Source organism: Schistocerca cancellata, chromosome 6 (genome assembly GCF_023864275.1).
Source record: "Schistocerca cancellata isolate TAMUIC-IGC-003103 chromosome 6, iqSchCanc2.1, whole genome shotgun sequence".
Lineage (NCBI taxonomy): Eukaryota > Metazoa > Arthropoda > Insecta > Orthoptera > Acrididae > Schistocerca > Schistocerca cancellata.
The window spans coordinates 11,727,479-11,799,567 of record NC_064631.1 but is presented as its reverse complement, the minus strand read 5'-3'; positions in this window follow the sequence as shown (position 1 = coordinate 11,799,567).

Sequence of the window (72,089 nt, the reverse complement as noted above, 5' to 3'; positions counted from 1 at the left end):
ATGTTGAGGGTATTAGATTAGGAAATGAACACTTAAAGTAGTAAAGGAGTTTTGCTATTTGGGGAGCAAAATAACTGATGATGGTAGAAGTAGAGAGGATATAAAATGTAGACTGGCAATGGCAAGGAAAGCGTTTTTGAAGAAGAGAAATTTGTAACATCGAGTATAGATTTAAGTGCCAGGAAGTTATTTCTGAAAGTATTTGTATGGAGTGTAGCCATGTATGGAAGTGAAACATGGACGGTAAATAGTTTGGACAAGAAGAGAATAGAAGCTTTCGAAATGTGGTGCTACAGAAGAATGCTGAAGATTAGATGGGTAGATCACATAACTAATGAGGAAGTATTGAATAGGATTGGGGAGAAGAGAAGTTTGTGGCACAACTTGACCAGAAGAATGGATCGGTTGGTAGGACATGTTCTGAGGCATCAAGCGATCACCAATTTAGTATTGGAGGGCAGCGTGGAGGGTAAAAATCGTAGGGGGAGACCAAGAGATGAATACACTAAGCAGATTCATAAGGATGTAGGCTGCAGTAGGTATTGGGAGATGAAGAAGCTTGCACAGAATAGAGTAGCATGGAGAGCTGCATCAAACCAGTCTCAGGACTGAAGACCACAACAACAACATATATATATATATATATATATATATATATATATATATATATATATATTTATTTATTTATTTATTTATTTATGTGTGTGTGTGCGCGCGCGCGCGTATAGAGCATTAATGATCTTATTTGGAATTAAGGCAGGTACCAAAAAATTTGCACCCCCCTGACCGAGATCCTGGATGCGGCCCTGCTGACCAACTGACATGCCACGCCTGTACAACGCAAAGCACGCACGTCTGCGCCCTTGCATTCTACATGTCGTTGGTTACACCGGTTATTAATGTAACAGCCTTTCATGTTTGCAGTGGCTTACCTCGCTCTTACACTAACCTATGATCTTGCAATGTTAATCACTGAAATGTGATACCTAGGCAAATGTATTCCCAAAATTACATTACTCTCGATGAATTATTTTTCAGCGGTGTGATTTTTTCCGTCAGTGTAATACAATCGAGAGTCACGGAGCTCAATAACCAGCAAAACTGATGAACTATTGCCTTTATATATTGTTTTAGGTTATCCCGGTTTATAATCCGAAACGGTCATTTGAGGCATTGGGTTATTGTGAGTCACGGCAAACGGACATGTCGGCAGTCCGGTACGGGAGAAGTGTGTTGTTTGTAGCGTTCATCGTTGTAAAGTTGCTCGAACTCACTCTGCTGGTCATTAACAGTAGTACAAAAGGAAGACGTTCAAAAAGAGAAAACGATATTGTAGTTGTTATGTTCGTGGAGTATAGTACGAAGAACACGTCATTCAATATGGTGAACACTAAAGCTGGTGCTGGGTTGTCGTGGTCTTGTCTTGACTGTAGGTATTTTAATTTGTGGTTCCTTTGGGCTGTGGCGATATCGTGGGGCAGACCTCGAATTAAATAGTATGCAGTTTTGCCAGAGTATACTAGCTCTGATTTTATTTTATTTGAATTACACGGCGTCGAAGCTTCAGTTCAGTTATTATACTCTGCTCACTTATAAGAACACAGGTTAAGAACCAACATCTCGTCTGAGGAAGGCACAGCCCGTTTAGATTTCAAGTTAAATAGTTTATTGTCACCGCATGCGATTCTAATGCAACGTTTGATACACACGTTACAGAACGGGCTGTGTAGCAATTATCTGACTTGTACTGTTGATTTTCATTTTTAATTCTAGGTTTGCAGCGCTTACTGCCTTCCGTATTTTTTTTTTTCTTTTTTTGTTCTTCAGATGGGCCAATAAATATTCATCAACAAGTGAGCAAACTTTCCAGCTAGCTCAAAGCTTACGTCCGACCACAAATTGTAACATTGTGCAGCACTGAAATTTTATACTAAAACTTGAATGGCATATCGTCATTGTTCACTTTTGTAAATTCAATTAATTACACCTTTTACTTTTCGCTTGATAATTTCATTTAACGTTAAATATCACAAATCTTGAGTTATAATCAGTAAAGAATCTATCATTCCCTCTCTTTCCATAAATTCAAGTTTATGAAACTATATCTTTGAGCGATGAAAATTATGCTGACTTGGGGCAAGTAGTAATTTTGTAGAATGATTGGTATACCTTTTAAAATAAGTTCGTATATTTTCAGTACTTCACTCTACACAACACGCGATAGTGGCAATCGCAAAACAGTAATAAAAGCAGTCGCAGGACAGGAATCAGAACAGGGGTCGGAATGGTAACCTAATAGTAATTGGAATAGTAATGAGCTAACAATGATGGTTTCGTGCATATATAAGCAAAACCAAACTGCGATATTACACCTTGGCTCTCTTATAACTATAACTATTTTAGTCATTTTACTTTCTTTTAATTAAAATTTTTATTTAATTATTTCAAATAATGCTACTTAAAAATTATTATGAAAGAAAGAATTACTGAAATACACTCCTGGAAATTGAAATAAGAAGACCGTGAATTCATTGTCCCAGGAAGGGGAAACATTATTGACACATTCCTGGGGTCAGATACATCACATGATCACACTGACAGAACCACAGGCACATAGACACAGGCAAAAGAGCATGCACAATGTCGGCACTAGTACAGTGTATATCCACCTTTCGCAGCAATGCAGGCTGCTATTCTCCCATGGAGACGATCGTAGAGATGCTGGATGTAGTCCTGTGGAACGGCTTGCCATGCCATTTCCACCTGGCGCGTTCGTGCTGGACGTGCAGACCGCGTGAGACGACGCTTCATCCAGTCCCAAACATGCTCAATGGGGGACAGATCCGGAGATCTTGCTGGCCAGGGTAGTTGACTTACACCTTCTAGAGCACGTTGGGTGGCACGGTATACATGCGGACGTACATTGTCCTGTTGGAACAGCAAGTTCCCTTGCCGGTCTAGGAATGGTAGAACGATGGGTTCGATGACGGTTTGGATGTACCGTGCACTATTCAGTGTCCCCTCGACGATCACCAGTGGTGTACGGCCAGTGTAGGAGATCGCTCCCCACACCATGATGCCGGGTGTTGGCCCTGTGTGCCTCGGTCGTATGCAGTCCTGATTGTGGCGCTCACCTGCACGGCGCCAAACACGCATACGACCATCATTGGCACCAAGGCAGAAGCGCCTCTCATCGCTGAAGACGACACGTCTCCATTCGTCCCTCCATTCACGCCTGTCGCGACACCACTGGAGGCGGGCTGGACGATGTTGGGGCGTGAGCGGAAGACGGCCTAACGGTGTGCGGGACCATAGCCCAGCTTCATGGAGACGGTTGCGAATGGTCCTCGCCGATACCCCAGGAGCAACAGTGTCCCTAATTTGCTGGGAAGTGGCGGTGCGGTCCCCTACGGCACTGCGTAGGATCCTACGGTCTTGGCGTGCATCCGTGCGTCGCTGTGGTCCGGTCCCAGGTCGACGGGCACGTGCACCTTCCGCCGACCACTGGCGACAACATCGATGTACTGTGGAGACCTCACGCCCCACGTGTTGAGCAATTCGGCGGTACGTCCACCCGGCCTCCCGCATGCCCACTATACGCCCTCGCTTAAAGTCCGTCAACTGCACATACGGTTCACGTCCACGCTGTCGCGGCATGCTACCAGTGTTAAAGACTGCGATGGAGCTCCGTATGCCACGGCAAACTGGCTGACACTGACGGCGGCGGTGCACAAATGCTGCGCAGCTAGCGCCATTCGACGGCCAACACCGCGGTTCCTGGTGTGTCCGCTGTGCCGTGCGTGTGATCATTGCTTGTACAGCCCTCTCGCAGTGTCCGGAGCAAGTATGGTGGGTCTGACACACCGGTGTCAATGTGTTCTTTTTTCCATTTCCAGGAGTGTATATCCCTAACACTGGTGGAAATGCGAGAGTGGTTACAACATGAGATGCGAAACAAAATACGCCTGGGTGTCACGTGTGGCAAAAATAGTGGCGGTAACCCTGCTGGGCACCTTGTTCCCCGGACATTGGCTCGCTCATTCCACGCTGCGTCAACATTATGCCAGAGATCGTGAATCTTAGTGGCTGACGTGTGGTTGGCGTGCCTGTCTGTCTGTCAGGAAATCACGATCACACGAATTCTGTGGGTAAGAGGCGTGGGTAGCTCGCTAGTCACCATAGAACCGAGCACCGTATGCACCGAGGTAGGTCAGGGGAGAAGGAGCAACATGCGGACCTACAGAATTTTGTTGAAAGAGAACGTCAAGCACATCTACTGTCCAAAATACAGGCTTTATGTACTAGAGGTGATCTTGCTGTACCCCGAAAGTCACTCCACACCTTCAAGATAGGTGCCTGTCTTACAAGGATGGCGGATTGCAGCCTGGCGACGGTCGTTATATCCGGAGAGTTCAGACTCGGTTACGTGCATCGTGATACTACAAACAGAAGCAGATCTCGTCCGAAAAGACGACGGGCTACCGTTCCTGCACCCACTGTCGCCGTCGTGCACTCGACAGTACTCGCCGGTCTCCCTCCTGCCCCATCACGCCGTGTTGACATCGCGTAGTGGGCCAGCTGTCGTCGCACCGCCTGTGTGATCACTTGTCTTGCTGACAGCGGGCCCATTCTGTCGCTCAAGGTGAGGTCCGAGGAAAGACAGGCCGTGGCACTACGTCACAGCACGTGACCCTGCAGGTAGGCGCAAATTGAGACGCGTATAGCGCGTAGTACCGTGGGAAACTTGAGGCGGGGAGCGGGAAAGTAGCCTGACCATGATCATATAGGAACGGCGTATATGAGTTGTGGTAGTATTGCCCATACGATAAATTTTGCTTTACTGTGTACTAAGTTTTAGTGTCTTTGGGTAGTGTTTCGTTTTTCCCCATTTAAACGTTCCAACTTTCTTCGTTACTACATTATACTTTTCTGTTATTTATATCTGCATAGTTTTGTTTTGTTTGTCTTCTGTCAAAAAAATGCATACTTCAGAAATTGATGGGCCATTGGCCGCTGGAACTGTACCATATGCCTCCGCGATGTTTTCAGATCGCAAGGAGGGACAGAGGGTAGTGAATACGGAAGCAAGGAATATTATAAAATCATGTGATTAAGAAGCAAGGTAGAAAAGTAAAACAAGGTTATCTCTTCGCAGACTAGTATGCTGGCGTATCTGTACGATCTGTTGCAAAAATTTAGAAAAGGATAATCTCCACAGGTGTGGTCCGTTTCTGCTCCTGCTAAAAAGCGTCCTAGATCTGAAATACAGAAGTCTCACTGCGATTACTTGGATATGGATGTAATAATATAATACGACACACTGTACTACATGCATGTGAACATCACATTTTTACTGCAAGCTAGAAACAGTCGAAAAGCAGTCACAAATAACAATGTTTTAATTGGTTCGCCGTGATGAGAAAAAGCATGCACATTATCAGCATTAATAAACTAATTATACAACAGGCTACACAAATGAAGAAAATGGTCGGTATTGTTACGAAAGTAGGTATATCCTAAAAGAGTGTTTTGATTAGATATATTCAGTTTGTTGAAATGTACTGCTGACAAAGGCAGACCTACTTTCATGACAATGTTTTTCGAACTTCAACTCACAAGGTACTTATCGCTAACTCGTGCATTCCTATCGCGCCCTTTATCCTCCGCTGCTGACAATACACTGACCATTGTGTTGTGCGACAGATCAATTGTTTATTTTTGTCAATAACAACTATTTTATTCGCGATCACAAATTGTCAGTTTGGCAAGCCGTAGGTGAGTGAACAGTATCTGGCATGTGCCTATCGTTCTGCCTGAAGGAACGCTCGTCATTATTTTAATACTGCTCAGATCAAGAGAAGCAATAAAATCCTTTGGTAAGTTTCCTTTCCCGTTGCTCAGTGTTAAAAATACGATGGGTTACGGGGATTCCACCAAAATTCCAACAGTGTTGGCAATCTATTATTGTGTGAGTTGTTAATCTTTTCTCATTCGAAGAAGCATCACCGTTTCTGACTAACGGCCACATTTCTCTTGGTGACTGGTGTAACTGTACTTTCTTTGTCACAGTGTAATTTGCCAAACTCATCTCACAGCAGCTATTGAGACAGAAATCCGGAACGGAGTACCTCATTAAACAAGTAATTGGCAATCACAGAGGTCAATAGCTTACGCAAAACCTAACAGTGTCGATCTGCAGTAACATAAAAGAAGAAATTTCATGTTTATTTTCATACTAGTAAGCTCTTGTTTCGCTAGCTGTCGATAACTCTTAAAAAATCACAGTCACTGGAGTGAAATAAATAAAAATGGAAGTATAAGTACTGATATATAGATAACTACTGATATATAGATAAGAAAGTTCCGTGTGTTTAAGAAGTGGCAAAGCACTCTCCTCCTTGTGTAACCAAACTTTCGTTTCGATGTCTCGAGCGTTTTAGGCGATATGAAAGATGTTGTGAGAGTTTCATTCCCGCGGGCGTGAGATCGGAAGTGAGCGCGCTACATGGGATCCATTTTCTCGAGATCGAGGGCAGACCTCCTCCCAAGTCTAAACAAAAATTCAACATGTTAGCTGAATTTCATACGCAGCAACATATGGTGTAATACGCACCAAACGCAAAATCATAGCAACCCCTAATTTTCGTTGCAAACTTTTTGAGTTTTGCGTAGTGTCTTACTAAAATGTGTACATCACAATAAGAATGGTCATTAGCGAGATGATGGGCACTTTGCCACAAAGCTGGCATATAACGCTACAAGTAAGGCAAAAATGAAATATTTTCAGTGAATAGTTTCTGTAAAATCGTTTGAGCAAGATAACAGGGTGCGCGCGCTTCGGTTCTGTCAGCGCAGAGCGTCGCCAGTCGTCGCGTGCGAAGTATGGAGTACGCGTCGCAATATTCGCGCTAGACCCGCGCGACTCGTACGGAAAGTGCGTGTCGCGCTGTACTGTCGTGTCACGTCACACGTGTTATACGCGTCTCAATTTTCGCCTTGCCTACGAGTGCCAGCACCCGTCTCCGTTGGAGAGCGAGTAACTATTTCAGACCAGTTTAGTAATTATTGACTGCTCGTTTAAATGCATGTAAGCATTCAACAGTACACTACAAAATTAAAACCTTTAGTGAATACCTTTTCAGTTAAATACTGGTTTCCCGGGTTCCTGCACGGAGCCGAGCGTTCGCTAGGTGTGGCGGACAAGCCGTCTAGTGTGACGTCACAAGTTCGTCGCAAGGCCAATGTATATCGTTGGCCCCGACTCAAAGTATGCGATGTCTACGATCCACCGCGACGGGGAAACAATGCTTCGCTCTTTGTACGCGTGCTGCTGTTGAGCCGGTCGGTGTGGCCGAGCGGTTCTAGGCACTTCAGTCTGCAGCCGCACGACCGCTACGGTCGCAGGTTCGAATCCTGCCTCGGGCATGGATGTGTGTGATGTCCTTAGGTTAGTTAGGTTTAAGTAGTTCTAAGTTCTAGGGGACTGATGACCTGAGCAGTTAAGTCCCATAGTGCTCCATATGCGCATTACAGTTGTGGACACACGACCAAAGCATTGCCCGCATCTCGTGGTCGTGCGGTAGCGTCTCGCTTCCCACGCCCGGGTTCCCGGGTTCGATTCCCGGCGGGGTCAGGGATTTTCTCTGCCTCGTGATGGCTGGGTGTTGTGTGCTGTCCTTAGGTTAGTTAGGTTTAAGTAGTTCTAAGTTCTAGGGGACTTATGACCACAGCAGTTGAGTCCCATAGTGCTCAGAGCCATTTTTGAACACGACCAAAGCAGCCGCGAATATGCGGAACAATACGACATAGCCTCAGTGGGCCACACTCAGAAGCTGTTGAAATACGACTGCGCTGGTGAGCATTTGTCCTTCTTACACCAGGCATAACACAATTTTCCACAAACAACTATCATCAAAATCCAATTGCTGAATAAGGAACTCCTTGCGCAACCATTCCTTACATAAACAATGGAGGAAGAATGGAGTGGCTTTTTACTCCGACCTACATTTTGCGGATACGCTGAAGTGCAAATCATTTGCAATTTTATTTGTAGTTGAGTAAAATTCTGGATGGAACATTGTTTCAGGTGGCCAACGTTTCAAGATTCTTACTTTTCTACTCAAGAGCAGTACAATGGCTTTGAAGAAGCCCAGCAACATTCGGAAGCCTATATTTTTGTCGACCGTGACCTTTCTCAATAATAGCAGTTGTATACAGCAACTTAATTTCACTCAGCTACCGTTACAAGCATGAAACCGATCATTGATGCTTATATCCAATTCACGAAAATTTTGCGGTCGCGCAATTTTAAACGCTGGCAAAATTCAATCGTTTTGGATAGGTATTCAACGATTTGTCACTTCTTTTCTTTTGGTCTATGCTATGACGAATAATGTTGTGGGTTGGCAGGAGAGCCAACACCGTGTTATTAGATGAAGCCGAAAGGCACGCGTTTTCGCTCACGCAGACTGGCGTGAGGTCTGGAACACGACAAGGAAATCAGAATTTAGAAAAACGGACGTAGCTGGTGGAATACTTAACTTTAATTCATTAATGATGAGCGTCGCTCTTGACTGTACATTATTCACAATATCAATCAATAGTAACTGAACATGGCGCCTTGCTAGGTCGTAGCAAATGACGTAGCTAACTATTGTCTCGGCATATGAGAGCGTATTTTATCAGTGAACCATCGCTAGCAAAATCGGTTGTACAACTGGGCGAGTGCTAGGAAGTCTCTCTAGACCTGCCGTGTGGCGGCGCTCGGTCTGCAATCACTGATAGTGGTGACACGCGGATCCGACGTATACTAACGGACCGCGGCCGATTTAAAGGCTACCACCTAGCAAGTGTGGTGTCTGGCGGTGACACCACAAAATAATACCTTGTCTTACCTGCACTCAGGCAGCTACAGCTATTGTTGTGATTTATATTCATTACATTTATTAAATAAATATTGAATCCATGTGTGTCTCTGAGTAAAAGACTGTAATATTAACAATTTCAGTAACCTTCAGGGAGTGGCAGACAGTATAGAGTGGCAGACTCAATACCAGGCTTCGAATCCAGCCATGCAATCCCTCAGAATTAATTTAGAAAAACATCGTTGTCGTGAACAACAACTAGCACTCTACTCACACGAATTATTGACTGCTATCGACAAGGGACTTCAAATTCATTTCGTATTTCTAGATTTCCAGAAGGCTTTTGATATTGCGTATCACAAGCGGCTTATAATCAAATTCCGTGTAATAGAATATCGTCTTATTTATGTAGGTGGATTCGTCGTTGCCTATCAGAGAGGTCACAGTTGATAGTGATTGACCGAAGGATATCGGCTGAAACAGAAATGCTTTGTGGCGATCCCCAAGATAGTGTAATTGGCCTTCTGCTGTTCCTCATCTATATTAACAGTTTACCTGTTGGGACTGTTTAAACGATTGAGAATGTAGGCAAAATTTAGGTGTACTAACAACATTTATTAAAAAAAAACACAGACATAAATTATGCTAAAAAAGGTATTGATTGAATGCCGTAAACGACTAATAATTGGTGTAAGAGTACAATGTAGAATGCTCCTGTGTGACAGAAGTGAGTCAATTACTCTGGCCCTGAAAACGTGGATAACGCAAACTGAATTGCTCCGACGCGGAAAACACTTTGATTGATCAAATTCGTTATTGTTTCACTGCACAGATGCAGCTGAGAGCAAGTGGCGATTGAGATGTGTACACCATGACAATGCTGAAGCGGCATTACGTTGCCCTGTTTGCTTTGTGCGGCGATGTAACTTGCAGCTGGCGAGACGGTTACGACGGAAGTGAGACGTGAGGCGGCACCTGTGAATCGATCGCGGCCACGAAAGAGATGCAAAAATGTTACGGTCTAGCGATCAGGCAGACAGATCGCAATTTACTCTCTGCCAGAACCCTCAAATCACGATAGGTTTCAGTGTGTGACACACACGTTCGCTGGTTGTACCGAGGACCAATTTGGCTCACTTACGCGACAGAGCGCACAAGGATACCAAACATCAAGACTTATAAACCGAAAACGAATAAGTGTGCTCTTGCCAAAGGAGTAGTCTAAGACGTTTGAAGTCACAAGGTCGTTACAGTAATAACTTCACCTCAGGCTCCCCAGTCTAAACTACTCGCAAATGAAGTCAGTCTCAGGACAGGTCCCAAGCACCAACCCCACGTGCCAGAGCATTGACCAGAAGTGCTCTTACCAGACCAAAGTCCAGTACTCGAGTGCTTCGCACCACTTCAGAAAAAAAAATCCGTTTTCCCGCAAAGTGCGCGACCGACACCGCCTTCACGCCGTCTTGAGCCAATCAGAGGGCTCTAGAGGCGCTAAATCTCTCCTCCCACACGACAGCGCAAACTCATGTCGATCCAGGGCAAGAGGAATCTCTGGGAAAAAAACTGAAAATTCCTGGCTGTTTTAAGTTTTCGCAGAGGGGGAAGATGATTTTCTCTGAAGTAGTGCCGCTACCCACTCCGACAACCAAACAGATACAATCTTAAAGATCTTTACCTAAATCGCCTGTGCCTTGCAGCTTGTTAGTCCTAGCTGTGAGGTGTAATAAAGAGTCTATCCCCAAATGATTTTTAGACAACAGAGTCTCTTATACAACCGAGGCGGCCAATGGAAGTGGTTCACAGGCCTATTTGCAGTATCAGTGAACATGAAAACTTGTGAATGTTTATTACATATAGCTCTGCACACAATGCGCAGTTTACAACTCCACTGTGTAGACATGTTCCTTCAGACTGTCGCCCCAGCCCAGCCTTCTGCTGGCACTGCTGCAGGTAGCTCACCATTGTTCTGCTGGACACCTGTCCCAAGGAAGGGCTGCACTGTCTGCCCTGCATGGCAGTGGGCCTGTCCAGCAAGATTTACTGAGGTATGGCCTCTCTGCCAATTGCTTTCAACTTCCGACACGCCATTTCTACGACCTAAGAACTATAAAAATACCTCATGCTTTTAGTGTCCTACCAGGCTCCATCAACATCTGCCCAGGCTTTAACTTTCTAGAGTTTCACTCAAGGTGCGTCAGGTTGTAATGAAATATTTAATAATTTTCCATAAGTGGAAAATAAGTGAGGGAGTAACTTGTCCTCTCCCACGGTTTAGGAAACAATCTGGACAGCCGTCTCAGGCTGTATGCAGGTAATGCTCCCCTTTATCGTCTAGTGACGTTATCGGAAGATCAAACCCAATTGCAAACAGACTTTGATAAGATACGTGGGTTGCCCAGAAAGTAATGCAGCGTATTTTTTTTCTTCAAAAATTGTTTATTGATTATAATGAGAGTCACACACATGAAAGAACGGTGTTTTATCTACACACTCTATTTATCCACTTAATCTCCATCCAATTCTATGGCCTTCCTCCAGTGCCAAACGAGGCGTGTGTGCCCTGTCGGTATCAGTCCTTGTCTTGGTGGAGGAGCCAGTGCTACACTGTGTGAATCACCTCCTCATCGTCCTGAAAATGTCTTCCATAAATGGCATCCTTGAATAGCCCACACAAGTGGAAGTCCGAGGGGGCTAGGTCAGGACTGTAGGGTGGATGGGGTAACACTGTCAAACCCTGTTTTGCGATGTTGTTCAGCAGTCTTCAGACCTGTGTGGGGCTGAGCGATGTTGTGTTGCAGCAAAACATCTCCTGAGTTGCTGTGGTGCCGAAGTCGCTGGAAGCGCATCTTGACTTCTGTTAATGTGTTGACATATGCTTCTGAATCAGTTGGCATCACATCAATGAGAATCACATCTTCACAGTCCCAGAACACGATGATCATGACCTTACCGGCAGAAGCAGTTGCTTTGAATTCTTTCTTCTATGGGGTGGGGGAATGGCGCCATTCCATCGACTGTCGTTTTGTTTCAGGCTCAAAATACTGAACTCAGATTTCATCTCCTGTCACAATATGGGACAAGAAGGCCCCCCCCCCCCCCCTCAGCTTCAAAACGTTGCAACAAATCAAGAAAAATGGTTTTTCTGTGGGATTTGTCATCCACCGTTAGACACCACGGGACCCATCTTACACACACCTTTGAATATCCAAGAGTACGGATAACTGCATCCACACTTCTTTACTGATTGACAGATGCAACGCCCGTTGCCGAGTCGTCATGCCTCTGTCCTCGCGAATGACATCAGCTCGTTTCAACATGTCAAGTGGATGGTCATGCAGCAAATCGTGGAGCTCCACCGAACCGCCTTCTGATGACCTCACTCTCTGGGTCCAGCGACTAACTGTACTTCTGTCGGCAGCAGGTGCTCCATAGACTATGTTCCCCACACTTTCTTTCTCTGCAGTGAGGAATTCAACGACGGCACGTTGCTTGTAAAGTAGGTACATCACCTACAGACGCAGTTTTGAAACTGTCCTGCAGCTACGCTGTCTGTCAAAAGTGACAGAAACTTTTGCGCGCTCACTCAGGAAAATAATACATACTCAACGTTTCTCATTGGTAGTACTTTTTTCAGCTGAGAAAAAAATGTGCTGCGTTACTTTCAGGGCAACCCTCGTATATGTATGGTGCGAAAATTGGCAATTGACCCTAAATAATGAGAAGTGTGAGGTCATCCACATGAGTGCTGAAAAGAATGCGCTCAATTCCGGTTACATGATAAATCAATCAAATTTAAAGGTCAGAAATGCACCTAAATATTTAAAAAATTACAAATACGAACAAATCAAATTGGAAAGAACGTACAGAAAATGTTGTGGGGAAGTGAACCAAAGACTACGTTATCTTGGTAGAATACATAGCTCTTAGAAGATGCAACAGAGTTGCTAAGGAGACTACCGACACAACGCTCGCTAGCCCGTCCTCTTTTGGAATACTGCTGCGCGGTGTAGCATCCATACCACATACTATTAATGGAGTACATCGACAAAGCTGAGAGACTGGAGCACGTTTCATATAATCGAGAAATAGGAGAGAGAGTTTCACTGACATGATAAAGGACTTGGAGTGGACTAAAACAAAGGCGTTTCTCGCCGCGGCGGGATCTTCTCACGAAATTTCAATCACCAGCTTTCACCTTTGATTGCGTATTACTTTGTTGATACCGACCAACATTGAAGGAAACGATCATCATAAAAAAAAAAAAAAAGGAAAATCAGAGATCGCGCAGAAAGATGTAGGTGTTTGTATTTTCGGCGAGCCTTGCGAGAGTGGAATAGTAGAGAGAATTACGGTGAATGTGGTTCCATAAATACTCTGCCAGGCACTTACGGGTGATTTGTAGAGAATCGGCGTAGATGTTGATGTAGAGAGACAGAGACCCAAACTGACCAAACATTGTGTCACCATCCGACTCAGACGTCGATTACTAAACTTGCATCTTACCAGGTTGATTGGTTGATTTGGAGGAGGGGATCAAACAGCAGCCGGCCGAAGTGGCCGAGCGTTTCTAGGCGCTACAGTCAGGAACCGCGCGGCCGCTACGGTCGCAGGTTCGAATTCTGCCTCGGGCATGGATGTGTGTGATGTCCTTAGGTTACTTAGGTTTAAGTAGTTCTAAGTTCTAGGGGACTGATGACCTCAGTAGTTGAGTCCCATAGTGCTCAGAGCCATTTGAATCATTTTTTAACCAAACAGCGAGTCCATCGGTACCATCGGATTAGGGAAGGATGGGGGAAGAAAGTCGGCCGTGCCCTTTCAAAGAAGCCTCCCCGGCACCTGCCTGAAGCGATTTAGGGAAATCACGGGGAACCGAAGTCAGGATGGCCGAACGCGGGTTTGAACAGTTGTCCTCCCGAACGCGAGTCCAGTGTGCTAACCACTGCGCCACCTGGCTCGCTCTTACCGAGTATAAACAGTAATTTCCGGCAGTAGAATTGTAAAGAGAGTAGATTTCTGTGGAACTGCGAAAGCGAATCACTCCTCTGGATGAACCTGGTAGCGCTCTCCATTGATACAGGATGACAATTACGGAACTAAACGGAAAAGAAACGTAAATTAGTTACAAACAACGCTGTGCACATACTTTACTCAACATGTAAACGTCATTGCACATATTCGGATTCATGTTACGACATGTTCGATATGACTGCCATTACTGGCGATAATGTGGTGCAGACGAATTGCGAAATTCTGCATGACCTGCTGAAGGGGCGGAATATCAACGGTCGATGAGATACTGAATAGCTGTTTTTAGCTCAGCAATGGTTTTGAGGATATTTCTGTATACCTTGTCTTTAATAGAGCCCCACAAAAATGAGTCGCATGTGTTTAGATCGCGAGAATATGGCGCCCAATCGAGGCCCATGCCAGTGTCCTCTGGGTACACCAAAACGAGAATGCTGTCCCCAAAGTGCTCCTCCAGGACATCAAGCAGTCTCCTGCTTCGATGGATCAAACTCCGGCTTGCGTTAACCACATCTTGTCGAAATCGGGATTACTTTGGATAATGAGGATGAAATCATTTTCCAAAGCCTTCACGTACCGTTTGCTAGTTACCGTGTCATCAAGAAATGCCGCACCAATTATTCAGTGTCTGAACACTGCACACTACACAGTCACCCAGTGAGGGTGCAGAGACTTCTCGATCGCGAAATGCAGATTCTCTTTCCCCCAAATGCGCCAATTTTGCTTATTGACGAACCCATCCAAATGAAAGTGGGCTTCGTCGCCAAATCAAATCGTAACACGCATACTGATTCCCATCATACCCTGCGACCAACCGTGCGGTTTCAACGTCCTAGCGCAAACCGCTCAGAGGTTACGACGATTTTATTTCATGTAGTTCAATAATTTGCACCATGTAGTTTGCAGCACAGAGGGGTCTTGTGTGGCTCGATGTCCTGGGAACTGCGGACACGTGGCTTTCCACGAAATGCCCTGGCTGCAGCAAGACGTTCTCGCAACTCCTCAGGCAGCGCTCTCCTACTATCAGTTTCTTATATTTCTATGTAATTCCCAAAACTGTTTTATTTGTAAGCACTCTGGTTCGTGTCGCTCTTGCGAGACGGCTGCCTTGAACTCCTCTCTGTCGCTGTTCCCACTCTGCCATCTTCGTGGTGCACTCTAATTCATCCGCGGAAACCATATTTTGATGTCGCCAAGGAACCCCTGTCCACCCTCCCCACCACACAACCGTGAAGCTGCCGTCTGCACCCCTCCCCCTCCCCTCCTCAACAACGTAACGCTCAACCGGGAAGCCGCCGTCCGACCTCACTGCGGGGGCCGCAATGAAACACAAACAAACACACACACACACACACACACACACACACATACACTACTTGCTGCAACAAATACTCTTATGCGATCGCCTAAGGAAATCATCTCTTGCAACTTCTGAAATGCAACCGTTGGGCAGCGTCTGTCAGACGGAGTTACGGGACATATAAAACTGGATACTGTTCGTCACTCAGCAGATCTCTTACGAACTCAGGTTTAAATGTGTTAATCTTACACTCTGAAAATATTATTTCGCAAACGTAACGTTTCAGGCAATGCAACATTAGAGTAAATTTAGCGATGAGTGATCTATCTGACTACAGACTCGATAACATACATTGCTTGAACAAATACGATGCAGAATGGAACTTAGTTTTGGATTCCAACACAGGAAAACAAATTTAGCAAAGTGTTACTCAGCCGTATCTTGTGGAATAGGACCTATATTAATGACTTTATTACAAAATTTTGAAATTATTTACCACACATAATAACTTTAAGGCTTAAGTACAAACTAAAGGGCAGTGGCAACAGTCTTGAAATGGCCTATCAAAAAGCAAGAGCGACTGCAGCTCTTTCATTTCCGTTGGCAAAGTTACGAGTAGCCTGTACCTCACTTGACTACTCTCCGCCTGCAGTTTGTCACAGGCGCCGAATACGTGTAGTAAGGTGATAAAAATGAGAGCATTTATTTTTTGTTAGATTTTGTTTCACAACTATACAGCTGATTTCTCAGTTTTTTCGTATATATTTTTCTAAAGAAACTTGTTAATTGGAGAGTAAGTCTATGAATTTCAGACGTGTGAACAGTAACGTTAATATTAGGCAACAGATACTTTAAACTATATCTTGGACGTATAGTAAACCTGTTATTTAATTTATTAATGCAAACTGTTATTACTTTGATGCTGAACACCAACAAAATCGATGACACAGTTAACGACATGCAAAAATTTTGCTTGTCTATTGGAACTGTCGCTTTGCTTATCTTTCTCGTTTATTTACTAACAAAATTGCTAAAGGTTGCAAATTCTCATATTTGTCATTGAATAATATCAGTAATGATGTTTGCTCGATTTATTATTTACCTACATACTTCATAATTCCCCCTTTTAATGGGTAAGAGTAACAATAAGAAGAGAGTTCACAATTTCGGTCTTTCAGAACGGGGAACATTTTAGCGAGCAAGAAGTTTTCAGATGGAGAACTGACATGGTAAAACATTTTCCAATACATGGTAGGGATGGTACAGCAACCAGTAACATACAATGAAGAGGGGAACAGCCAATATCGGTTAAAGGGATGTATTTATTATTTGTTCACCAATGATGCATTTCGCATGATTGACACATCTTCAGAATGGCCTACACAAAAAAATATTCATTTCGGTAGAAGTGCAAAATTGGAGTTACTAGCAAGTAACTGTGACACGGTTTATTAAATATTAGATCGTGTTATGTATATGGGATACCAACAGTCCGAACCGACCAGAAAATTATTTACCTTGTCAAATATATGGGAGCATTGCGTGGTGTCCTCTATATCAACAGAACTGAATACAGCCGAAACAGTCACACCCATTGACGATAGATATTCCGCACAGCACGAAACAGGAGAAGAAGGTGAGTTTGGTTTGTAGGGCACTCAACTGCGTGGTCGTCAGCGCCCGTACAGAGTCACAATTTTTACACAGTCCAATTTTTACACAATTCAGTCCAGCCACAGTCAAGAATGATGATGATGAAGAAATGATGACGACAACACAAACACCCAGTGCACAGGCAGATAATATTCCCAATCCTGCCGGGAATCGAACCCGGGACCCCGTGATCCAGAGGTAGCAATGCCAGCCACTAGAAGAAGAAAAACGAGAGAACAGATTATCCTGCAGAAGCATGCGACCTAGTCCAGTGAATGCAAAACACCATCAGACCTATTTAGATCTGTCACCATGAGAGGTGGCATGAGCCCCCTCTCATATTTCTATCTTACGATTCTCCTCTCTAATTGCATGCGGTGGAAAGTTGCTATTCCTTCACACGCGGACTTCCCACGCAGCGTCTCTCGTCACCCGGGTGGTCCGGTGACAGGCGGGCTCTGCTGATCTGGAAAGCTTTAAGCCGACCGGTGTGAGGAAGTCGAGTGAATGCTTTGCAGACACCGACATTGTCAAGAGGCACGCCCGCAGAGCCTGAAGTAGCAGCTGGGCTAGAGGTTCCGTTACTTCGCAGAAACTTAGCGAAAACACTTTCTGGCGGGCTACCAGCGAGGCGTGGGAATGACTTGTGTACCCAGGCAGCTGTGGCGGGAAAATTCCCGCACTTTCTGCAAAATAGTAACTGTGATTGGCTTGCTCAGGGCATAGCTCCGTAACGTAGCAAGATCGGCGCAGAAATTGGCGCCAAGAATCTCCATTGGTGGAATGGTAGCGTTCCGGCAATGGAATGGAATTTTCCGCCGGTTTTCGAGTTGCTGATTGGAACGTTTAACCACGGCCACTGTCGTGGGGGCGGGAATGTTCTGTGTTCGGTTTTTGTACGGGTGCTCTTAGAGGTAGTCGGCTCTCGCCTTTCGGTCGAGGACGTCGAAGCAACCAGCCAACGGCTCCGGTACGGCAGATCGTGTTCTGGGAGTCAAGAAGTCGGTTTGGTAATGTATGTCCGCAGCACCGGCAGATAGGGATTTTCCTAGGTGACAATCAGAGCACAACAGAGCGCGCCTATTCGTCTTTTTTTCTAAGTTTGTTCTTTCTTGGGTAGCAGCAATTAATGTTGGGTTGGCTATCTGTTTTCTCTAAGAATTGAGTTGCTAGGAATTGCCTGCACATATCACTTTGTCATAATCCTCACAATCTAGTTTAGGGACAACTTCACATTCACAGCGTTTGTTTAAGTATCCAATTAGAGCCAATTTGATGTATTGTTAATGTTTCATGTGTTGTTGTTTATTATTTTGTGTTTAGTCTTAATAAATCATATCGTTATTTTGGACAGAACTTTCATTCTGTTAATAGGTAGAGCAACCCCATCATTCCTCACTATGTTAATGAAACCTTCGTTTAATTAACTTATTTATCAAATTAAATTATTGCAAGTGCCAAACTCTCTTCTACTCCACTGGCAGGGTTGATTAGAGTCAGTTCACGTATTTTTTTTATCCTTGTGCAACAGAAAAAGTTGGAGTTAGAATAGGGGGGGGCGTAGAGCATCATATACATATGTAAATTCTCTAAGAATTGAGTGTTAAAAACACTGCTAGCCCCGGCACCTCGCATAAAATGGCGACCCTTAGCCTCGGATCTTTCCTGGGATCTTCTGATAAGCAAGTATTATTAGTAGTAGGGACACTCAGAATTATTTTTTTCTTAATTTTTTTTATTGATTATTACCCAAGTTTTTTCTGGTAGTTCCGCGTTTAGTTTTAAGTAGCGACGCATGATAACAGTTTTTGTTTTCAGTGTATATATTTTTTTTTGTTCATTGTTTTTGTGTTCCTTTGATAGTGTGCCCGTATCACATCACACTTTGTTGGGTTTGTGTGCGGTTTCTGTACCACAACAAATCGTGCGTATAATTACAGCGTTGAAGCGGCGTTGTTGAAACTTTATGTCTATGTGTAAAAAATATATGGAGTAGATTAATTTTATTGTGCATTTTAGATAAATTTGTTTTTCATGAATGATAACGAGAAGTAAGGCACGACTATTATCGTGCGACGCTAAAACAAAAGGGGATAGCATAATGGATAAGGGGCAGTTTACCGACGGGAATAGGTTCGGAGATGAGATGGGCACATTTTTAGCAGGACAGGACGCCAGGGTCATTGATGAGGAAGGTGATTTGGACGCGATCTTAGAGCAGCGTTGCGGCCGTGATTACGATAGTGAGGTAGAGGATGAAACAGAGACAGGCACACAGGTCGAGACGGTAGCAGAAGTTTATAATCAAACGAACGAGAGCAGACAGGGGCCAGCTCGGCCACGTCAGAGCTCTAGCGCCCAGGTGTCCAGAGTTACATCACCCATGGGTGACGAGGATCAAAATGATGACATTAACCCAATACTGAGCTTCCTACGATCAATGAAAGAAGGAGCTGACGAACAGCGTAAGAAGGACACTCAGGCAATAATTTCGCATATAGGAGAAATTCGAGGGGAATTACTAACAATAAAGAAAGAATGTGGAGAAGTAAAACAAATGTCAATGGCTGCACAAAAAGTAGCAGGCCTGGCCAAAACGGCGGCAATAGGGGCAATGAAAGTCGCGGAAGCAACTTCTAAACTCGCAGGGCGCTTGCGACGTACAACACAATCCCACTCAAAATCCCTAGCGTTCTTAAAAACTCAGGGTAATATCGCGGTTGCGAACAACACGAAACGAATGGAAGAAGTAGAGAGTCGGATAGCAAAACTAGAGCAAAACGGGCACACGAGCACTGCGCGTTCGGATACCAATGATGGAGTACACAGAATTGTGTCTCCGAGGAAAAGCCCGCCGTGCTCTAGCCCAATGACCGAGTGCGGAACTAACAATGCACACGCAGAAACAGCGAGTAATAGCTCCAATAATTGTAGCCCACTTGTGAATTCTGAGTGCCACTTCCACTGTGATACAGAGGTAGCACATCACAGTTATCACCAAGATAGAACAGGACACTCAGCAGACGTGCAAGTATCGGAAACGAGTGACAACACCAGTGCAAGGATCAGACAGGATTTTGATCAGAATCATTTCCTGTCGATACTAAAATTCCAGAAGTTCAAAGAAAATGGAGGGTCGATGCATCCGAAGAGCTGGGTGATGCAGTTTACCAATTCATTACCGGCATCATGGCCAACCCAGGCAAAATTAGAATTCATGTGTGGACACATCGGAGGCCAAGCCGCGGAAAAGATGCGGGGTGTAGCAGTGACGTGTCGGACTTATCAGGAATTTGTTGGTGCATTCCTGCGGACCTACTGGTCAAAGGAAACGCAGGACAGGATTAAAGAGGAAATAATATTTTGTCCTGAACTGGAAGTGTCCGGGTATAGGAGCGCAACCAAATTTCTTGATGAGTTACTCAAGAAGAATCAATTTTTAGATAGTCCATATAGCAACGGAGAAATCATTAAATTTTGCTTTTCCAAATTGCCAGTTAGGTACCAACAGACACTTGTCGGCAAGTGTGGATCTGACATAGAAGCATTCAAGAGTCTATTGCGCGAACTCGAAGTAGTCTTTGATAAACAAGACGCAAAGGACAGGAAGAAGGGGCAAAGTAACAAATACCACGGGCCAGGAAGGGAAGACGACAACAGATCGCATAATCGCACTGGTCAGTTAGGAAACCAGGGTTACGGAAGTCAAGGTTACGCTATTCAAGGTTATGGAAACCAAAGACACGGAAACCAGAACGTCAGGGAGCAGGGTCAATCTAGACAAGGAATCTGGGATAGGAGGAATAACGAACGGCAAAGCGACCGTAATTGGAGAGAGCGAAACCAAGGACAACAGTGGAACCAGGAGTTTGAAACTAGACCCGCAAATCCTAATGCACGTCAGAGGAGGGGGAGCTTAACAAGGGATTGACGCCAGACTAGTGCGAACACAGGCCGCCGGAATTTCGCACGTAATCTCGGACCTGGCCAACTACGGATGATACATTACGAAGATTTATCAGAAATCCTGCTCGAGGAACATAAAGCAACTCCTCGACAAGATCGGCAGCCTCTTATCACAGTAGCAATAGCTGAAAAGAGTATGAATGCGATAATAGATAGTGGAAGCTACATAACAGCAATATCTGAGGCAGCATACAAGAGGTGCACTCAGGAGATGGACTGGCCTGTCCTATCGGTTAAGAAAACCAAAATAAAAGGGGCATTAGCGGGTAAATGTACGGAGGTCACCCAACAAACAAGACTGGAATTCTCCTGCCAAGGACACAAAATAGAGTCTAACTTCTGGATCGTGCCAAATCTGGCGATCGACATGATAATAGGAACGGACTTCCTAAATGAACATGAAGCGATAGTTGATCTAGGACGAGGTGAAGTGGTTTTGAGGAAAGGGAATCCCGTCCACATTAAGTTCGACGACCAGCTTATCCCAGCTCAACTACCGTCTAACTGTGTACGGATAAACTATGCGTGTCTGAAAGACAGAAAGGAAGAACAGGTCGACGTTGCGGGTAGGGGAGAGGACACGGATGAGAATGGAGTCGGAATAATGGGAGAAATAAAGGAGAAAATAGGAGAAAAACCGGAAGCAATAAAGAATATAAGGTGCGACCACCGCAAAGAACTTCATAAATTACTAGTAGAACATGCGGAGGTCTTCCTTCCCAAGACAGGATCAATAAAGAACTTCCAATATGAATTTCGTGTACGTCCGCACAACCAGTTTCGTGTGCCACCCTATCCAATCCCCTTGGCATATCGACAGAAAGTAGCAGCTGAAATTGCGCGAATGCTGAGTGAAGGAATAATAGAACCTACGGCTTCAGCCTATAATAACCCGTTAAGAGTAGTCGAGAAGGCAGATGGTAGTATTCGTTTAGTCTTGGACTTGCGACAAATTAATACCATAATAGAACCCGAAACAGACAGACCGGAACGATTGGAGGGGCTCTTACAAAATTTCCATGGAATATCAATCTTCTCATCAGTTGATCTAAAATCGAGTTTCTGGCAGATCGAGCTCCATCCAAATTGCAGACAGTACACAGCCTTTTTAGCATTTGGAAGATGTTACCGGTTTCGTTGTCTCCCATTTGGTTTGAACATTTCGTCTGCCGCATTCATTCGGGGACTGGACGGCATACTATGCGATAATTTGAAACGTCATGTCACCAGCTATGTGGACGATTTGCTGATCGCGGAGAAATCTTGGGGAGAGCACAATGCGGTCCTCGGTGAACTCCTTGCGACATTCAAGGAATACGGAGTGACTATCAATATCGAAAAATCGAATTTTGGGACGTCCTCTGTCAAATTTCTAGGACATATCATCACGGGTGAGGGCATTGCTCCAAATCCCGAAAAGATCGAAGCGATTGAAAAGTTTCCCATTCCTACGACAAAGAAGCAGTTAAGGGGGTTCTTGGGGATCATAAATTTTTACAACCGCTTTATACATGTCAAAACTCAGAGCAGTCCTAGGTTGCATCAACTTACAGGAAAGAAGATTCCTTGGGAATGGGATGAGGCTGCCGAATCCGAATGGAAAGCATTAAAATTCGCATTATTACAAGCACCCATCCTATCACACCCTAACTTAGCAGAAGAGCTTTGCATAGTAACGGACAGTTCATACTCAGGTCTGGGTGTCATGGTGTTCCAAGACTATGTACATGAAGGAAACAGGGTGTGGAAGACAATTGGGTTTGGTAGCAGAGTACTAGCCAAGAGTGAGAGGAATTACTCAGTAACCGAGTTAGAGGCGCTGGCTATTGTATGGGCGTTTGAAAAATTCAGATACCTTCTGTTTGGTCGCAAGACGAGGGTCTACACAGACCACAAGGCACTCGAGTTCTTGATGACTGCAAAGCTTAATCACAGGCGGCTCATTAGGTGGGCATCATATCTGCAGCAGTACAACTTTTCGATAGAATATATCCCCGGCAGTCAGAACATTATTGCAGACGCCTTATCACGGCCACCGATCGGATTTGAGCACAACATGGAAGAAGATCTGGAGGAAAATCACTACTGCCTTTTCTATATGCAGAAAGTAGCCTTTGAAAATTTTATTACCTGTAGTATGCATGACATCAAGAAGGAGCAAGACAAGGACCCTGCCCTAGTGTAATTGAAACAGAAATGGATAGACAGAAGACACGCCACCATCAGGCAGTTCTACCTCTTGCGGAAAGGCATAATTTTCCACCGAAATTATGCCAATGACACTGAATGGGGGGTATGCATCCCTGAACACCTAATAAACAAGGTTATATGGCATACTCACCTCAGCTATGGACACTTCGGACCACGCAAGTGCAATCTCAAGCTAAGGACCATGTGTTACTTTCGAAACATGGAGCGTCGAATTCGGAGGGTACTGTCGGTGTGTAAAGACTGCCCAAAGGCTAAGCACACCACTCTGAGCATGCAGGCACCATTATACCCAATCGTACCGACCAAATTAAGACAATTAGCAGCAACAGATTTGATGGGACCTTTGCCAAGAACAAGAAGAGGATATACTTACGTATTAGTGTTTGTTGAACTAACGTCCAAATACGTTACCTTTACGCCACTGAAGAGGGCGACAGGACGAACCGTATCACGAGCCCTAATCCGGGATTTCCTACCACAGGTTGGTCATGTGAGTAGAATTATTTCTGATAACGGGCCACAGTTTAAGTCAAAAACATGGAAGGAGACGTTGCGTCGATGTAAAATTGATCCCATCTTTATATCTTCACACCATCCGAGCTCGAATGCTGCAGAATGCTGCAGAACGGGACGTTTTCCTTAAAGACTTCCAGGAGGTGATCAATGAGGCACCCCATGGGATAACAAAATTTGCACCCATTACAGAACTGAAAAACCGGATTCCTAAGGACTTGATAACCAAGGTCGTAAACTTCCCACCAAGATCGCGAACGCAGCACCAAGCCATAGTGGATTTGGCTCTCAAGAGGATACGGGCTGCAGCAGAGGTCAGGAAGAGACGTGCCGACAGGGGAGCTCGTCTACGACACTTCCAAATTGGACAAAAGGTGCTCGTTAAGTTTTTCCGACTTTCGAACAAACAAAAAATGAAATGCCAAAAATTCTATTCTGTTTACAACGGCCCGTACTGTATAAGGAGAGCAGCTCACCACAATGCTTATGAATTGGAGACGCTGAAAAGAAAGAAGTCCATAGGACTCCACCACATCTCTCACATAAAGGAGTTCGTGGAATAGTAGTAGTGTAAGTGGTGTACATAGTAGAATGGGCAAATACATGAACCTTGCTATAGTAGTAGTGTAAGTGGTGTACATAGTAGAATAGGCAAAGATATGAACTTTTCTTCGGGGAACAATACTCGTCGCATTAATAGATTAAGATTGTTAATTAAAGTAATAACACGCTGCGTTTTCTCGCATAAGAATGTACTGCTGTTAATTTTTTGTCTATGTTCGGGATCTCCTCTGTCGTTGCGATAAAAGGCACTACCTTTCCATGAGAAATGTTTTTGTCCTTTCCTATCTGGTGTCCATGTTGAGGGATAAGGATGAGTGACGAGATGTCGCACAAACGGGCGCATACAAGAACGTGCTCTTAGAAGCGGTTTGAGAAGTCGTGATACGCTCCATAGCGGCCACAGCCAGTTCGTGAGACGTTCATACCAATGCTTGCAGGCACGCGTCAGTGCACTGCAAGATTGTGGTATATTGCGTGATTTCGAGGATGAATATTGGCAGTATAGTTTTACAGTGATGCACCAACATCGTTGTCTTGCAAGTCGGGGTGAACCTGTGAGCGTTTGACTCCAATGGTGCCCTAGGGCCTAGACGGTAGAAATGCGGGCATAAAGCCTACCATGCCAATGTGCTGGTTGGGGATTTAGCATGCTGCTTGCGACTGTCACAGATGAATAACCAGTGACTCATACTAGGATATTCGTGACATACTGTGTAGCTGGCGTGTGGTGGGCGACTGAATCCTCAACAGGAACCAGACTTGGCTGGGTCAAATTACATTGCCTCTGAAAAGGTGCGCTTTCATTTCTAAGACTGCATCACATACAAAATTAAGTTCAACTATAAATTTATTGTCTTGTATAGCCATGGCTAACCCAGTCTCCGGAGTTTCAGTGAGGCGTAATGAAAACTTGTAGGTCATGTCGTACGGCGCGCACATCACTGTCGTCAATAGCGGCGAGCAGCGAGACATCTCAACGTAACAGGAATTATGTAAGAGTATTGTATAAGGTAAACAAAAAAAAAAAATAAATAAATAAATAAATAAAAGGGAAAGTACGTTATACTAGGATAAGTTAAACTGTAGGATTTAACAATAACTAGATCCTTAATAGTGTGGCGGTTTTCTACCACTAGTGTTCAGCACAGCGCGCCTGTTGAGATGCTATTTTTCAGGTCACCAAACCACAGACCCGAGATGGAGGGAAGACCGGCGAGCGAAAGCAGCATAGTTGCATGTTCTTTATAGCACAGTAAAACTTAGACCTGCATAACAACATAATTTAATTAAAAGACATTGAATGTAGATCGTTGGCAAATGGTAGTTAATTCTTGAGCATGTCTACTGTCGATCTATATAATTAATAGTAATATTAGTGCGGGCCTGCACATTTAGTTCTTCATCCTATATAGCGTCACACACCATGTACAATAGTGAGATCGGTCTCTACACAAATATCAAGATAAATTATTTCCATTTTTTGTTATGATAGCTACAGATAAATAACTATAAAATTAAATTACAGTGTCTGAACTGACAGACCATCAATGTATCGTTATGTAAATTAATTATAACATAGAAGGTCATGGGGAAAAGTTAGGCATAGGAGTTTTGTATGAATTGTACAGATGACGGGGATCGTGCGAATGCAGGGGCCAGCCGGAGGTCATCGGCTACCTGCAGGAGGAGAGCGTCGGCGCGCTACCTGACGTGAGGGGCGCGAGGGCGTCCGGTCCTACAAGCTGACAGTCACCGGGCCGTGTACCTGAGGGATTAGGCGGGATCCTCGCCAGGCCACAAGCGAAAGTGAGGCTGGCCGTTGACACTGACACGCGACCCACGCGCGACAGCCCGCTAGCTCTCCGGTCGCGGCGGCCGTTTGGAGGGATTCCCTGCGGCAGGCCACGTTGTCGCGAGTACACGAAGAAGATCACATATCGTGTCAGAACCTGCGCCTCATGTGCCTCAGGACAGAAAGGGACGCTATATACTCACCTGTTTGGGTTTTTGCAACTCACTAGCATTGGCCGATCTGCATACACAAAGCAGTATCGTGCCACACTAACAAATGTATGGTCTCATTTCTAACTTCTCCTCTCTATTAGAGAGCAGTTTTAGCAATCGTCGCTCCTAGTTCGATCCTGTATGGATGACCTCACACACTTGTGGAGTCACTCCACGTGCCATCATCCCTCGTCGAACTGCAATATTGGGAAACGTAAAGTACTGTCCAGCGAAAGAAGAGACCTAGACTAGTGATGTATCCCAACACATAGACCTCAGAGACAATTAATCGACATGAGGAGAGCCTATCACTGTGTCTTCCTACCGTACTGCCGTGATCATATGCGTGGGTCTGACTACAATCTCAACAGCGTACTGCAGACGCTCCAGCACTCCCTATTGCTGTTGCAACAACGTAGCAACAACACCCGACGTTTAGCCCTATGTGATGTCAGTACTGTGGCCCCATCCCAAAAGCCCCCCCCTCCAATGCTCAATACATGGAACCACGTGCATCAATGCATATGACTCAACATGCCAACCCCCTCAGAGAAACTAATGAATTTGTGAAGTGCTTCGAACATTTCTAACAATGTGATTTAGTGCCTCATTCTCAGCACAGTCGTGAACAGTGTGCAATGTGCACGCACAACTTAATGTCCCATGAACCTTGTTTTTTTTAAATTTCTTTCTCTAGTGTTGTTTTTGTAATGTATGTGATACCTTGTATGTCTTTGTTTTACACTGTAATTCTTTTTACAAATTACTGTATTGTTCTCCACACCATTTTTTTATCTTGTATTTATTGTTGAGTGTATGGAAACAGTGTGCCTGAAGTCCCCATAAACTGAAGCAGATACCACCACTGTCATTGTGAATGGACCATCAGTTCAGGGAACATTTTGTAAAGGTTATTCTTGCTGCAGGGAGACAGAATGAATCGGAGGTTGTAATTAGATTCTGAAAGCTCACAAAGAGATTGTTAACTTAAATAGTATCATGTGTGAGTGAGTTCAGGTTAGTTTAATGATTAAAATTGTTGTAACATCTTGGGCATTTAATTGCGGAGCACTCCATCTCTGATTGTAAAGAATAAATTGCTCCATATTTGGCTCACATGCCCGACCCATATTTAGAGAGTGAATGTCTGTGTGAATCGGTGTTTGGAAGGGGCTCTCTGGGTATGGATGTGTGATGTGAGTGTTAGTGTTCCATATTAAGAAGGTGAAGTTGGCTACATCATAAATAATCCTCCCTCTATGAGCTGCATTTTTCAGTTGCAGTTATTTTCTTTATAGAGTGCGGCATGTGCAGCCAGTTTGCGAGATTGTTCTTGGGCGATTGACTCACTACCTTGCTCCTAAGTGAGCCAACCGCTCACCAATTAGAATCTAAAATGGCGTAGGGGCTATGAGAGGTGGCATGAGCCCCCTCTCATATTTCTATCTTACGATTCTCCTCTCTAATTGCATGCGGTGGAAAGTTGCTATTCCTTCACACGCGGACTTCCCACGCAGCGTCTCTCGTCACCCGGGTGGTCCGGTGACAGGCGGGCTCTGCTGATCTGGAAAGCTTTAAGCCGACGGGTGTCAGGAAGTCGAGTGAATGCTTTGCAGACACCGATATTGTCAAGAGGCACGCCCGCAGAGCCTGAAGTAGCAGCTGGGCTAGAGGTTCCGTTACTTCGCAGAAACTTAGCGAAAACACTTTCTGGCGGGCTACCAGCGAGGCGTGGGAATGACTTGTGTACCCAGGCAGCTGTGGCGGGAAAATTCCCGCACTTTCTGCAAAATAGTAACTGTGATTGGCTTGCTCAGGGCATAGCTCCGTAACGTAGCAAGATCGGCGCAGAAATTGGCGCCAAGAATCTCCATTGGTGGAATGGTAGCGTTCCGGCAATGGAGTGGAATTTTCCGCCGGTTTTCGAGTTGCTGATTGGAACGTTTAACCACGGCCACTGTCGTGGGGGCGGGAATGTTCTGTGTTCGGTTTTTGTACGGGTGCTCTTAGAGGTAGTCGGCTCTCGCCTTTCGGTCGAGGACGTCGAAGCAACCAGCCAACGGCTCCGGTACGTCAGATCGTGTTCTGGGAGTCAAGAAGTCGGTTTGGTAATGTATGTCCGCAGCACCGGCAGATAGGGATTTTCCAAGGTGACAATCAGAGCTCAGCACAGCGCGCCTGTTCGTCTTTTTTTCTAACTTTGTTCTGTCTTGGGTAGCAGCAATTAATGTTGGGTTGGCTATGTGTTTTCTCTAAGAATTGAGTTGCTAGGAATTGCCTGCACATATCACTTTGTCATAATCCTCACAATCTAGTTTAGGGACAACTTCACATTCACAGCGTTTGTTTAAGTATCCAATTAGAGCCAATTTGATGTATTTTTAATGTTTCATGTGTTGTTGTTTATTATTTTGTGTTTAGTCTTAATAAATCATATCGTTATTTTGGACAGAACTTTCATTCTGTTAATAGGTAGAGCAACCCCATCATTTCTCACTATGTTAATGAAACCTTCGTTTAATTAACTTATTTATCAAATTAAATTATTGCAGGTGCCAAACTCTCTTCTACTCCACTGGCAGGGTTGATTAGAGTCAGTTCGCGTATTTTTTTTATCCTTGTGCAACAGAAAAAGTTGGAGTTAGAATAGGGGGGGCGTAGAGCATCATATACATATGTAAATTCTCTAAGAATTGAGTGTTAAAAACACTGCTAGCCCCAGCACCTCGCAACCATGCATACATGTCAGAGGTGTATTTCTCATATCCGAGCAATGCCCGTAGTACTGGACATGCGAACACACTGAACCATATGGCCTCAAGTGTCCATGTATCACAGCAAGTGGCATTAGTATACCGTGCGTTACGGAGTGTTATAGAATTGCCAAATATAAGCAAGTATTAAATAGTTAAATAAGAGTCACTACAGCAAGCAATTTAATATCATGGTCGCCAAAAGCAAAAATCCAGCTGCTTGGAAACCACTAAAACAAAGTTGGAAAACTAAATGCCTGCACCAGCAAACTAATATACAGAAAGGAACTTTGGAAATTTGTGGAAAGGTCTTATGGGACCAAACTGCTTAGGTCATCGGTATCTAAGCTTACACACTACTTAATCTAACTAACTTTCGCTAAGGACGACACACACACCCATTCCCGAGGGAGGTCTCGAACCTCGGACGGGGGAGCCGCGGGACTGTGACAAGACGCCCTAAGACGTGCGACTACCTTGCGCCGCTACCCCGCGAAGCCACAGCAAGGAACACTAAAACACGCTGGAAGAATGCTGAAAACATTTTTGACTTTGTTGTGAATGTAATATGGCGGGCGAGAGGTGCAGAAAACAAATACAGGGCTGTGGCCACCTAAGTGCTTTACCACGTGTGAAAAAGAGACTCATCGCCAAGGTAACAATCTTTATCTGAGTGATTGACTGGCAGTATCGAAAAGCAGCCTTTGAAATAACAACTGTTTATTACAAGATGTAAAGCAACTACAACTTCTGTGAATGAATGTCTACACAGTTTGAGAATGACAACGTCTCAAGGAACAGGGAAGGTTAATAACGAAACAAACAAGAGACCATGCGAGGTGCCGGGGCTATCAGTGTATTTAACACTAAATTCTTCTAGAATCAACCTATGTAAATGATGCTCTATGGCCCCCCTATTCTAACTCCGACTTTTGCTGTTGCACAAGGATAAAAAAAATACGCGAACTGACTCTAATCAACCCTGCAAGTGGAGTAGAAAAGAGTTTGGCACCTGCAATAATTTAATTTCATAAATAAGTTAAATAAAGGAAGGTTTCATTAACGTAGTGAGAAATGATGGGTTGCTCTACCGACTAACAGAATGAAACTTCTGTCCAAAATAACAATATGATTTATTAAGAGTAAACACAAAATAATAAACAAAAACACATGAAACATTTATAATACATCAAATTGGCTCAAATTGGATACTCAAACAAAGGCTATGAAGGTGAAGTTGTACCTAAACTAGATTGTGAGGTTTAAGACGAAGTGGTATGTGGAGCCAATTCCTTGCCACTCAAATCTTAAGAGAGACACACAGCTAACCCAACATTAATTGCTGCTACTCAAGAAAGAACAAAGTTAGAAAAAGACGAAATGGCACGCTCTGCTGAGCTCTGATTATCACCTAGGAAAATCCCTACCTTCGGGTGCTGCGGACATACATTACCAAACTGTCTTCTTAACTGCCAGAACATGATCTGGCGTACCGGAGGTGATGGCTGGTTGCTTCGACGTCCTCGACCGAAAGGCGAGAGCCGACTACCCCGAGCACCCGTACAGGCCGATCCCACAACATTCCCGCCCCCACGACAGTGGCCGTGGTTAAACGTTCCAATCAGCAACTCGAAAACTGGCGGAAAGTTCCACTCTATTGCCGGAGCACTACCATTCCACCAATGGAGATTCTTGGCACCAATTTCTGCGCTGATTTTGCTACATCACGGAGCTATGCCCAGAGCAAGCCAATCACAGTTACTATTTTGCAGAACGCGCAGGAATTTCCCGCCACAACTGCCTGGGTTCACAAGTCATTCCCACGCCTCGCTAGTAGCCCGCCAGAAAGTGTTTTCGCTAAGTTTCTGCGAAGTAACGGAACCTCTTGCCCAGCCGCTACTTCAGACCCCTCCGGGCGTGTCTTTTGACAATGTCGGCGTCTGCAAAGCATTCACATCCGTCGGCTTAACCCTTTCCAGATCAGAAGAGCCCGCCTGTCACCGGACCACCCGGGTGACGAGAGACGCTGCGTGGGAAGTCCGCATGTGAAGGAATAGCGAATTTTCACTGCATGCAATTAGAGAGGAAAATCGTAAGATAGAAAACGAGAGGGGGCTCATGGCACCTCTCATAGCCCCTACGCCATTTTAGATTGTAGTTGGTGAGCGATTGGCTCACTTAGGAGCAAGGTAGTGAGTCAATCGCCCAAGAACAATCTCGCAAACTGGCTGTAGATGCCGCACTCTATAAAGAAAATCACTGCAACTGAAAAATGCAGCTCATAGAGGGAGGTGTATTTATGATGTAGCCAACGTCACCTTCTTAATATGGAACACTAACACTCACATCACACATCCATACCCAGGGAGCCCCTTCCAAACACCGATTCTCACAGACATTCACTCTCTAAATATGGCCCGGGCATGTGAGCCAAATATGGAGCAATTTATTCTTTACAATCAGAGTTAGAGTGCTCCGTAATTAAATGCCCAAGATGTTACAACAATTTTAATCATTAGACTAACCTGAACTCACTCACACATGATACTATTTAAGTTAACAATCTCTTTGTGAGCTTTCAGAATCTAATTACAACCTCCGATTCATTCTGTCTCCCTGCAGCAAGAATAACCTTTACAAAATGTTCCCTGAACTGATGGTCCATTCACAATGACAGTGGTGGTATCCGCTTCAGTTTATGGGGACTTCAGGCACACTGTTTACATACACACAACAATAAATACAAAATACAAAAAATACATGGTGTGGAGAACAATACAGTAATTTGTAATAAGAATTACAGTGTAAAACACAAACACATACAAGGTATAACATACATTACAAAACAACACTAGAGAAAGAAATTTAAGAAAAAAAATACAAGGTTCATGGGGCATCAAGTTGTGCGTGCACATTGCACAAAGTTCACGACTGTGCTGAGAATGAGGCACTAAATCACATTGTTAGAAATATTCGAAGCACTTCACAAATTCCACAGTACTGACATCACATAGGGCTAAACGTCGGTTGTTGTTGCTACGTTGTTGCAACGGCAATAAGGTGTACTGGAGCATCTGCAGTACTCTGTTGAGACTGCACCAAGACCCACGCATATGATCACGGCAGTACGGTAGGAAGACACAGTGCTAGGCTCTCCTCACGTCGATTAATTGTCTCTGAGGTCTACTTGTTGGGATACATCACTAGTCTAGGTCTCTTTTCTCGCTGGACAGTACTTTACGTTTCCCAATATTGCAGTTCGACGAGGGATGATGGCACGTGGAGTGACTCCACAAGTGTGTGAGGTCATCCATACAGGATCGAACTAGGAGCGACGATTGCTAAAACTGCTCTCTAATAAAGAGGAGAAGTTAGAAATGAGACCATACATTTGTTAGTGTGGCACGATACTGCTTTGTGTATGCAAATCGGCCAATGCTAGTGAGTCGTAAGAACCCAAATAGGTGAGTATATAGCATCCCTTTCTGTCCTGAGGCACATGAGGAGCAAGTTCTGACATGATATGTGATCTTCTTCGCGTACTCACGCCAACGTGGTCTGCCGCAGGGAATCCCTCCAAACGGCTGCCGCGCCCGGAGAGCTAGCAGGCTGTCGCGTGTGGGTCGCATGTCAGTGTCAATGGCCAGCCTCACTTTCACTTGTGGCCCGGCGAGGATCCCACCTAATCCCTCAGGTATACGGCTCGGTGACTGTCAGCTTGCAGGACCGGACGCTCGCCTTCTTGCAGGTAGCCGAAGACCTCTTGTTTTTGCGGTGGCTGGCCTCTGCATTGCCACAATACCCGTCATCTGCACAGTTCTGACAAAAATCTTATGCCATACTTTTTTCCCATGGCCTTCTATGTTATAATAAATTTACATAATGACACATTGGTGGTCTGTCATTTCAGACACTCTTATTTTACTTTTATAGTTATTAATCTATGGCTATCATTATAACAAAATCTTGGTGTATCAAATTTAGACATGGATATAATTTATCTTGATATTTGTGTAGAGACCGGTCTCACTACTGTACTTGGTGTGTGACGCTACACTGGATGAACAGCTAAATGTGCGGGCCCGCACTACTATTACTATTAATTATATAGATCGACAGTAGACATGCTCAAGCATTAACTACCATTTGCCAACGATCTACATTCTATTTCTTTTAATTAAATTATGTTGTTATGCAGGTATAAGTTTTACTGTGCTATAAAGAACATGCAACTATGCTACTTTCGCTTGCCCGTCGTCCCTCCATCTCGGGTCTGTGGTTTGGTGACCTGAAAAATAGCATCTCAACAGGCGCGCGCTAAACACTTGTGGTAGAAAACCGCCACACTATTAAGGATCTAGTTATTGTAAAATCCTAAAGTTTAATTTATCCTAGTATATGGTACTCTCTCTATTATTTTTTTTTACCTTATACAACACTCTTACGTAATTCCTGTTACGCTGAGATGTCATCGCTGCTCGCCACTATTGACGACGACAGACATGTGCGCGCCGTACGACATGGCCTCCGAGTTCTCACTAGGCCTCTCTGAAACTCCAGAGACTGGGTTAGCCATGGCTATACAAGACAACAAATTTATAGTTGCAACTTCCTTCTCTATGCGATGCGGTTTTCGCGATCAAAGCACACCTTTCCAGAGGCAATGCAATATGACCAAGCCAGGACTGGTTCCTGTTGCGGATTCAGTCGCCCAACACACGCCATCTACAGAGTATGTCACGAATCTCCAAGTATAATACCTTGGTTATTCATCTGTGACAGTCACGAGCAGGACGCTAAATCCCCAACCAGCACATTGGCATGGTAGGCTTTATGCACGCCTTTCTACCGTCTAGGGCACTATTGGAGTCAAACGCTCACAGGTTCACCCCGACTTGCAAGACAACGGTGCTGGCGCAGCTCTGCAGAAAAAGCTATGCGGCCCATATTCATCCTCGAAATCACGCAATATACCACAATCTTACAGTGCACTGACGCGTGCCTGCAAGCATTGGTATGAACGTCTCACGAACTGGTTGTGGCCGCTATGGAGCGTATCACGACTTCTCAGAACGCTTCTAACAGCACGTTCTTGTATGCGCCCGTTTGTGCTACATCTCCTCACTCATCATTATCCCTCAACATGGACACCAGACAGGAAAGGACTAAAACATTGCTCAGGGATAGGTAGTGTCTCAAACTCCATCGACATTGGAAGTCGCGAACAGAAACAAAAAAGGATAGCAGCAGTAAATTCTTATGTGAGACAATGCAGCGTGTTAATAATTTAACAATCTTAATCTATTAATGCAACAATTATTGTTCCCCGAAGAAAGGTTCATATATTTGCCTATTCTACTATGTACACCACTTAAACCACTATTATTCCACGAACTTCTTTGTGTGAGAGATGTGGTGGAATCCTATGGACTAGCGCCAATCCCTTGTTAGACTCCCCCTCTTCTGACGTGCATTAGGATTTGGAGGTCTAATTTCAATCTCCTGGTTCTCCTGTTGTCCTTCATTTCGCTCTCTCCAATTACGGTCGCTTTGCCGTTCGTTATTCCTCCTGTCCCAGATTCCTTGTCTAGATTGACCCTGTTCCCTGACGTTCTGGTTTCCGTGTCTCTGGTTTCCAAAACCTTGAATAGCGTAGCCTTGATTTCCGTAACCCTGACAAGTGCGATTTTGCGATCTGTTGTCGTCTTCCCTTGCTGGCCCGTGGTATTTGTTATTTTGCGCCTGCTTCCTGTCCTTTGCGTCTTGTTTATCGAAGACTACTTCGAGTTCGCGCAATAGACTCTTGAATGCTTCTATGTCAGATCCACACTTCCCGACAAGTGTCTGTTGATACCTAACTGGCAATTTGGAAAAGCAAAATTTAATGATTTCTCCGTTGCTATATGAACTATCTAAAAACTGATTCTTCTTGAGTAAATCATCAAAAAATTTGGTTGCGTTCCTATGCCCGGACACTTCCAGTTCAGGACAAAATATTTCCTCTGTAATCCTGTCTTGCGTTTCCTTTGACCAGTAGGTCTGCAGGAATGCACCAACAAATTCCTGATAAGTCAGACACGTCGCTGCCACACCCCGCATCTTTTCCGCGGCTTGGCCTTCGATGTGTCCACACATGAATTCCAATTTTGCCTGGGTTGGCCGTGATGACGGTAATGAATTTTTAAACTGCGTCATCCAGCTCTTCGGATGCATCGACCCTCCATTATCTTTGAACTTCTGGAATTTTAGTATCGACAGTAAGTGATTGTAATCAAAATCCTGTCCGATCCTCGCACTTCTGTAGTCACTCGTTTCCGATACTTGCATGGCTGCTGAGTGTCCTGATCTATCTTGCTGATAACTGTGATTTGCTACCTCTGTATCACAGTGGACGTGCCATTCACTCTTCTAAGTGGGCTGCAATTATTGGAGCTATTACTCTCTGTTTCTGCGTGTGCATTGTTAGTTCCGCACTCTGTCACTGGGCTAGAGCACGGCGGGCTTTTCCTCGGAGACACAATTCTGTGTATTCCATGATTGGTATCCGAACGCGCAGTGCTCGTGTGCCCGTTTCGCTCTAGTTTTGCTATCCGACTCTCTACTTCTTTCATTCGTTTCGTGATGTTCGTAACCAGAATATTACCTTGAGTCTTTAAGACCGCTAGGGATTTTGAGTGTGCTTGTGTCGCACGTCGCAAGCGCCCTGCGAGTTGAGAAGTTACTTATGCGATTTTCGTTGCCCCTGTTGCTGCCGTTTTGGCTAGGCCTGCTACTTTTTGTGCTACCATTGACATTTGTTTTACTTCTCCACATTCTTTCTTTATTGTTAGTAATTCCCCACGAATTTCCCCTATATGCGAAATTATTGCCTCAGTGTCCTTCTTACGCTGTTCGTCAGGTTCTTCCTCCTTTTTCTTATGTTGTTTTTCCTCTTCCTCCTTCTCCCTCTTACGTTGTTTCTCATCTTCTTCCTTCTCCTTTTTACGTTGTTCGTCAGCTTCTTCTTTCATTGATCGTAGGAAGCTCAGTATTGGATTTACGTCATCTTTTTGATCCTCTTCAAACGTGGGAGATGTAACTCTGGACACCTGGGCGCTAGATCTCTGACGTGGCCGAGCTAGCCCCTGTCTGCTCTCGTTCGTTCGATTATAAACTTCTGCTACCGTCTCGACCTGTGTGCCTGTCTCTGTTTCATCCTCTACCTCACTATCGTAATCACGGCCGCAAAGGTGCTCTAAGATCGCGTCCAAATCACCGTCCTCATCAATGACCCTGGCGTCCTGTCCTGCTAAAAATGTGCCCATCTCATCTCCGAAACTATCCCCGTCAGTAAATTGCCCCTTATCCATTATGCTATCCTCTTTTGTTTTGCTTCGCTGGATAATAGTCGTGCCTTACTTCTCGTGATCATTCATCAAAAACTAATTTATCTAAAATGCTCAATAAAATTAAGCTACTCCATATATTTTTACACATAGACTTAAAATTTCAACAACGCCTCTCCAAAGCTGTAATTATATGCACGATTTGTTGTGTTACAGAAACCGCACACAAACCCGACAAAGCGTGATGTGATACGGACACACCAACAAAGGAACACAAAAACAATGAACAAAAGAATATATACACTGAATACAAAAACTGTAATCATGCGCCGCTACTTAAAAATAAACGCGGAACTGCCAGAAAAAAACTTGGGTATTAATCAATAAAAAATGAAGCAAAAAAAATTCTGAGTGTCCCTACTACTAATAATACTTGCTTATCAGCGATTCACAGGAAAGATCCGAGGCTAAGGGTCGCCATTTTATGCGAGGTGCTGGGGCTAGCAGTGTATTTAACACTAAATTCTTCTAGAATCTACCTATGTAAATGATGCTCTAAGGCCCCCCTATTCTAACTCCGACTTTTGCTGTTGCACATGGATTAAAAAGATACGCAAACTGACTGTAATCAACCCTGCAAGTGGAGTAGAATAGAGTTAGTACCTGCAATAATTTAATTTGATAAATAAGTTAAATAAAGGAAGGTTTCATTAACGTAGTGAGAAATGATGGGTTGCTCTACCGATTAATAGAATGAAACTTCTGTCCAAAATAACAATATGATTTATTAAGACTAAACACAAAATAATAAATAAAAACACATGAAACATTTATAATACATCAAATTGGCTCAAATTGGATACTCAAACAAACGCTATGAAGGTGAAGTTGTACCTAAACTAGATTGTGAGGTTTAAGACGAAGTGGTATGTGGAGCCAATTCCTTGCCACTCAAACCTTAAGAGAGACACACAGCTAACCCAACATTAATTGCTGCTACTCAAGACAGAACAAAGTTAGAAAAAGACGAAATGGTGCGCTCTGCTGAGGTCTGATTATCACCTAGGAAAATCCCTATTTGCCGGTGCTGCGGACACACATTACCAAACTGTCCTCTTAACTGCCAGACCACGATCTGGCGTACCGGAGGTGATGGCTGGTTGCTTCGACGTCCTCGACCGAAAGGCGAGAGCCGACTACCCCGAGCACCCGTACAGGCCGAACACACAACATTCCCGCCCCCACGACAGTGGCCGTGGTTAAACGTTCCAATCAGCAACTCGAAAACCGGCGGAAAATTCCACTCTATTGCCGGAGCACTACCATTCCACCAATGGAGTTTCTTGGCGCCAATTTCTGCGCTGATTTTGCTACGTCACGGAGCTATGCCCAGAGCAAGCCAATCACAGTTACTATTTTGCAGAACGCGCGGGAATTTTCCCGCCACAACTGCCTGGGTACACAAGTCCTTCCCACGCCTCGCTGGTAGCCCGCCAGAAAGTGTTTTCGCTAAGTTTCTGCGAAGTAACGGAACCTCTAGCCCAGCCGCTACTTCAGACCCCTCCGGGCGTGTCTTTTGACAATGTCAGCGTCTGCAAAGCGTTCACTCGACTTCCTCACACCCGTCGGCTTAACCCTTTCCAGATCAGCAGAGCCCGCCTGTCACCGGACCACCCGGGTGACGAGAGACGCTGCGTGGGAAGTCCGCGTGTGAAGGAATAGCCACTTTTCACTGCATGCAATTAGAGAGGAAAATCGTAAGATAGAAAATGAGAGGGGACTCATGCCACCTTTCAACCGACAGCTGGTAGGCCGTCCACGGATTAGCAGCAGGGTGCTGTAATGACAAGATCCCACTAGGCAGTAAGTTCGTAGGCAGTCTCATGTGAATATGGCGAAGCGGTGCTCTCAGTAGCGGCTGATGGTGGTGCAGCAGTGGACGTCGTTCATTGCAAGGGCAAGGCGACACCATGGCGGACAGCAGCAGCAGGTGGGTTCCGTAGGAGACACCTGTAGTGAACACTTTGAGTGGCTCTTGGTCAGTCAGAGACTAGAGCATAACTGGCTTTCGAAGTGTGGAGCGCCAACCTAAATAGACGCGTGCACAAGGATACATCAGATGTGTCACGTGGACATATGCCTGTTCAGATGTAAGAAGGAGCTATGAGTGTAGTGACGTGTGCTCCAACTTTCAAGCTACATAGTGTTGGGGCTGGCACCCACAGATTCTATGGTGGCTGCACGTAGCTTGACCTCCAAAATGAGGCAGATGCCATTCCTGAGTTGCAATGGCCTGAGGTATGGTGGCCGAACACACGGCAGCCCAGCCCTGCATAAACTGCAGATCTACTACATTACGTTATAACATGAATGTCACCAGATTAATTATCTACGCAGTTAAACTTGCTTTTAACAATCAGTGCAGTTAACAAATGTAAAAACCAAAAGTATATTAAAATAAAGTAAAAATAACGATGTGTTCTAGACTTCTGTGTAACATATTCTTGGTAGGTACCCCACAATCTGAACGCCAACTTGCATCAAATTAGAATTTCCGCTTAGTGGTAATCTCGATTTGACTATGTCCGTTGGGACTGCCTGTGTCCACCCAGTCGTGCGTGTGAGTTTGTCGGTCTCAGCAGCTGAACCGAGGCTATTCCTGACATGGGGAATCAGACAGTTTTGCCAGCTGCAACTAATAAACAGTTCAGATGCCAACGCGTACATTTCAGTGGATCTTCGACTCTCTCAGCTACTGCAAAGTCAAATTTTTCTTTCACCTCTGAAACCACTGGGCGAACTTCCACTGTAACTGTAGGTGGAGGTCCATATTGGTGGTACCATCCAGGGCCAGGAGCAGTATAGTTTTTTATTAGTCGCTAATCCACTTCCTCTTCCCCCATCACTTGTGAGATAGGGCCCTGCGCTTTGGACTGCTAACTAGCAATGGCGAAGTTGCATGGCTGTATGTACTCTTTAGTGCACAAAATATAAAATGCATGACCCTGCACGCTGCGTTACAACTTGTTCGTTACTGTAACAGTTCAGTATCATATATTGCTGTTAACAGATACATACAAGTTGCATAATCATGCAAATCGTAGTTTGGATCTCACATGTGGCTGTTAAAACACAAGCCATGTTTTGGTAAATCTATACTGCAGAGACAATTAGGGGATTTTTAACCAGACGACTAGTATGTTTGCAAGGCTTATAGTTCAACGAAAAGCCTAGGAAACTGAACAATTAAAAATTTCCAGCGATAAACATAGTTCCTTCTTTTCTTCATTCTCTTGTTCCATAGTGCCACATTGGCGCTGGGCTGACATGCTTATTAACAGGTTTGAAATGGTTAATTTTAATGGGTTGCTCGAAACCATTTCTGTTTACACCTTATTACCCGTGACTGAATACTTGTACTCCAACTGTCCGCCTGTATTAGTTAGGTGTATGAGTGAAAGTTTTGCAGATCACCTAATAGGATGCGGGAAACTGCCTAAAGTACATCTACAGTGCCCTGAGGAATGACATTCGTAATTAATACGCCGGGCAGATTCGTCGTGCGTCTGACACCCCCTTTCCCATCCCGGAAGCGGCACCTTAAAGCAAACACCTATCCATGTGGCCTGGTCTTACATACATTACATTAACAACCACCTATTTTACTAAATAATTTTTATGGACTTTATGAGTAGGTCACCACCTGTGGAGTTACGTGTCTCTGCAGTCATGATCACTTCACAAATGGTTGTCGTATTTTAACATTTATTTCTAACTTTAATTTAATGTACTTGAGAACTACACCTATGAAAATATTGCTCCGAAAACACGTTTTCATTTCTGGGATTCATCTCTACAAACGTGCCTGTTGAAATAGAATTATCGCAAAAAAAATATGGCAAACGTTCTAAAATCCATAATTTCAGTTCGCCTGTTGTGTCAATCCCTTACCATGCCACAATAAAATTATTTCTTATAAGTTTTGTGGTACTTTGTTACATACACTGACACCGTCATAGCCTGCTGATGAACTGTTATGCATGACATGACAGTAATATAAAGTGACATTCGACTTCTGAGCGCTATGCAAGTTACTGAACTCACTCTGAAATATTATTCACACTTCTTCGTAGTTAGTTGTAGTCGTCGGTGTTGACATGTGAGATGATATTTGCTTCTTTACTGACGGTTCCAAACTCTGGGGAAATGGCGATGCTTATTGAGGGCTTTCAGCTTACGAAGAAAGATATAGGCCAAGCGGTCGGGTGGTGAGACTCCACAGGGCACAGTGATAATTTACGGCAGTCGGTGCAGAGCCGGGAGGCGGCGGCTTTCAGCGTGCTGGCGTGACCTGCGCCCCCAGACACTTCCACGCCATTGTGCCGCGATCGCGCCGGGTGTGACAAGAGGCGCCATAAAAGGTCGGGGCGCACTTGCTGGCGGCGGGCGGCGCGCGCCGTAAATCACCAGCTGGCCACACACGGCGCCTGCAGCCCTCACACAAGACACACACGCACACACACACACCAGTCTCTTGGGCTTTAGGCAGTACATCTTTCCATACCTTTATAGTAAAAACAATAAATATTTCACTTCGTTTTCAGTTTTGTTGTCGCACTGCATCCAATCTTTTTGGTGTGATGTAATTTTCTGCTCTTCTCGGTTTATAGCTTTAATGTGGCAACTCGTTTCGAAACACTTAAAAAATACACTGATAGAAAGAAAAAAGGCAACACCAAAAATAATTAATATAAAGAAATGAAATTTTGCAAACAGATTTGACTAGGTAACGTATTTAAATTATTGACATTACAAGATCACACGTTAATACAGGTGTGAGATAAGCTTTCGCAAATGACAAATGCTGAAACATTAATAACCAGTGCAACCCCCAGAATGCCACACGGGATGGCTGTGCGAACTAAGGCGCCTTGCTGCAGTTCACGCGGCTCTCCCCATCGGAGATCTCGGGAATGTGTGTGCGTGCGTGTGTGTGTGTGTGTGTGTCATCCTTAGCGTAAGTTAAAGTTGGATTAAGTAATGTGTAAGCCTAGAGACCGATGAGCTCAGAAGTTTGCTCCCGCAGTAACTTACCACCACCAGCACCCTCAGAATGCTGAATGCGAGCATGCGAACGTGAGCGCAATACATTGTACAGATGCCGGGTTTCAGTTTGTGGGATGGAGCTCCATTCCTGTTGCACTCGGTCAGTTAATAGAGGCGTGCTTAATGCTGTATGTGAATGACGCTAGTAGTTGTCCTTTGGTGTCCCGTATGTGACTGATTGGATGCAGATCTGGTAATTCAGTATGTCAAGGAAATTTGGTAGAGCATGTTAGGTTACAACAACGGTATGTGGGCGAGCGTTATCCTGTTAGAAAACACCTCTGCAATGCAGTTAATGAATGTCAGCACAACAGGTGGAAACATCAGACTGACGTACAGATTTGGAGTCAGGGTGAGTGGGATAACGACAAGAGTGCTTCTGCTGTCATACGAAACTGCACCACAGATAACAGCTCCCGGTGTACGAGTATGTCCAGAGTATGCAGCACGTAGGCAGGTCGGTTGCAGGTCCTCAGCTGACCTCCTTACAACCAACTCATGGCCATCATTGGCACCGAGGCAGAACCAGCTTTCATCAGAAAACACAACACGCATCCACCCTGTCCTCCAATGAGCTGTCGTTTCACATTACTGAACTCGCAAATGCCGGCGGTTTTGGGTTAGTGGTATGCACACTACAGGATTCTGAGTTGGAGCTGGCCTCGAAGTAACCGATTTGTAAAGTTTGTTGTGTCACTATGGAGCCAGCTGCTCCTGACATTGCTGCTGCAAATGCAGTGTGAGACGCTTCACCAATACGCCAACTCGATGGTCTTCAGTGACGTAGCGTGGTTGTAAAGGTTGGGGAGACACTACAGTTATAGGGAGACAAAATAGTAAAATAAACAATAATTTAAACAAATGAAACAAAATGCATCAAATAAAACAACAACTACTACTACTACTACCACCACTAATAATAATAATAGTAACAATAATAATAATAACTAACTTGTTCAAGAAACGATGACAAATTTGTAGAACTCCAGCAGCAAGAGAAGAAGCACTTATATTTTCTTGTACAAAAGTGCAATGCGCCTGTCTTTTCTTCCCACGAATAAGTCTATTACTCGGTCTACAAAGATCTGATCACTGGATAGCTCTCCAAGTAGTGTCCTTTCTGTTCCTAACGACAGCCGGGTGTTGGACATTGAATTCCTTAAATAATTCTTCATGCGTTTAAGAGTACTCATGCTTCTTTCACTGCTTGCTCTAGGTGCGGGTAGGGTCAAAACCAAACGTAGGAACTTCGTTGTTTCTTCATGAACAGAGTCTAAATCATTGTTGACCATGTACTTTAAGATGATTCTTGGATATAAGTGTTTTTTCTCATCAGCGTATGTGTTACACAGTTCATTTTCAAGTTGTTCTTGTTTGAAGAAAGGGTACTGTTCTAATAAATGAAGCAGTTTCAACTTTGGGAATTCTTTTTGATAGTTCGGGAAACACTTTCCGTTCAAAATTTCAACAAACTGAGTTTGGGGAGAGTCTTTAAATCTTCTTTCCATCTCAACAATTTGCAAATCCAGTATCTCGTAAGTTAGTGCCCTGAGACATGTCTTTTGACTATCACAGAATGATAAGTTGCCATTCAAACACAAGCTGCATTTAACGCATTCATCAACGAATGTTTCCGTTCTTAACTGACGTAAGTTTCTCGAAACATTTCTTATATCGTCGTGGCAAGCAGTTATACTGACAGATTTTGACTGAAGAGCATTAAAGAGATGATCAACATAAACAAAGCAACCTTAGTAGAAGCAAAGTAAGTACACGAACGCAGGATCATCCATCCGTCGTTTCATTCCTACAGCACAGCTCAAAGATTCTGGGTCCCACTGAGTGTCAGTATCATGAATTACATAATTAAAAACACTGTATAGCTCTGATAAATGACTAGATATTGTTGAAACTGCCCTGGAACGAAAATTCCAGCGAGTGTTGCTTGCATGTGGCAGTATAAATCCTTTCTCAGTTAGCAATACAGTTCGTTCTGATGATTTGCTGAAAAACGAATGGAATGCAGTAAGATAACTTAAAAACATGCGTACTTGTCGTATGATTTTGGAAGCATGTAACAGTACTAAATTCAGCTGGTGTGCCTAACAATGAATAAACAGAGCATAGGGACAGAACTGCTTCACAAATTGTTGTAGTCCTCTTTCTCTGCCCGCCATTACTGAAGCGCCATCATATGTTTGACTAACCACTTTTACTTCCACATTTCACTCTTTCAATACTGCATGAATAATGTTCGACAAACCTTCAGCAGTTTTATCTCCAGAAACATCGTAAAATCTAACGAATCTTTCCTCGACTTTGTCTGCAATACAGTGCCTGAATATGATATACTCATTTGACTCTTGCATGACGCGTCTAATGTTTCATCAACCTGAATTGAAATGAAATTGCAGTTCCGAATTTCAGATTTTGTTTTCTCATTAACTGCCAGAGTTATCATTTCTATTACATCATTCTGTATATCCGGAGAAGTTCCTTTAAAGGTTGAAGATGATGATAGATGGTCTCGGATTAACTGCTCTCCTTGAGCTAGTAAAACCAACAATTCCAGATAGTTACCTTTGTTGCTGGAGGATTCGTCTTCTCGATGGCCGCGAAAGGCTAGTTCTTGTTTACAAAGAAATACAATTGCTTGAATAAGACGAGCCAATACTTTCTTGTTGGATGCAATTTGTTCATTGTATTTTATTGCTGTCAGACGAGCCGCTTCAGAAAGGGCGTGCTTCTTTTGCTCTACTTTTGCCCAATAACTGAAATGATTCTTTGTTCTGCAGGTGACGTTTTGATATCTGATGAATTTGTGCTTTCCTGTCAAAGTTCCTTATTGTACAAATGCCTAATTGCACCATTCCTTTTCACCACCAAACAGAAGACGTGTATAACAGTATAATCTGTTATTAATTGGATTAGCTGTCAGCCAAGTATACTTTTCGTACCAGGCTGTCTGAAAAGTGCGTTTTTGTTTGGCTTCACTTAAAACTACGCTGAGTATCGGAGTAGGTCGTTTGTCCTTCAATTCTGACGTTTTTCGTACGTTAATGTTGAAAAAGGTGTCTTTATTAAAAATTCTATAAGGTGTTCAGTTACTGGTTCACTCATGTTGTCTACAAAACGAAAATATAAACTAAAATCGCACAAGAATGACTACGAACACAAACCGCGTGACTGTTCACTTACGTGTTAAAAGCCAGCATAGAGGCGGCAGAGACTAATCTCGATAGCTGCTAACAAGTGCAGCCCACCGGCCTTCGTGGAAGAGTGGAAGTGGAGGGGAGCCGAGAATGCTGCTAACACAGCCATGTGCAGGAGGGGAGGCAGAGGCTGAGAGCAGTCTAGTCTCAAACAGGCAAATACACGAAATGCGGCGCGGGCTACAAAACTGATGTCTTCGCACGTTTAGTGCTCTTAGTAGAAAGTAGTTTATATTTTGTTATGAATCACTATTGCATCCTTTTTCAGGACGAATACAGGGGACACTAGGTCTCAAAGTCTCCCCTCACGCTATGTCACTGAATTGGTCTTCGCTCTCAATAGTGCCACGTGGCCATCTGTAGCCTAGTCTGTTTGCGACCGTGCATTCCCATGACGACCGCTGCCGGCAGTCATGGACGATGGCTACATTCCTGCCAAGTTTTTTTTGCATAATCGCACAAGGAACATCCATCTTCTAGTAGCCCTATATAGGGACCTCATTCAAACTCAGTGAGGTGTTGATAATGGCGCGCTTGTCACCTAGAGGACATTCTTGACTAACATCAACTCTCCACAACTAAACTCAAAGTCAACGACTGTTAAGGGTATATTTAAAGCAAACCTGATTTTCATCTTGATAGTGTCGCTACTGGTGTCATTCTTACGCGATTGCCGCGAAAGTTGAAGAGGAATCATCTTTTAGACGTAGAAACACGCCTATTTATGTCGCAGAATTCTTTCTTGGTTTTGTGGTTTTTATTCCGTTTCTGAATTTTCAGTTCTGTTGTTACTCTGCGTCTCTTCATTTGAGCGTGATAGAACCTGCAGCTTTTCTCGCCAAATAATTCTAGTAAGACAGTTCTATTCGAAACACTTAAGAAGTAAGTTTTAGAATTATTGCAAATACCATTCGACATTCAAGACAAAACAACTTCACATCCAAGACACAACAACTTCTTGATACCCCTGATACGCAAAACGTCATTTAAATATTATGGAATAACTGTCAATAATAGGTTAATAAAATGTCGTACACTGTGAAGATGTACAAAATTCCAGACTGTCGATCTTGCCTTGGTGTACGAAGACTGCTTATTGCTAGACAGTCACAAAAGCTTCCCTACAACTCATTCGACAAATCACTCATGCAATAATTAGCCATGAAAGAGCCTTTCTTGGCCACTCATGAGTCCCATTATTTACAGGACAGTCCAAAACATCCGCTGCATGCCATATGCTATTGCAGTTGTTCTTAGTGTGAGCAGGTAACGACACACCCAAATAGAAGTAGGTGGACGTAAGACCATTATCTGCCAACATACCTGTCTTAATACATTCGGAAACCTTCGTTTTATGGCCCCAAGAACACTAACCCCATTACAGCTGCTTCCAGAGTGGATAATTGTACGGTGCCCGTTAATAGGTCAGGCGAGCACTAAACGCACGAACGGAGTACTAAAGTAGCGGAGTAGGTTTGGTGTCCACGTGAACATTTTTCCATGTTAGAGAAACCATTCGCCCTTGTAACCGGAGACGAATTGCTTGCGAAAATCGAAGTTCATTCTGTGAGAATGCTTGTCCTCGCAGTTCGGATACAGCATCCAAGGAAAAGTCCCAGAAATAATATTGCTTGTTGAAAGTATAATGCCCAGATAGCATTAGGAACAGACGATTAGTTGAAACCTAATTCATAATGGAATATTTATCGTAAGGATAGGCTAGTACCCAATGGTGGTGGAGTATTCCTTAGTCTACAGAATGTAAAGAAAGCTAGGAAAATACGTTTACTTAGCAACAGACAGGATACGAATTGCAGAGTATTTGAGTAGTCAGCATCAAACATTCAGTTCTGAGGGCCAAGGTATGTAGGACAAATGGGAAAAATTCAACCCGATCGTTAAATATTCCTTAGACAAGTATGATGCGAGCAAGGTGTTAAAAGACAGTAAAAGGGTCTACTGTGGTTCAAACGGAAGAATGATTCATCACAGATTAAAGACACCTAGGTGACGAACAAATGCTGAACAAAGGCAAAATGAGCGTAAGGTGAGCAATGAGAGAAGCTTTCAACGACATTAAAAGTAAAATTCTGTCAGCATTTCTGACTGAAAACCCTAAGAGACTTTGATCTTCCGAAAATTCAGTCAGCGCTTCATTCATTCAGTGGCCATATTGGCTTCGAACCGGAAGATAATGATAAGAATGGTGAAATACTGAATTTATTATTCCGAAATGTTTGCCACCATGGAAGATCGTTATATGACCCTCCTTTCAACCATCGTACGAGCGTCGAAATGGAAGCTATTGAGATATCCGATCGTCGAACAGAAAAGTTCGCTCAGTCTGTGTCTAGCTGTTGGACTGGGAAGACGCACGTAATTGTTTACTGTGTATACTATGTGTTCAATGGATATATTAGCTGTAATCGTGCAGCCGAGGACTGTGTCGATAGCCACCTGCAATATGTTTACAAAACAATGATATTTGGTGAGTGTGTGAAGAAGACTACCCTTCGTCAAATAATGGAGATGGCTAAGTTACACTTCGGAAATCATGCTGAAAAATGCTTGTGCTCTAACTGTAGCTCACTCGATAAAAATCCAGTCGTCTTCCGGAGCGCGAGACCCGAGGCGTGCTGGAGGAGGGGGAGCACACGCAGCTGAGGAAGCGCCACGAGCGAGCCACAGGGGCGGCCGGGCGCCCAGCACTCCCGCAGCCTTCATCCTTCCCATCCCGGCGCACGGATACGCTTAACACAAACTGCTTTCGGAGTTACTACATCTGCTGTGTAAGCAATGTGCGGAATATTGTCTCATACACAATTTGACGATGTCACATGAAGCAAATGTACCACTGCACAAAGAGAGTTACGGAGCTTTCTAGAAGATGCAAGAAGATTTAAAGTATATGCGAAGTAAATACACATTTTATTCCGAGGAATACCACCACCCCCCTTGAACACAGGCTATAAAAGAAAGATCGCGGCACGCCTGTGGCACCACCCCTGAGACAATTCGCTTGGTTTTGTGAGAAATACTACATCCTTTCCTTGTCTTTGAGCATGAGCTGCTTCGGATGCTACTAAAGCCAATTGAATATGCCTCTAAATGTACCTTCAAAAGATCGCTGCACGGTAGTTTGCCACAGTTTTGCGGTGTACGCCTCCATACGTGAACACAGACTCTAAAACCATCACGACACACGTGTGGTACCGCCCAGAGACACTTCCTGCGCTTTCGTGGGAAATGCCACAGCCTTCCCTTGTCTTTGAGCACGGACTGCATCAGGAGTTATTAAATCCAACTGGATACGTCTCTAAGTACACTTTCAAAAAGATCGCTGCACAGTAGTTTGCTACAGTTTCCGATGTATACCGCCACACTTGAACACAGACTCTAACAGATTGCTGCACACTTGTGAAACCTCCATCAGACACTTCACACGCTTTTGTGGGAAATATATCCCCAAACCCATATCAGCTACAATTTTAAGGTGGCCGTAATTTCGCACCTTACAAGCACTCATCTACATAATTTTCCATCATTATTTGATAGGTTGTACATCATTCTGCCAATGGTCTTGTCAAAGAGGGCGGAGGAACGGATAGAGATTCAGGGCACTCTCTTGTCCTAGGGGTGGGAAATTGCCCCTAAAGGCGGAAGAATCAGCAATGATCAACGACATGAGGATGCAGAAGGCAATGGAAACCACTGCATTAAAGACACGTAACGTGTATCCACAGGACATGTGGCCTGTATTTGAAGAAGTGTCATGATGATCTCTCCATTGGCAAAAGATTCCGGAATAGTCCCCCATTCGGATCTCCGGGAGGGGACTGCCAAGGGGGAGATTACCGTGAGAAAAAGATTGAATAATCAACGAAAGGATAACGTTCTACGAGTCGGGGCGTGGAATGTCAGATGCTTGAACGTGGTAGGGAAACTAGAAAATCTGAAAAGGGAAGTGCAAAGGCTCAATCTAGATATAGTAGGGGTCAGTGAAGTGAAGTGGAAGGAAGACAAAGATTTCTGGTCAGATGAGTATCGGGTAATATCAACAGCAGCAGAAAATGGTATAACAGGTGTAGGATTCGTTATGAATAGGAAGGTAGGGCAGAGGGTGTCTTACTGTGAACAGTTCAGTGACCGGATTGTTCTAATCAGAATCGACAGCAGACCAACACCGACAACGATAGTTCAGGTATACATGCCGACGTCGCAAGCTGAAGATGAACAGATAGATAAAGTGTATGAGGATATTGAAAGGGTAATGCAGCATGTAAAGGGGAACGAAAATGTAATAACCATGGGCGACTGGAATGCAGTTGTAGGGGAAGGAGTAGAAGAAAATTTTACAGGAGAATATGGGCTTGGGACAAGGAATGAAAGAGGAGAAAGACTAATTGAGTTCTGTAACAAGTTTCAGCTAGTAATAGCGAATACCCTGTTCAAGAATCAGAAGAGGAGGAGGTATACTTGGAAAAGGCCGGGAGATACGGGAAGATTTCAATTAGATTACATCATGGTCAGATAGAGATTCCGAAATCAGATACTGGATCGTAAGGCGTACCCAGGAGCAGATATAGACTCAGATCACAATATAGTAGTGATGAAGAGTAGGCTGAAGTTCAAGACTTTAGCCAGGAAGAATCAATACGCAAAGAAGTGGGATACGGAAGTACTAAGGAATGACGAGATACGTTTGAAGTTCTCTAACGCTATAGATACAGCAATAAGGAATAGCGCAGCAGGCAGTACAGTTGAAGAGGAATGGACATCTCTAAAAAGGGCCATCACAGAAGTTGGGAAGGAAAACATAGGTACAAAGAAGGTAGCTGCGAAGAAACCATGGGTAACAGAAGAAGTACTTCAGTTGATTGATGAAAGGAGGAAGTACAAACATGTTCCGGGAAAATCAGGAATACAGAAATACAAGTCGCTGAGGAATGAACTATATAGAAAGTGCAGGGAAGCTAAGACGAAATGGCTGCAGGAAAAATGTGAAGACATCGAAAAAGATATGATTGTCGGAAGGACAGACTCATCATACAGGAAAGTCAAAACAACCTTTGGTGACATTAAAAGCAACGGTGGTAACATTAAGAGTGCAACGGGAATTTCACTGTTAAATGCAGAGGAGAGAGCAGATAGGTGGGAAGAATACATTGAAAGCCTCTATGAGGGTGAAGATTTGTCTGATGTGATAGAAGAAGAAACAGGAGTCGATTTAGAAGAGGTAGGGGATCCAGTATTAGAATCGGAATTTAAAAGAGCTTTGGAGGACTTACGGTCAAATAAGGCAGAAGGGATAGATAACATTCCATCAGAATTTCTAAAAACATTGGGGGAAGTGGCAACAAAACGACTATTCACGTTGGTTTGTAGAATATATCAGTCTGGCGATATACCATCTGACTTTCGGAAAAGCATCATCCACACAATTCCGAAGAGCTGACAAGTGCGAGAATTATCGCACAATCAGCTTAACAGCTCATGCATCGAAGCTGCTTACAAGAATAATATACAGAAGAATGGGAAAGAAAATTGAGAATGCGCTAGGTGACGATCAGTTTGGCTTTAGGAAAAGTAAAGGGACGAGAGAGGCAATTCTGACGTTACGGCTAATAATGGAAGCAAGGCTAAAGAAAAATCAAGACACTTTCATAGGATTTGTCGACCTGGAAAATAGCGTTCGACAATATAAAATGGTGCAAGCTGTTCGAGATTCTGAAATAAGTAGGGGTAAGCTATAGGGAGAGACGGGTCATATACAATATGTACAACAACCAAGAGGGAATAATAAGAGTGGACGATCAAGAACGAAGTGCTCGTATTAAGAAGGGTGTAAGACAAGGCTGTAGCCTTTCGCCCCTACTCTTCAATCTGTACATCGAGGAAGCAATGATGGAAATAAAAGAAAGGTTCAGGAGTGGAATTAAAATACAAGGTGAAAGGATATCAATGATACGATTCGCTGATGACGTTGCTATCCTGAGTGAAAGTGAAGAAGGATTAAATGATCTGCTGAACGGAATGAACAGTCTAATGAGTACACAGTATGGTTTGAGAGTAAATCGGAGAAAGACGAAGGTAATGAGAAGTAGTAGAATGAGAACAGCGAGAAACTTAACATCAGGATTGATGGTAACGAAGTCAATGAAGGTTCAAATGACTCTGAGCACTATGGGACTTAACATCTGTGGTCATCATTCCCCTAGAACTTAGATCTACTTAAACCTAACTAACCTATGGACATCACACACATCCATGCCCGAGGCAGGATTCGAACCTGCGACCATAGCAGTCGCGCGGTTCCGGACAGCGCGCCTAGAACCGCGAGACCACCGCGGCCGGCAAGTCAATGAAGTTAAGGAATTCTGCTACCTAGGCAGTAAAATAACCAATGACGGACGGAGCAAGGAGGACATCAAAAGCAGACTCGCTATGGCAAAAAAGGCATTTCTGGCCAAGAGAAGTCTACTAATATCAAATACCGGCCTTAATTAGAGGAAGAAATTTCTGAGGATGTACGTGTGGAGTACAGCATAGTACAGCAGAACAGTGAAACATGGACTGTGGGAAAACCGGAACAGAAGAGAATCGAAGCATTTGAGATGTGGTGCTATAGACGAATGTTGAAAATTAGGTGGACTGGTAAGGTAAGGAAAGAAGAGGTTCTATGCAGAATCGGAGAGGAAAGGAATATGTGGAAAACAGTGATAAGGAGAAGGGACAGGATGTTAGGACATCTGCTAAGACATGAGGGAATGACTTCCATGGTACTAGAGGGAACTTTAGAGGGCAAAAAGTAGAGGAAGACAGAGATTGGAATACGTCAAGCAAATAATTGAGGACGTAGACTGTTGTTAACACTTATTGTATGGAAGATGATGGAGTCCAAAACGGCGTAATGAATGATTGCATATACTAGTAGAGGTTAGAATGCCAGTAGAAATGAAACGGCAGGCGTAACTCAAGCCCTAGGTGGGAAAGCCTGTACAGGTGTGTTCGTTCTGCTTAACACAGGAAGTCGACAAGGTGGAGGGCGGTCGGGGCACCTGAGCGCTGAAGCACAATACAGCGGCGGCCGGCCGGTTTTGTACCGGGGCCAGAAGGATAAACGGATAGTACTTTGGAAACTCTGAAAGTGTTGGATGCAGCAGAGAGGACTGAAGAAGCGTCACCTCGTAAATCACGCAGGCTGGGTTATTCAAATGGTTCAAATGGCTCTGAGCACTAGGGGACTTAACTGCTGAGTTTATCAGTCCCCTAGAACTTAGAACTATTTAAACCTAACTAACCTAAGGACATCACACACATCCATGCCCGAGGCAGGATTCGAATCTGCGACCGTAGCGGTCGCGCAATTCCAGACCGAAGCGCCTAGAACCGCTCGGCCACACCGGCCGGCGCTGGGTTATTTCCGAGGATTTTTTTCTCTGAGTAGCATACCATCATATGAGTATAGATATTTACTCGCAAAATTTCCACGCTGGACGACAAAAGACTAAATATGGTTGCGCGGCGTTTGGAAGGATCTGTAGAGAGCGAGAATATTCCGTGGTTTCCAGAATATGAATGGCCTTCTGCAGTTACGAGGGAGGGGAGCCGAGTTTTGCTGGGAAACCAGCGGTGGAGAGAAGAGGTCTTCCTTTTTGAGCGCCCATGTTGGACGGTCGCTCAGTATCAGCTTTTGTTGGTACACACGGATTTGCTGTCTTTGCTCTCAGGAGATTTTATAGTTACAACGGTTATGCACTGTATTGCAGCGAACTCATACGATTCTGGACTTCGCCTCTGGATTGAGAGTCGTCGTTTAGTAGGCAGCGTTCAGTGACAGAGCATTTCTTCTCCCCATATTCTTTGAGACGTTTTCTGAACTCCGTGCTTGTGGCTGGGAGTTCGCGTTTCTCGTCTGTAGAACACAGAGAGGACAGAATCATATTATAGTAGTCAGAGGACCGTCTTATGCCGTCCTAGTAAATGATTGAGTTTTTTAATATATTTTGTGGCTGGAGTTCTTTCGTCGTCGAAAGCGTGTACGAGAAACATCACTCTGACGCGCAGGACGCAGTACACGCGGTGATATTGCTAACTGCTTCGGCTTATTAGGCGTATAAAGCTAAACAGCTGTGATCATGCAAATATTATTTCCATTGACGTTGCACACCACTGTAGATCATCTTAGAAAGAAGTGTCTTGTAGTGTTTGGTAAGTAGATGATGTTAGTCGTCTCGCGTTATTTATATTAGATCGCTTGGCCATAAAAGGAATATTTGGGTAATTGATCAATCGTATTAGTTAGGAAATTCATTTGTATCCCTTTATGTCCATTGGACATTGATATACAAGTATAAACATTTGTAATATAAAGTGCTTTAATCTACAATGAATGTATAAGCAGAAATAGCACTTATCTTTGGTAGTTACTAGTACTCTTAATCATTCATTTATGTTTATGTTGTAATTTACATGTTAAAGTACAAGAAGGAGGGGATAATCACCATTAAGAGATCGTAAGATCTGCTTCAGGGTGTAGTCAAACAGGGCCAAATCTTCATTTTCGCGTTCAGTATTTCCGTCGCGCACATTAATTTTACATCCGTCTGGAGTAGCATCATGGACAATATCCGCTGTTACACGCCAAAACGACGATATTTGGAAGTCGAAATAAATATCTCTGTAACTCTAAACAGGACGCTCACCGCTTTTGGAGTTTTAGCTGCTTGTTTGATGTCTCTGCCTGGAGAGAGAAAAATTTCTGAGTCCTACAGCTGCAGTGATCTTCATCACTTTTCTGAAAAGCTGAGTGCGCTCAGTTTATATTTGCAGCTGGAGTCAGGGATGTCATTTGCCTCACTTCTCGAAGCACAGCCAGGGAAATGAGAGCAATTACATACCTAAAAGTTCACGACATATTTCCAATCCCAGAACAGATCGTGAAAAAAAAGCACAAACTAAAGTCGAAGCACATTCCGGGATATAACTCGTGTGGATCTGGAACAAAGCTTCGAAAACGCTTGTCACGAGGGGTAAGGAGATTAATCTGCTCGACGAAGCATGACCGGATTTTAGCTGATAATGGGGTTGGTTGGGTTGTTTGGAGACGAGACAGCGAGGTCATCGGTCTCATGGGATTAGGGAAGGATGGGAAAGGAAGTCGGCCGTGCCCTTTCAAAGGAACCATCCCCGCATTTGTCTGGAGGAATTTAGGGAAATCAGGAAAACCTAAATCAGGATGACCGCACGCAGGATTGAACCGTCGTCCTCCCGAATGCGAGTCCAGTGTGCTAACCACTGCGCCACCTCGCTCGGTAGCTGATAAAGCTGAGGCGTTACGCAGAAGGGAGAGTATTGGTACAGGTCAACGCACTGAGCATTTTCTGTTGATGAATCCATGAGTCGAAAAATTAATTTGGGCTTGGGAGTGGTGAATTTCAACCGAGTTGTGAACGCTGCATATCATGCACTAAAAAAGAAGAAGCAGAAGAGATGGGGAGCAAAGGTGTTTGAAGAACTGTAGCCTGGCAACAACGTATACAGCTAAAAACGCTCTAAAGCAGAAAGGAGCGGAAAGAAAAAGAAGATCTGTTATAGCACCTCCAGTTCTACCAGTACCCAGGGCGCCTGATGGTTTTCATCCATTCGTCATCCCAGCCCACTCCGTTCTCTCGGCGGTGGATCTCCTCGCTGGTGGTGCTGCAACTATTGCTCGAACAGTCGAGAATGCGGAAAACTCCAACCGCAGTTAGAAAAAGCTAGAAGACATAATAGCATGATGGAAGCCTCAGCCATCAGAAAAGGACTATACTCGAATACGTACAGGAATCTATTGATAAAAAAAGCCCATTATCAGTCCCAACAGAACGGGTACTCGCAAATACTGATCTACTTATGTTTGTTAGAAAAATATTCAACATTCCCAGATTCCATGGTGTGTTTATGCGGTATACGTTACCGACGACTATGTGCGAAACAGATGAATGTAGTATTGTCAATTTAGATGTCGCAGGAGGTCCCGACACCCACTTGGTATCAAATCTATGAAAAATGCAAACACCGTCTACTATTTCGACTCATTTGGTGACGTGAAACTGCCAGAAGAATTACAACGATACTTCACTCGCAGAAGACGTGTGTTCTACAATTTTTGACGCTATTAGGACTTTAAAACACGCCTCTGCAGGCATCTCTGCATCATGTTTCTGTTGACGTTTACAAAAAAGAAGAATAAATATACAGAAGACCTTTAAGCATTTCTTTATCAGTTGAGGCTCAGATGCAATATCGTATACTTGGACTTTAAAAAAATGGCCATCCGTGTTACGTGAAAATTACTTCCCGACAACTGATTTAAACATCGGTGAATAGAGTATTGCATTGATCACTGTTCTTCACCCAGTGGGTGAAGCTATCTGTGTCCATATAAAGTAACATTTGTTCCACGAAATTAGTCTTAGCAAACGCATTGTGGAACCGCTACATGAGGAGTTTGAAGATGTCCAGTACACACATCCACAAATAAATAGGTTTCCTAAACTCTACTGAAACCTTCGACATCTCCACAGCAACAAAGTTCTCACTAAAAATTGTAATTCGCTTAAAATTTGGTCTGTAGATACACTTCCTTAAGCATCACAGCACCTCCCATTGGTCCTAATCAAAATATCGTGTTCATTTCTTATATTCCGCATGGCTTTACCTAAAATGGAATTATTCATTAATTTATAAAGCTCTCTTTCGGAGGAATCAGTAGTCGCGGCCGCGATCTTTTCGGTATTTAATTCAACATATTCCTTCAACCAGGGGGGACTGCTTGAAGGCCATAGCCCAGGTGATTTAATGTAGCTCCATCCCTAAGCTGAGAAACTGCTGGGGATTATGATAATGAATTACATACTTCCGCTTGTGTCCAACAGTAGTCATGAGTTTAGGGACAGTGTTTCTTCACGGAACCTGTTGCTCTAGACATAACGGCAAGGCTCTTGACATTTTATTCATACTAACGGAATACATGTCCACTTCCACCATGCACCCACCCTACATCAGAATCAGCCGCCAGACCCAGTATTTTTCACCTATTCTCTGTATTCCGTTTTCAGACACCCTCTGAAACCCAACAACCGGCAGCAGCTGCATCGTGGCGTGCCTGTATAAATTATTCATTTCCAAATATAGAATATAACTTGAATCGAGGAATGTGTTGAACTCCACACACCTTGGCGCGTCTGTGGACACACTGTGAAAGTCCCCCACGAATTCCGCACTCAAAGAAAAGAAGCATATCGGCATCAGTCAAAAGTTCGATGCAGCGCCTCGTTTTCTTGTGCATTGCATCCGTGTAATAAGAGGCCGGGGGTCCCTGAGAGTACGTTGCCATGCGTACACCCCGGAACATTTCAAAAATATTCCCAAGCCCTCACAAGTCAGTGTCCGTGTGCAGTCTTGCGTATTCACCCAACTGGGAACGTTTAATTCCCGTCAGAAATTCAAGGCAATCTCATAATCTACCTGTGAGAGTAATGCTAAACGCAGATATGTCTGATAGCGTGGTTTCGTACAGTTTCGCCTTACTATCCAGATACTCATAAGGGAAAGCTCCTTCCCTCCTCACAAGTTGAAACTTCTCCTCGTCGGGGTATGGAGATTGGGTGACATGTATATCCTCCTGAGGTATAATGTCGACAAGTTTCTGGAGTGACATCTGCATGAAACGTAAAGAGTCAAGCAAGAGGAGCATAATTTTTGGCGTCAACCTTTCGGGAAGGAAACATCCTCATGCAGGACACTCACCAGATCTTTCTTTATGCCGAAATGAGCCAATTGCTCAGCTAGAAACTGAGTAGCATACCCTTTTAAATTATGGAAGGAAATTGGTGTGTTTCGTGGTAACTTGTACTTCAGATTGCGTATATTGTGAGATGCACAGCGAAACTTCCCCGTAAGATGACAATGATCTCTATGGACAGTTTCCGCTTTTCTATCTAACGGCAGCCGATTAATACACGTATCAAAAAACGTTTTGTCTCAGCCCGGTTCTTAGAACTCCTGAAGATAAACGTTGGCTGTGGATATTATATCACAGACATAGTCCCTTTGACTGTTCAGAGATGTCACTAAAACCGCCCAAAGATCTAACCAACCATGCATGAGCAGCGCCTATCAGATGGAGGGGGATCGACAGACGACCAGTTCTGTAAGATGGCAAGAACTATGCCCCTTACGTGAAGTCATTAAAGATCACCTAACTCACGTTGAGCGAACAGTAGGGCTGAACAAAAAATGACTGACAAGGCACAATGCATCTTGTAGAGGGTATAGTATGGACGTATTGGAATAATTAATGTCGGGTGATGGTTTTAAAGTAATTCACACGACATGAAAACTTTTTGGAAACGAGTCGGTTTACTGGACGCTAGTTTACCCCAGGGAAGCATTTAGAGTCGACCATGGCCGGCTGGGGAACGGCAGAGGGAAGCGACAATAGGCAGCTTAGGGCGGCTCAAGCTCTGAGAAAGCGATAACGTGGTGCTTCCTCCAGCCGCCTTAAGATGAGTGACAGTGAGTGGGTGGTTGACCCCGACTCCATGCTGGTGTACCGGGAAACAGACGGAAAACTTGTATGCCTGTTGATAAATGTCTGTTGTCATGTTTTCTGTGAAACATGCGAGAAAGCTGCGCAAAGCTACGGTGGAGTGATCAACAGAGGTCAAAATATGTGTGTTCGTGTCTATAGCAAATTCACACTAAATTCACGGTCCGCAGAGCCTGAAGTAAATCAGGTGAAGAGCGACAGCATGAAATACGACGGCCTCCAACGGGAACGTAGGACCAAGGAACTTGAAGTACTCTCCTGGGAGTCAGAATTCTGGAAAAATTGTGTTTGTGCAGACACTAACCTTGATGGGTGGCTTGGGAGGAGCGAAATAGCAGAAGTTGGGAGGAAGGGAAATTTTTTGGGAATTTGTTCACTTCCCAGAGCAGGCATTGGTTGTCGCTGGGAAGTGATGCATAATTAACGCGACTTGCGCTGCAATTGGCGTAAGTGATTTTGCTGGAGGGGAAACCGAGGCGAAGAGTGGACTGTGAGAAGTCTCCGTAGAGTCTTTCATTCTGAGCTTGCCTGAGAAAGAGTGAGCATCTCTGCAGTTTAGGACTTAGCAAATTGAACGACTGAGCTTGGAGATAGAAAGTTTTGGTTCAGCTATGTACTGAGCAAGATAGCTAGGAATGAATAGCCGAGCACAGGCTTGCAGCACCACGAGGTCGGCCAACGTCCACACAATGACGCCGCTCCACCACACTGTGTTAGGTGACATTGCGCCCGCTCCGGCCACTGATTAATTTGTTGAATCACGTCGGCAAAGTTTCCAGGAAGGTTTCATGGGCTGTGTACTGTAGAATTCTTCTCGCACTTCGCACTACGCCTGGGTCAGTCGATAGGCTGGCTCTGAGCACTATGCGGCTAAACTTCTGAGATCATCAGTCGCCTAGAACTTAGAACTAATTAAACCTAACTAACCTAAGGACATCACACACATCCATGCCCGAGGCAGGATTCGAACCTGCGACCGTAGCGGTCACGCGGTTCTAAACTGAAGCGCTAGAACCGCAAGGCCACACCGGCCTGTGGTTAGTCGATAGGAATTACTTTCGAGTTACCGCGCTTTACCCCACGCAAACGCAATTTATTACCACTGCCTGGTAGGAGAGTCTTGTAATGTGATGTTTGAAGGTCGGGAGTTAAAATAAATTTGTGCTAATCGACTGCATCTGTTTTCAATCAAGTAGTTAAAATCCCAAGTCACTTTCTTAATTAATTTTATGTTCAACATTTGCATCTAGTGTTCAATAGCTGAATATAACATTAATGTGCACCCCATTTTAATTAAAAGTGATCAATTATGAATAAATTAATGTCAACACTGCCACCGCAGTTCAATCAGGAGTCACAGGGCCATATTAGTTTTTTGCGTTATCCGATATTGCGGCAGTTTTGCACTCTCTGTTGATCTGTTAGTCAATTAGTTTGGGTGAACACACGCCAAAACCAGCTAAGTGACGTGTGAGGTGTTACATACGACTGACCCATGCCAGGATACGTTACTTCAGGATTTGCTAGGAGGTAGTGTTAAAAAAGGGAATTTTTCCACGTGATCAATTGCTTAGCCATTTTTAATTGAAAAACGGGTAGCATTAGTTACAATAAGCTACATTGTCTTCTTCATGTGCTGTCCTTTCAAATTGACATTTATAGGTGCCTGTGCATGGTATTTGTGAGTTGTTGGAGTACTTATGATGTGCAGTGCCGTAATCAGCTGATGCTGAACACACAGAACACAATCTTGGTACTAGCCTTTTTGGGGGAATTCTTTATGAACTGTTTGTCGGGTCACTGCTCACACCCAGTGAATCAATTTGTGTCCTGATATATGTTTTGTGTTATCTAATTATTGAGTGTAAGGGGTACCTGGGTTTTGAGTTTTCGTGTAACATAAAAGTGCAAATGATAACGAGGGGAAAAGCCAAGACAGCGGCAGAATATAATCAGACTGTTACTCGGCAGAACATGGGTGATAGTAGGGAAAGCTCTACCGATGAGCGTGACGAACGCGAGTTGCTACGTCCTGAAACTGCGTCTCATGACTGGTTTAGTCCGCTGAATAGCAAGGACGTTGATTCAGGCAGTGATACTGAGGGCTCGGGGGACGCAGGGAGTACAGGATTAATCCATAAGTATGGAAGATCCAGCCTAAGAAGCCAGAGTGTGTTGGAACAAAACGGTGTCCGACGATTATCAAACGATTCATTCACAAGTGATCCGACGGGGGCGCGGAGACGGTACTTGTCTAGATATGGAAAGGTTCCTCAGAACAGAGAAGAAGAGTCGCATTTTCAACCACAAAAGGACGAGGATCAAAATGCGGCTACTCTCAAAAACATTACGGACCTGTTGCTACAGATGCAAACGGTGAACTTACAGCAGAGCGCCAACCTTAATGCGGAAATTAAAAAGGCGAATTCAGAGCTGAAAGAGCAGGGTGCCAACCTTAAGGCCGAAATTAAAAAGGCGAATTCGGAGTTCAAAGAGGAGGTAAAGAATCTCGGCGTCAAAATGGAGAAAGAGAGTGCCCTCATCAAACGAACCGCAATTGAAGCCAAATTAATGGCGAAAGGTGCAAGGAAAATTGCGAGAGAAACTCGGAACTCCACGCAAAGCACGACAAAAGTAGGAAAGGTCATGTTATCAAGGCTACAAAGCCGGATAAAACGTGGTTAAGAAAAGCAACAAGAGCAACCGGACATAGGGCCTAACGAGATGTTGAAAGAGGAAGTGGCGATATCAAAAAGAAATTTAGAGTACGAGGTAAAACGTCTCATTACAGAGACATCAGGAAACGAGAAGGGTGTAATTACTGCGTCGACTGAACCGTCACTTGCCGGAACACAGATAACCGCTTCACGGTGTGACAAAGTTGACACTATAAGCAACGGGAGCCACGCCGTCATTCACAGCTCTGAGGCAACGACCGGGGTAAACACGGACAGCACGCAGCAGTCCAATGAGCACAATTGCTGCCGGCTGATCTGATGTACCGAACAACTGTCGAACATTGAGAGGGGGAGATATGATGATAGCGTGTCGGAACGAATTAGTCCACGTCCCGAAGTTCATACGAATCGTAAGAACGGGGGAAATGATAACTGGAATGATGACCGGTTTGAGTACAAGCATTTTGTATCAGTCCGAAAGTTCCATCACTACAAGGACGAAGGTAATAGCTTGCATCCAAAAACTTTTATGGGACAATTCGAGTTACCTTTGCCCCCACACTGGCCATTGATGTACCAGCTGGATTTTGTGTGCTCCCATATGGAGGGCGCGACCGCCGAGTACATGAGAAATGTAGCAAAGACGTGCGTCTCGTTCGAAGAATTCAAAAGTGCCTTCTTGGGCAAGTATTGGTCTAAAGAAACCCAAGAAAGGATCAAACAAGAGATTATGAAGTCCAGAGATATGGAAGGGCAGGGTACCGGAGTCCGGTCAAATTTACTGAAAATATGATAAAAAGGACCAGTACCTAGACAACCCATGTAGCGGTGCGGATATCATCAGATTATGCTACATGAAACTTCCCATCTCGTATCAACAATCACTTGCCAGTCGTTGTGGTAGTGATACTGAAGTATTTAAGGGCATTTTGCGCGAACTGGAATTCGCATTTCAAGAGGAACAGGCGCGCAAGAAATGCCGACAGCGTGAACAAAATAACAACCGTCGCAATAATGGACCTCAATGGGATAGTAGGCCAGTGCCGAACTACAACGGCCACAATCAAGATAAGAGTAATGGCAACTCGAAAAGAAGGTACACGGAAGATGAGCGACACTCTCCTGTGCAACATAATAAATTACAAAGGACTTGGGGCGGTAATCAGCACTCGGGAAGGAACAGGAATAATGGTTACCAAAATAACAACCAGGAAGAGGTCGAAGTCCGCCCTCCGAAGCCTGGTCCATCCCACCTTAACGGGCAGGATTACGACTCTCGATGTTAAAAAAAGTCAAGTGCACTAGATTATTTTGTAAAAACACATGACTAAAGAATGGAATACAATATTTCTGGTCGTACCCCTAGAAAAAGATAGCTTAGGAACTCTGTAAATTACAGAAAAGTTCCCCTTAATTGTATCTCCGTCATTGGAGAACATATTTAAGGTGGCCAGTCCCGTAGGTCGTTACGAGGACGCACCGACGCATCTCGTATGCCCCTGAATACATAAGAGGTGGACAGCTATGCGCAGTTGCATGAATTGGCGCACCCAGTGTATGTTAAAATGAACCGGATGTAATCATCTACAGAGCGAACAGCAGCGTTTTATTTTAACTTGTAGTCCGGGGTGATATGGTACAATACAGCATCACCGGTCTATTGATACGCCAGAAATACTTGTTGATACCAAGATAATGTAACAACTGCGAGTGTCAGCAGTGAGCTATACTTGTGTTGTGCCATTTTGACATGGCTAATCCGAAACATGTTCACAGGCCTTATAAAACCATTCGTGACGAAAGGAGAAAACGGGAAGAAAATGGAGGAGAGAAGAAGTGTCGCAATAGCACACGATAAGGGACGCTATCCAAACTTACAACAAAAATCTTGGTAAGACTGACACATGTCTAAGTTTGTTGTGTGTTATACATGTTCGCAGGCGCAATAAGAGGGGAACTCAGAAGAAAAAACAAGATTAGAGATAAAAGGTAGTAAATAGTAGGTATGTAGTCGGGTTGGCCAACACCGTGTTAGTCGTAGGAATTGGTAGTTAGAAATGGTGATGGGATCCTGTCCTGATAATATTGATTCCCTATCCCTTGATTGCGTGTGTGTGTGAACGACTGTGAAGCAAATTGTCTTGTACATTTTTTATGTTTATGTATTAAAAAAAAGTATGGTACTGATGGTTAAACATGAGCACTTTCCATGTACTAAAATTAGTTGTCTTAGTGTGTTAAGGTGGCGTAACTGAGCAAGATGGAGTTGAAGCTACGACACCTGGCACACCACACACGAGATGACAAAGAACGAGGACGACAGCAATGAGGGGAGCACACAGCTGACGATGGTGATGGCATGCAGACCACGCCCTGAATGGACGGGGACGGTGTTCAACTCAGCAGCCAAGGAGAGGTGACGTCCAGCACCTCTGTGTACGACAAAGAGGTCGGTCCTGGTCTCTGTACATGGTACGGATCAGGAGCAGCAATGAAGAGGTCCAAGAAGGTTTCTATATTTGTTGCTCGCCACGTCAGGTGGAGCGACAGCACAGAAGACCTTTTGTGCCTAATGACACCAACTTTGAAGGCCTGAGCAAAAAATAGGCTCTTGTCTTATCACTGTCCCTCCCTTGCCCTAAAACGTCTATCGAAGGAGCAATGACCTGTGGCTGAGCCGCGAGAGTTCACCGATCATAGATGCACCGTCGGACAAGATGTCAACAACGAGCTCTTAGGTGAGAGCCATCCTGCCTCAAGAAGATGCGGGCGCCTGTGGCGCCATCTCCGTAATCGATGTTGCTCTCTTCTCAGCCGTTAGCCATCCCTCAACTTGCTAGTCAAAAATAATGTCACTTCCGTTCCTGCAACAAACTTGTGCCGTGTGTATGAGTGTGTCAGTGTGGATTCAAAAGAATAACATGCGCCACAATGAACATACTCATTTGTTCTGTTTATGAATTATGTTATAAGAAGGTTACGATTTTATAAATGTGCCATCTGTTAAAGCGTCATATATTGTCATGCCACGTCTGTTTGTGTTAGAATAAGATTTCATACTTATACCTTGTTACAAATACACAACAGTGGTTGCTCAATACGCAATGATTCTTGTCACTTTGCTTATATATATATATATATATATATATATATATATATAGCAGAACAGAAGCGATTCACGCAATGGGAAAACTACATGAAATTTCACAAAAAACCGGACTGCAGATATCTTATGAAAAAACCCAATATATGGAAAGGCAGCCAGAAAATAAATCCCCTTTAATAACAAAATATGGTAAAATTGCACAAGTCTGCCATTTTAAATACCTCGGTGAAACTATACAGTCCTCAAGATTAAACCGAAATGCCAGTGAACAAAGAATCACCAAGCTCCAGAAGGCCTACAAGCTAACATGGACGCATTACAACAAGAAGTGCATTTCGACAGACGCTAAATTACGGCACTATACAACAGTGATTCTTCCAGAAGCAATCTATGCAGCTGAAACAATGGTGATTGATGGTCATTCAAAAATTAAGGAAATAGAAAAGCAGGAAAGAAAAATTCTCAGGACGATTTACGGTCCAATCAACAAAAATGGCATTTGGATGAAGAGACCACAAAACGAACTCTATAGAAAGATCAACATAGTAACAGATGAAATCAGAAAGCGCCGAGCCGAATTTTGTACACACATATACAGGATGGAAGACTCCAGAACAGCAAAGAAATTATTCAATATTATAACGTCCGCCGCTCGTGGTCTCGCGGTAGCGTTCTCGCTTCCCGAGCACGGGGTCCCGGGTTCGATTCCCGGCGGGGTCAGGGATTTTCACCTGCCTCGAGATGACTGGGTGTTTGTGTTGTTCTCATCATTTCATCATCATCCAGGAAAGTGGCGAAATTGGACTGAGCAAAGATTGGATAATTGTACGGGCGCTGATAACCACGCAGTTGAGCGCCCCCACAAACCAAACATCATCATCATCTCAATATTATAACAAGGAGTAAATGTGGCACAGAATGGCTGGAAGAAGTCCAACATAAAAAATCACGAAGATCGCACCGAATGCCGGCATAAAATCACAAGTCCGAAGTTTGGGGAAAGAACATCGCGTCAGCCTGGCAAAAAATGGACAGAGGAACGGAAGAAGGAGCATTCTGAGAGGATGAGGAGGTTTTGGGAAGCAAAGAAGAAAAACTTCCGAAGATGAAATTATGAATTCAAGTTCAATCGCTCTCCTAAACGCGAACAATCGTTATATATATATATATATATATATATATATATATATATATATATATAAGTACATGTGTGTACAAAATCTAGACACTGGACTGGGCCAGACCTTGTTGAATTGTGTAAAGATGACACTTATACCATGCACAACGCAAACGTCCAGAGACAGACACAAAAAAAAACTTTTATTTATAAAATGTCAAAGGGGGATTCACATATAATTTAATGAGAGCAACTACTATCAACTTCACAAAATGTTACACGAATATTGTTCGTGTACACGTTTTTACTAATTTAAGTCGAGTAGGGATGGATAACTGTGAGTGAATAGACCTTAAGTTATAATTGCGGGTCTTGCCATTCAACTGACAAGCACAGAGGTGCTTAAACAAATGTATTTGCCCTTTGCGATGTGTGTCCTTGTAATATAATTGTAGTTTTCTTTTGAGTACTCTGACCTATAACTGTCTCAGGAATCGGCAGAGATTAAAGTAAAATTAAACTAAATAATGACGACGTCTTTAACAGTAAATCCCGTTATTGAAGGCAGGTACCCTAGGAATGAATGGGATTGTGCATGAGAGAGGAGGCAGTGGTAATCAATCGCCCGTAACTAACCACGTGAACGGTTTACAATAGCAGTTATTGAGATATTAATTTTGCACCATAGGTGGTAACACCATAGGAGTCATCATCTGCACTACAAAATTGATTTGAAGAGAGGGGCTATGTAAGATGGCAAGAACTATGCCCCTTACGTGAAGTCATTAAAGATCACCTAACTGACGTTGAGCGAAGAGTAGGGCTGAACAAAAAATGACTGACAAGGCACAATGCATCTTGTAGAGGATATAGTATGGACGTATTGGAATAATTAATGTCGGGTGATGGTTTTAAAGTAATTCACACAACATGAAAACTTTGTGGAAACGAGTCGGTTTACTGGACGCTAGTTTACCCCAGGGAAGCATTTAGAGTTGACCGTGGCCCACTGGGGAACAGCGAAAGGAAGCGACAATAGGCAGCTTAGGGCGGCTCAAGCTCTGAGAAAGTGGTAACGCAGTGCTTCCTCCAGCCGCCTTAAGAGGAGTGAAAGTGAGTGGGTGGTTGATCCTGACTCCATGCTGGTGTACCGGGAAAACTTGTATGCCTGTTGATAAATGTCTGTTGTCCCGTTTTCTGTGAAACATGCGAGAAAGCTCCGCAAAGCTACGGTGGAGCGGTCAACACAGGTCAAAATATGCGTGTTCGTGACTATAGCAACTTCACACTGAATTCATGGTCCGCAGAGCCTGAAGTAAATCAGGTGAAGAGCGACAGCATGAAATATGACGGCCTCCAATGGGAATGTAGGACCAAGGAATTTGAAGTACTCTCCTGGGAGTCAGAATTCCGGAAAAATTGGTGTTTGTGCAGACGCTAACCTTGATGGGTGTCCTGGTAGGAGCAAAATAGCAGAAGTTGAGAGGAAGGGAAATTTTGTGGGAATTTGTTCGCTTCCCAGAGCAGGCACTGGTCGGCACTGGGAAGCGACGCATAATTAATGGGACTTGCGCTGCAATTGGCGTAAGTGATTATGCTGGAGAGGAAACCGAGGCGAAGAGTGGACTGTGAGAAGTCTCCATAGAGTCTTTCGTTCCCAGCTTGCCTAGAGTGCGGATGTGGCGTTCTTTACTTAGCTTGCCTGAGAAAGAGTGAGCATCTCTGCAGTTTAGGACTTAGCAAATCGAACGACTGAGCTTGGAGATAGAAAGTTTTGGTTCAGTTATGTACTGAGCAAGATAGCTAGGAGTGAATAGACGAGCGCAGCCTTGCAGCACCACGAGGTCGGCCGACGTCCACACAACGACGCCGCTCCACCACGCTGTATTCGGTGATATTGTTCCCGCTCCGGCCACTGATTAATTTGTTGGATCACGTCGGCAAAGTTGCCACAAGGGTTTCATGGGCTGTGTATTGTAGAATTCTTATCGCACTTCGCACTACACCTGGGTCAGTCGATAGGAATTACATTTGAGTTACCGCGCTTTACTCCACGCAAACGCAATTTATTACCACTGCCTGGTAGGAGAGTCTTGTAATGTGATGATTGAAGGTCGTGAGTTAAAATAAATTTGTGATAATCGACTGCATCTGTTTTCAATCAAGTAATTGAAATCCCAAGTCACTTTCTTAATTAATTTTATGTTCAACATTTGCATCTGGTGTTCAATAGCTGAATGTAACATTAATGTGCACCTCTTTTTAATTAAAAGTGATCAATTCTGAATAAATTAATGTCAACACTGCCACTGCCGTTCAATCAGGAGTCACAGGGCCATATTAGTTTTTTGCGTTATCCGATATTGCGGCAGTTTTGCACTCTCTGTTGATCTGTTAGTCAATTAGTTGGGGTGAACACACGCCAAAACCAACTAAGTGACGGGTGGGGTGTTACAGTTCCAGTCATTCCACCAGGAAAGAGGTACACGGCGCATGTTGTCTGTAGATCTACCATGCCTAGATGTTCAATACCACGATTCGATCGCGTCCGCATTGTTACTTTGTTCCAGGAAGGGCACTCAACAACGTGAGGGTCCAGGCGTCGCGGAGTGATCCAAGGCGATGCTGTCCGAACATGGAGGAAATACAGAAATACTGTCGATGACATGCCTCGCTCAGGCCGCCCGATGGCTACTACTGCAGTGGATGACCGCTACCTACGGATTATGGCTCGGAGGAACCATGACAGCTTTTCGTGCAGCCACTGAACGTCGTGTTACGACTCAAAATATAAGCAATAGCCTGCATGATCCGCAACTTCACTCATGACGTCCATGGAATGGTCCATTTTTGCAAACACGACACCATGCAGCGCGGTACTGATGGGCTCAACAACATGCCGAATGGACTGCTTAGGATTGGCATCGCGTTCTCTTCACCGATGAGTGTCACATATGCCTTTAACCAGACAATCGTCGAAGACGTGTTTGGAGGCAACCCAGTCAAGCTGAACGCCTTAGACACACTATCCAGCGAGTTCAACATGGTGTAGGTTCCCTGCTGTTTTGTGGTGGAATTATGTGGGGCCGACGTACGCCGCTGGTGGTCATGAAAGGCGCCGTAACGGATGTACGATACCTGAATGCCATCCTCCGACCGATAGTGCAACCATATCGGCAGCATATTGGCGAGGCATTCGTCTTCATGGACTACAATTCGCACCGCTATCGTGCACATCTAGTGAATGACTTCCTTTAGGATAACGACATCGCGTGACTAGAGTGGCCAGCATATTCTCCAGACATGAATCCTATCGAACATGCCTGCGATTGATTGAAAACGGCTGTTTATAGACGACGTAACCCACCAACCACTCTGAGGGATCTACGCCGAATCGCCGTTGAGGAGTGGGACAGTCTGGACCAACAGTGCCTCGATGAACTTGTGGATAGTATTCCACGATGAATACAGGCATGCATCAATGCAAGAGGACGTTCTACAGGGTATTTGACGTGCCGGTGTACAGCTTTCTGGACCACCGCCTCTGAAGGTGTCGCTCTATGGTGGTACAACACGCAATGTGTGGTTTTCATGAGCAATAAAAAGGATGGAAATGATGTTTATGTTGACCTCTGTTCCAATTTTCATTACTGGTTCCGGAAGTCTCGGAAACGAGGTAATGCAAAACTTTTTTTGATGTGTGTATGATATTTAGCCGCATCTCTATATAACTATTTATATTGCTCCTATTTGGTTACGGGGATGTTGTTGCTGTAAGGCCTGTCAACATCCCATGAGAGTTTTTGAAGCTCAGTTAGCAACCAAGCCGCAAGATTGTCCCTAAAGCAAGGTTCATAGTGGTTAAGACTTGAATCATATGAGCATAGAAACTAGTACGCTGCCACATGTGGTATGTGCTTTTGCGTGAAGGCGGTATGGGAAGGTAAGGGGTTTTCTTTCACAGCGGATGATAGAAGCAAGGAGACATTCTAAGTCAGCATATACAACAAATAGCCGTGGGACCTGGCGGTGAGCAGTCTTAAATGTAATGAAGTAGTTTTCTTCTGAAGGCATAACGATGTACAGGTTACTCGGATTTACAATCCCTCAGATGTCTTTTTAATTACTTTTCTTCCTAAAATATTTAGACACGTGACGGAAATGTGATTTTTACACTTGGGTTTATTGAGTTGTGAGCTAAGTAGGCGGGACATGTCCTTGATGCAAACATAATGCTAATTATAATCTTCAGAGTAGAGCAGCTTGATTAAATGAAGATCACTCTCATCTGCATTATTCGAAAAATGGAGTTGTTCAACGACAGGATGCAACTCCTGCTTCTATTGCTGATTCTCATAATCATTATTAGCTTCACTTGGTTTGTTTCTCTGCTTCTTCAGGCCATAAACGTGAACCGATATTCCGGGATTTTGTGCCTCAAATTTTACGTATGTCCTGAATCTTTACGGGGAACTTGATGCCGTCAAAGTTATAACACCATGAGTGTTAAGGTTTATTCCGTATCGAGATGTGCACTGGGGATGATTCTAACAATTGTGATTTCTTTCGCAAGCCAGGACAGACGACGCAAAACAAGCCTGATCGTTTTCATTTTAGACCTTAATACATGTCTTCTTGCCAGCTCTGTTCTTAGGGATCGTGACATAACTGGACCCTCCTTTTAATGGATCATTAATGTGGATGTCGAGGTGTGGTACTTGGTTGAGTGCTTTAGCTGGGCCTCTTACTTCCATCTCGGAAAATTGGGACAGTATAACACCCAAGTTGGATACACGACACCACTCAGCGATTGATGTGCTCCAAGATATAATGTCATTATCACCTCAGATGTACTGCAGGGTTTTCCCTTCAGCAGCACCCTGCTTGTAGGAAGGGTGAATCAGCTCGCAGCAGAGTACTGTGCTCCATTTAATGGCATTATACATGGGATCACCTAGGTTTTGAGGAGCTCTGCCTATACCACTGAGAGGCACACTTACAGAAACCTGACTGGGTCGCAGTACCCCCTGGTCGGATTTTCAGTTCCAGTGAAAGAGATACCCCCCTCAAAGGCCCTAGCAACTGCCGAGTATTCTGGAGGCGTCATGACGCCGCTAGTCTGATGCCCAGTATCAGGACGGGATAGGGTACTACTGCCAGCCACAGGGTCATTATCATTAACACTGCAACTGGGACAAGACTGTGACTACCCGGTGGATGATGGCATCGGGGAGTACGCTGCCTCAAGGGAGCGCCATACTTTTCGCTGTCGGCGAGGGCGAACAGTCGGAGCCGGATTAGGAGGAGGTGGCGGCAGTGAGGTCGAATGAGAGCACCCAGGTTGCGGTGACTGTGTCTGGCGGTGCTGCTGCTGCATGTTGGACCTTCACCACCGCCAGCCGGGGGTAGGGGGCGTGAAGATCGTTCTCCTTTTTCCTCCGACTCAACCGTCCACGTGTGCTACAGGGTACGCGACCGCCACTGATGCTTTGCACGATACTGCGCCCCTCGGGCGTGTGCTCAATCCCAGCTCCTGCAACCGCCACTCTAGTGCCAGAACTTAAGTGTTTTCGTGCTGATGGTGAGCGTGGCGCCTCTTAACATACGAATAACGACAAAAAATTAAGTACAAGCTAAAGATTTTTAAAGAATGTATGCACTAAACGAATAACAACATTCCGGAATGATACTAATTACGAGGGCAAGTCAGCCGGCTGGCGTGGCCGGGCGGTTCTAGGCCCTACAGTCTGCAACCGCGTGACTGCTATGATCACAGGTTCGAATCCTGCCTCGGGCATGGATGTGTGTGATGTCCTTAGGTTAGTTAGATTTAAGTAGTTCTTTTGAATGAGGGCAAGTCAAAAATCATCTGCACTTTTCATTCTACCGTTTATTGACATGAAACTATGAGTACACAATGCAAATCGTTTTTCTACGTGATATCCGTCCCTCTCAATGCACTTGGCCAACGGTCAACGAGCTCACGTATGCCTTCCAAATAAAAGGTTTTCGGTTGGTCGTGAAGCCACTTTTGCACCCATTTCAGGCGTCCACATCTGAGGCAATTCGGCGACCACGCAAAGCATCCTTGAGTGGCCCAAACAAGTGAAAGTAGCTTGGAAGAACGTCTGGACTGTAGGGAGGGTGTTCCAATAGCTAAAATTTCATCTTGTTGATGGTTTCAACAGTGTGACGAGCCGTGTGTCACCGTGTAGTGTCATGCAACAACAAAACCTTCTTCGATAGCAAACCTCGGTGTTTAGTGCAAATTCCTGGCTGCAGCTTCTTTTCCAACAATTCACTATACCCGACACTGTTGATAGTCGTTCCCTTTTCCATGAACTCTGGCAGTATGGGCACCTGTGAGTCCCAAAACACGGTTAACATAACTTTCTCTGCTGATGGCCCCGTCTTGAATATTTTCGACGTCGGCGATCCAGGGTGTTTCCACTGCATACTCTAGCTCGTAGTGATGCACCTACGTTTCAACTCTGGTGACAATTCTGCTCAAAACTGCATCATCTTCGTTGTTGAAGCCAGTGGGTAATAGTTGACAGAGTGAGCTTGTGGTCGTCGGTAAGCTTTCTTGGTACCCACCGTGCACAAATCTTATGGAAACCGAGTTCGAATTGGATGATGTGCTGGGCGAGGCCATGGTTGATGTTCAAAGCGGATGCTACCTCTACGATAGTGGTTCGCCTCTTCGCCAGAACCATCTCTCGATGTTGCTGAATGTTGTCATCTGTGGCGGAGGTTGATGCCCGTCCCACTCCCTCTTCGTGCGTTACACTTCTTCGACCATTTCCGGATCCACAAGAACCCAGTAATTACGTAATAGTGCACTTCTCCCTTATTGCGATTGAGCCGTCCTGCGGCTTGCGTCGGTGCTGTTTATAGGTTTTCGCCCTCTGTTGCAGGCCAGACGGTATCGTTTATTTGGCACGGTTGTGGTTGTTTGTCTTCTTCTCGTGTTGACTGGCGCCACTCGGCTTCGCAAGCGTTCCCTGTCCGCTGGTGGCAGCAGGGGCGGTTATAGATATGTAGTAACTGTTGCCCTATTTTGGGGCGACGTCGTTGTTTTTCGGGTCGTGTGAGCAGGCCAGTTCGTATGGAGGAGCCAGACCGCGCAGTGGGAGAACGCGCCGGAACCGCTGGCAGCGCGCACGGACTGCCGGGTGGAAGGGCTGCACGACCTCGTCGTAAGCCGGATAGTGCAGGCTTTGAAATGAGTGCACTTCAATTCAAGTAGAGAAACCTCCACCACCGTGACATCTCCCGATTCTCCAGTGCAGTGTTGCTTCTCGTAGTGTTGCCGCGGCGAAGAGCAGCGAGTCGAGTGCTTGGGGAAGGCGGATCTCATTAGGTTTCCTCGACTTCTTATTACTGTTTACTGCGTTCAGCTTCTTAGAATTTGTTAAGTTCAACCAGCGGTATTTTTCCTGCCTGGTGGCCGCTAACGCCCCAGTTACCTGCCTGGGGGTCAGTGTATGTAACGGCAGTGTACGTTGTGTACGTTTCCTCGCCTTGCCGCTGCTGTCCGGTAAGGCGTGTTGCGCTGATAGCTTTCTTGATTTTAGGCCGATTGTGACTCTTCTACCCTGGTGGTAGTGATTCCTTTCCCGTTCCGGGAGCTCTAAGCACAGTATTGTGGGGGTGTAGTGCAGTCTGCTGGTTCCGGCTTTGGCGTGTTGTTCCTTTCTTGCATTTGGTTTATTGGACGTCAGGTAGCTTCAGCAAGATTATCATTAGTCATTCGTTAGACTGCCACTAGTCTGAGTTCCCATCTTGTGAAGTGAATACAACTCTTGGCTGCCCATCTCATCGCTCTCGAAAGAATTTTTTGCCGGACATTCTCAGAGGTCGATTCCTGAAGCACCGTCTCTGACTGGTTCTTGTGTTTTATCATTGTACGGGAGTATATAAACAGATCGAGTGTTACTATGTTTGGCTGATACAGCAAGATAAGGAGGAGTTGCATTAATACATGGAACGGGTTAAGACGGCCTGTTTAGCCCTGTTAGTCGACTTCCCAGAACGGGAGTTAGTTTCAGTTGTCGTGAGTGGAATGCGAGCGGCGGATAAGTCACATTTTGTTTT